The sequence below is a fragment of the Gavia stellata genome, chromosome 1, assembly GCF_030936135.1.
Source record: "Gavia stellata isolate bGavSte3 chromosome 1, bGavSte3.hap2, whole genome shotgun sequence".
In the NCBI taxonomy this organism is placed as follows: domain Eukaryota; kingdom Metazoa; phylum Chordata; class Aves; order Gaviiformes; family Gaviidae; genus Gavia; species Gavia stellata.
Genome location: NC_082594.1, coordinates 97,708,330 through 97,769,277, shown reverse-complemented (window position 1 = coordinate 97,769,277; position 60,948 = coordinate 97,708,330). Strand labels below are relative to the sequence as shown.

The following is a 60,948-nucleotide window of genomic DNA, read 5'->3' as shown; positions in this document are numbered from 1 at the left end:
AGGGATGAGGGGTTTACTCGCTTGCCTAGCAGATATAAACCATCTTCACCCTAGTTTAACTTGAGCAATTGACCAAGACACTGAGCAGCAGCACAAATCACAGAATCAGAGAATGATAAGGGGTTGGAAGGGGCCTCTGGAGATCACCTAGTCCAAACCCCCCACCAGAGCAGGTTCACCTAGAGCAGATTGCACAGGAATGCGTCCAGGCGAGTTTTGAATATCTCCAGAGAAGGAGACTCCACAGCCTCTCTGGGCAGCTTGTTCTGGTGCTCTGCCACCCTCAAGTCAAGAAGTTCCTCCCCATGTTTAGATGGAACTTCCTATAACCAAGTTTGTGCCCATTACTTCTCGTCCTGTCACTGGGCACCACTGAAAAAAGACTGACCCCATCCTCCTGGCACCCACCCCTTAAGGATTTATAAGCATTAATAACATCCCCCCTCAGTCTTCTCTTCTCCAGACTAAAAAGACCCAAGTCCCTCAGCCCTTCCTCATAAGAAATATGTTGCAGTCCCCTAATCATCTTCATAGCCCTTTGCTGGACCCTCTCCAGCAGCTCCCTGTCCTTCTTGAATTGAGGAGCCCAGAACTGGACACAGTACTCCAGAGGCAGCCTCACGAGGGCAGAGTAGAGGGGGAGGATAACCTCCCTCCACCTGCTAGCCACACTCTTCTTGATACACCCCAGGATGCCATTGGCCTTCTTGGCCACAAGGGCCATTGCTGGCTCATGGTCATCCTGTTGTCCACCAGGACTCCCAGGTCCCTTTCCACAGAGCTGCTCTCCAGCAGCAGCTAACCCATACTGATGCATGGGGTTATTCTGCCCCAGGTGCAGTACCCTACACTTGCCTTTGTTGAATTTCATAAGGTTCCTCTCTGCCCAACTCTCCAGCCTGTCCAGGTCATGCTGAATGGCAGCGCAGCCTTCTGGTGTGTCAGCCACTCCTCCCAGTTTTGTGTCATCACCAAACTTGCTGAGGGCACACTCTATCCCTTCATCCAGGTCATTGATGAATATATTGAACAGGACTGGACCCAGTACTGACCCCTGGGGAACACCACTTGTTACAGAGCTCCAACTAGACTCTGTGCCACTAATCACAACCCTCTGAGCTCTATCTATCAGCCACTTTTCAACCCACCCCACCGAATTGAAAAATCATACATACATAGCTCTGAAATAACACAGCCAGCCCCTTCTGTTTCTCCCAGCTGCTCCTTATCCACAGAACACCACCCAGGCACCTCACTTGAATTCATGCACCTTTTAACGTTATAGCTTCACCACAATTCCCAAAAGACAGTGCCTTCTCACAGAAACACAGGCTGACCCATACCCCTTGCATTTCTTTGGCAATATCTATCCCATTGACTTCACAGGCACCTGTCGCTGTAGGAACTTCACCAGCGGCATCTGAGCCCTAGCTCTACATCCCTCCTTTCCTACCTTGTACAGAAACACCAGGATCATAGTAAAGCCAGCCATGAGAAGCAGACCGTGGGCTGGCTCCCCGACAGTCCTGCCATACCAGCAGCTCTCTGGAGAGAGAAGAGCTGTAGAGCATTGCAGTCCACTCACTGAAAGCAAGAGGTCTTCTGCAGCTGATAGGAATTTCTCAGAGTCTACAGTCTAATACACTTTCAACTCAAACTGCCATTAAAAAACCCAGTGTCATTCTGCAATCAGACAGCTTTTATTGAACTCTTTATATTGTACATTTGTGAACATTTGTGCAATAAATACAGCGCATAGTATTGATTTTTCCCAGCTCCTTAAAGCATAAGAAAAGTCTTCCCTTTGTCATGGTAGCGTGTTGACACTACGCAGTAAGAAAGGCTGTTGGATGACAGTGGCAATGCTAGGCAACTGCTGACAGTAAGCATGTTGTGTGAAATTCATAATGGCAAGCAGACGTTTTCAGAAACCATTTAGCGACAAGCTTGGTGGGCAGATGAGACTAGTCTGGCTGCTTAGAGGAACCTCAGCTAGACAGCGTTCTGGAGTCAGCCACAGCTTGTTGAAGAAGGGGGAAGTAATATTGGATGCAACGACTTCAAAATGATCCTTAAGTCATTGCCTGATAACTGCTTGCAAAATATTATACAGATTTTACTGAATAATCATCTTCAGGTGAGAAAATAGAAGTATTTTTGCAGAGCCAACATCAGACCAAAAGGACTGGTATTCTCTTACAGTGACAAACAAATACAGCATAAATTGTTGCTATAAGTATCCATGTGCAAAACAGTTTTCAGGCAGATGGTCAGTGCTTGCTTAATCAGCACAGGTAAACAGAGGACACAGACAGCCACTTCAGGAAAAAAAAGTTGTTCTGTTCAAGCTCTGGACTTGACCTTCAGGTTAAAGACCAAACAAACAAACTGCAATGTTTTTCTTGGTCCTCACAGTATTTGAAACAGAGAGATGAGTCAAATGTTAATCCAGCCCTACCACTACTAACTAGGACCAGGCTAGTAACAACATTCTCACACATGCAAAAAAGCATCACGCTCATAAGCTTTTGCATCAGAGAAACTTCAGCTTTGCAGGTTTCCCTGTCCCCTTCTCTTTTGCTGCCTTCATCCCTACTAGAGGAAAGAGCTCTGGAAAGTTTTTCAGTCATTCAGCAACTCCATCTATTTCCCCAATTCCTCTAGTCAAACAGGGTTGCTACTGTGAATAAGAGTGGCTGATGGCCACCTTTTCCTCCTTGTGCCAGCATAGAACAGGAAGCAGCTCCTGCTCTTAACAAACTGCACAGGCAGAGCAGCGCAGGTGGATTGCTTAGATACTTTGGCTTACTTAGATTGCTTTAGACTCACATCCCCTCTTCCCTAGCAGCTCTAGCCACTCCTTCTTTCTTAACCAGCAATACTACCCAATTTTGATTTCATGACGCTACAGAGATTAATTTATGATCAGTAAACTAAAAAAGCAAATTAAAATCTTGACATTTTTCTCTGTGTCACAGGTAAAGCTACCCATTAATCTTCTGCTGCCCCAACTCTAACTTCTCTCCTCCACTGCTGTTCTAAAAAGCAACTTTGGGAATCTTCTACCCTTCTCATGTTTCTTGCTGAATTCAGTTAGGCTGGGACATGGGGCTTTTACAGGCACAAAAAGAAAAGGAAAAAACGCCAAACACTTAAGCACCCCCCTCCCTGCCACCATCAGTGAAGGTCAGATGGAAAATGGGGAAAAAAACCAAAAGTCAGATAAAAGCAAGTAGGGTAAATTTTCAAGAGCAACAGTAATGCCAAAATTTAGCAGCAGTGACAGCTACGATTGCAGCAAACACTTCAGTTAGCAGCATCTAGTGAAGTACACAGGTTCTTTTACAAGTGTGGGAATCAAAGGACGCAGTGAAAATACAAGTAACCAAAGAAATAAGTCCCTCTCAGCCTTCCCTGTAAATTAAGAATAGATATAAAAATATATCTGACAACAATATTTGAAATAATTGGGAAATGAGTTTAGAAGCTTGGCTGAAATACTGATGTCTCAAGGGATACAACTGACCATTCACAGACTCTCTCTACACTGAGAAACATAAAGGGTGTTAAAGGTGCTAAGATCAAAGACCGTGCCCTTAACTGTGCTAAGTTATTTATGATCCCCTGGGAAGTAGCTAAAAAAACAGTTTGAAAGATGAGTTGTATTTGAAAACAATGTCTTTAACACACAGGTACACACATCTGATACTCACACTAGTTCAGCTCTCCACTAGTCAAAGCACCCAAGCTGGGGTTGCTATTTCAGTGAGGGGGAACAGTGAGAAAGGAATCACTGCACAGCATACGGATAAAAAAAGAAGAAAATTTTTTTTAAAAAATCAACCATCCTGTAGAACCAATTATCATTAAAGTTGCACATTTTTAGACTTTATAGTAGTTTATTCCAGAGCCTTGGGAAAAGTTGTCTTAAATCTTAAAGTAGTATATTAATTCAATGGTTAAACCACAGTTCAAGGTAAGTATGGGTCATGTTACTTCAGTAATAGCCCTAATCTGAAGGGATGGCCAATGTCTAAGGAAATAAACCAAATAAGGGCAGAATAAACTTAGCATCCCCCAGTATGGCATTAAAGTTATCAGAAATCAGTCTGAGGCTTTTTATTGTGACAACAAAGTTCTTAATATTCACAAATTTAAGGTGAAAGAGAAGCAGCTAGAAAACAAACCAGGCTGTCACACTGCTGGCAGGCAGACGCTATCACTGGTGTCACTTCTTTGGCTTTGAGCTCTTGCATCCCTCCTCCAGGCCAGCATCACCCAAGGCACAACTGCAAAGGCTCTGCGTGATGTTCTTTGCTCGGCACTGACATGGGACAGGGTGGCTTCCACCATCTCTCTCCTCTGAGCACACACTTCCAAAATGTACAGCAAATTCCACTGCCACAGGGAGGCCAGCAAGGTAGAAAGAAATCTATATACAGGAGGTAGTAATTGCAATTTTTAAATAACCCCTTTGTTTTCTCTTAGCTGACTCACAACTGCCTTCAGCTTTTTTTAAAAAAAAAAACAACCATCCAAAAACCCCCTTTGCTATCCTACCAGCAACAGCCCCAGCTGAAATAGTATTTTTCTACTTCAGTAGAAAGAGAGACAAGCTAAGAAAAGTGTCACTCTTGCTGATCAAAAACTTAATTCTTGGCAAAAGGCCAGTCAGAAGATGATTAGAGCAGTCTTAATGAAGATGAACAGCTACTTTTCTCCTGTAACCACAGGGTGATTCCACTCATCGTTACCACTAACAGCAGTAGTAGCCTGAGCACAGCAGTGTACAGATGGGGCTGCTAGCGCCAAACTGTGCCACAGCTACACAAGTCAAACACTACTGAAGAATCCAGAGTTACAGAAGTGGCGAAAAGCTGTAGCTGCACACACCAACTGCACATTACTCTTGTGTACTCTTGACAGTACCACTCCACACTATGTTTGCCTGTTACTTCCAAGCTTGGCTACAGTGAATTCAATTAGTAGTAGGGTTTTTCTCCTAGAATAAGATGCTACAGTGTAGGAGTACTTGAACAGAACTTGAGTTTACAGCTCTTGACAGATTACCTTTAGCTCTTCTAAAACAGGCGTAAAAAGAAGCACTTCAAGATAAATATGAAGGTGAGGAGGTAAGGGGAAGGTACTAGACAAAACAGTGTGGTTTTCAAAAACCTTCAGGCAAGAAGCTTGATCTTACCTTTTAATCTTCTCACTTGTGCTTACTTATCAGGGTACAATTGGAAAAAAAAAGGTCTGTCTTCGCAGTGAAAGCTGGTGCACTGTGTAGAACAAAGTCACTAGTTTATGTTTGTCACTTCACTGTCAGGCTTCCACTCAAGTCAGTTTTTCCTCAGAGCAGCTGGTTGAAACAAGCCTCAACTCCAGCCCTCAGGATTTCCTCCTGCTTTAGACTGATGTCACCAAAAGGGAAACCCCTCCTTTCTTCTCTCCACACTCCAGTCCCATTTTTGTCTCCACACAGGTATTATCTAGCTTAACACCCTTGCATGGAAAAAATAATAATCCAAAACTTTCCAGAGCTCTCTTGGGCCTCTGCTTCAGTAACTCTTTATTTCAACACATTTTATGAATCTGAAACAATGTTTTGGAAAGCCAGACTTTCGACATAACAAGTAAGGAACATACCAGTTAATTTAGGCAATATTTTTACATATATATAGGTAAAAAAATAAATTGTCTTGATAAGAAATATTATGTAACCTGATTAAGAAACAAGTCCCCAGAAGCTGTGCAATACAGCAAATGCACTGGCTGCATAGCTGACACCAGGATAGCTAACTGCTTATTTTCAGAATTTAAAAAAAAACAACGCACCCTAAGAACAGACCATTCTACCTAAGAAATAAACCTGATTCTTTTTTGGAGGTTGCAAAGTGTTGTTGAAGAGGCTCCACATTGCTACTTGACTTTAGTTGGACTTTCTTTCCCGTTCTCGTGCAGTCACGAAGTTAAGCAGGTCGATGGCTGTAACGATGCCAAACACCATTTGCCGCTTACTGGAGGAACCATCAGTGTTATCTACACAGAAACAAAGAGGGGATTCTGGCTTTAGGAGGCGCAAAAACACACCATCTCATTTAGTTTTAATGGCACTGTTTGTAAAGGCAGGTGCCAAGCCATCCCAGATCCACATGTCAGGGCCTGTTGGTGGAGTTTGTTATCACTGATGACCCTTGTACGTTGAGGGGAAACCCAAATGGCATCTTGACCAACAGTCACATAGGAAGTGGCAAGCATTTCCATTTCAGAAAGGCTCCTCAACAAAAGGGATATAGAAACCCAGACATTATGGAAGGAAGGATCAGGGTCCATCAGATTTATTTTTCTGGACATGAAAATTCAAAGCAAATCCTCTATTATAAGGCGTCTTTTCCTCATACATTAGTTTCTGTGGTTCTACCTGAAGCAGCTGCAAACTGACATTATCCCATTTGAACCAGGGGCCACTAGAGGAGGACATGCAATGCTACCATCTTCCTACACCACTGTCAAATACAGAATTAGTATATTAAAAAAAAAAATCACAATACAACATTATCCCATTTATAACCAAAAAACTTACTAATCATCTAATCATTGCTGTATTGAGAGCACAGGTTCAAGCGATTTTTCATTGTGAGCATAAGCCTTTGACCTGGGAACCAAGTAGCCAAGTGACCTCGGGCCCTTTATCTATGGTCTAAGTTCCCTGTTCCGAAAGTCTGGCTGCATTGAGATGTTTAGCCTACTTATATACTCAGTTTGTTCAGCCAGCTGGATGGTCCTGGACTTTTCATTTACTCAATCTTTGTTCCATTGGAAGCTTCCAGTGAGATTCTAGGTTTATAAATAGTCAGCAGTCAAGAGCACATCCTTATGGATATCAGGAACAAGCCCAAATTTGATGACTATTCTTCATTTATAGTTATAATTGAGATAGCTGTCAGATAAATTTATCTGATGAGTCAATATTGGTTTTAGTCTAGTTTCCCAGTGTTTGTAATTTTGCAAGTTGTCTGCTATAAGGAATATAAACCAGGAAAAAATGGTATTCATATGTAACAGTGATATATCCCTGGCTTTGAAGATTTATTTAGTCATTTCCAGTTCATAAAGAAGGCAGTGTAAAGAGTTTTTGAGAAGGATGAAGAAAAGTAGAATTTGGAAGAAAACCATCAAGTGAAGGGTAGTAAGTTAGTTTAAATGAAATAAACAGGAGAAAGAAATATTAAGCTGTCTTGAAACACTGATGTCAGTGTTGACATATAGATCTTATTAAACTTTATGAAGTTGTAATAAAGGCTTTGCTTTAGAAAGGTAAAAAATTGAAGTGTAGTTAACCTGGGACACACACTGTGATGGAACTGCTGGAAATTGTAGGACAGGAGTAGGAAGAAGCAAAGATCAGTTGTACTGCAGGAGCTTATTCATTGGCTTACTGCTACTAAGAAAGCCGCTGTCCTGTGGACTAGAGTCAGGCATTCACTTCTAAGCAGTAACTTGCTCCAAAGGCAGGTACATTACAGTATGTGAGGTTATTAATGGATTTAATATTTACTCCACAAGAACTACAGTGCTAGTGTCTTACTAGGTGTTAGTAGCACATAGTTACGTACACAGAAAGAGGGTTTGGCTTCTTCAGAACTTGTTTAAAGACTCACACTTGTACTTGCTTCTTGTTACTACTCAAAGATTACCTCTTACAAGGCACAGTACATCATACTCACACTGAATTTGTTCATGAACCACCAGAGCAAAGTGGTCTATTTCCAGGATGTGAGAGAGTTTCCCCAAGTTGTCTTTCAGGTTAATCTGAGGAGAGAGTTACAAAACTTAAATAAAACAGACCTTTACATATTTAGTGGTCGATAATCCCCATATACTTCGTGCAGTATCAAAAACAATACATCAGCATTTATATACTGCTCCAATCTGAAGTATTGTAAAACACCAACAAATCAAAGCCAACTTAAAAGATCAGTTTTCTTTCTTTCTTTCTAATTTTCAAGAAAACAGAACAAAGATGAAGCACTACATGAAGTTATTCATTCTGATTCTGTAAACATAATGAATATACTGAACATACTGAATATCTGACAAATGTTAGTGATGGAAGAAGGCCAAGTGTTCCATGCGCCTAACAAAAAAGTTACCATAAAACTCATTATACTTGGTAATTTTACTGTAGCAAGACTGGGAAAAAGTGTATGAATCAGGCTGCAAATCATTGTGGAAGTGAATACGATCTGCAAAGGCAGCAGGGGAAGAGAAAAGCCCAAACAAGCCAAAAACAAAACCAAGGATGAAGATTGCTCAGCTAACACTGTATTCAAGTGCAAATCAAGGAACTGAGAATTAAGAATTCATTTTTAGTGAAGTTCAACTTTGCTAAGACTAAACCAGAAAGCACCCTGTGTTGACTCTGCAGGAATAATACAGATCCTTCTGAAACGCTTAGCTAATCAGCTGATGGAACCATTTGAAAGAATGCATAAAACTTCTTCCTACATGCTTTAACACATTAAGCAGCAGGAACAGGTCTATTACCCAGGTGACTCTCCCCAGGTAAGAGCAGCACCCACCATCTGACATCTTTCATTAAAGGGGATTAAAGGAGTTTACCACAAAGAAAAGTCTTGCACTGCAGATTAAAAAAAGCCTTTATCCTGCAGTGAGCTCAGGTTGTGACTGAGAAATAAATGCCACAGCATGAACAGTTGGGCTGCACTGGAACACAGAGCTCTCATCTCCCTACTGTGAGTTAGAAGAGATCAAAAGGATTCCCAGCAGCCTGGGAAGGGGGAAAAAAGGGACCAGCAGCCTATAGTGCATACTGAAGCATCAATCCTTAAGTCTGTGGGCCAAGCAAGGGGTGGGGGGAAATCTGGACCTACTGTCACATCAAGTCAACTATCAGTCACCACCACTGACAAGCAGTTTTGTGCAAATGTATGTGCAAAGCCTAACTTTTGAACCTATGTTCAAAGCTCACTGAATGGGTAGAGCCCCATGCAATCTGATTGTGTATAATCAATAGACCTGTTTTCAGGACTAGATAGGCTAAATACGACCAGGACAAGCAGCCCATAGGCAGCACTGGGACAACTATGAAGACATAAACATGTTCTGAAACGCTTAATGGAAATCTAACAGAACTCCCACGGAGTTCTCACTACTGCTCATTCAAGCTCCCTAAAAGTTTTGCCCACCAGTTTTCCCACATTTTGGCTTTTTTTTTTTAAAAGCTACTAAGTCTTTAAGGCAATTGCCTATGCACATGCTACTACACTACACATGACTGAGACCGCTTGTTTGGCTCTAAGGGCAAGTGACATGGCACTGCTCATGGCCCTATAACTAAATTCTCTCCTTCCCTAGAAGTAGGCTGTGGTCCATCAGGGATGCTGGGGACACCAGGCCTCGTGTTGCTTAGCAGAGTGGTAAATGGTCTAGGACACTAACCAAAATCATACAAGGGAACAAACTAAACACTAATTTAAACACTAGATATAGTAACAAGAAAGTCTCAGAGACCATGCCACAGCCCTGTTTTCTGGTAAAGGCAGACAAGAAGTCTGCTAAGGCTATGTCTGCACCACACCTACCAGATGTCAGTAGTTGATGCAAAGATCCTTTGGGAAAGAAGGGGTAAAAAGACCCCAAACCACTAACATCTGACTCCACAAGAATGGCCCTCCTCTCCACTAACACACAGCACTTGTTTGGATTGGCAAATTATCCTGACTAGTGTTTCAAAGCCCTGGAGTACTATCCTACTGGAAACTTGGAAAAAAAAAGCTATAACCTTTACTCTTCCATTCTAAGAGATATCAAAGAAAGCTTCCTGTGTTGCCAAAAGATAGCTTTGCCTTGGTAGTCACAGGCTAAGCTGACCTCTTATTGATGCATATTGTGGTAGGATATCCTACAGTTAGGATCTGTAAGTCATTTCAGTGACACAGATGATCCATTTTCCCAATTTCACTAGGAAACAAGCCAAATAAGGTCAACTAAAGTGGTAAGAAAAGCAAAATCCACAATACTTCTGAAGTTATGTGCATTTAACCATGTTTCTCCATTAAATCATCAATTCAAATGGAAAATAACCAATAAATGATGCTTTAGTTAGCATGTTAGCAATACCACCACTTCTGTGTCACTCCCCTTCCATCCTCCACCAATAAAAAAAGTCAGAACTAAAGAGAAAAGAAACAGTTAAGCTGTTCTTTACTGAAGAAGCATGAGAAACTTCAAGCTGCCCATGGAAAAAAGCCACAACCTCAGAAGCACAGAGGATAGATTACTACAGCTAACACCAGTGTAGCTACAGAAATGATTGCACACCACCAGCCCCAGAAACTCTTAAGGTATCCAAGTGAGGGAGAACATGAACTAAGCAGTTTTGTTACGCACCACATTTCCACCTGACGCTTGATTATCTGTCTGGGAAGGAAAAAATGTATTTACATTTGTCCATAAAGAACTAGCATCCTTTCTCAACCTCAGGGACTTGATAGTTTGTGGACTGAATGGAAACATTACATATACTTCTGGAATACAGCAGCTCATTTACTATGAGACAGCGTTGAAACTAAAAGCCTGGTGAAAACTAGGTCAAGCATTCCATGTTAAAAACAAAATCCGCTTCCTGCAAGAGAAGCAAAGCAACAGCAACTTATGTATTTTAGAAGGCACCCATACAGCTGGGAAACTGTGGTATCTTGACACATCACATTGGATGGACAGGTGAAAGTGGGTAACACCAAAATTCACACATCTTGACAACATCAGCTTTCAGCAGCCATCCCCCTGTTTCAGCAAGGCATCTAATACAAAAGGCAAAGTTGCTTGTTTTTAGCCAGTATAGAAATTATTTAGAAGAGCTGTGTCAACATCTCCCTGTTTCTTCCCCTGGATAGTAACGTTGCCCAGATTTGTGCTGAGGTTTTTTGGGGAAGGAGGAAAGGATGGGCATGCTAGAAGAACGCCTGCTTAAGTTATGGAACAGCACAATACAGAGCCACAACACGAACCTGAAAGCTGTTGAGTGACTTAGAACAGAGCATAGAGCACATCTGTCCTCAGTAACAGCTGCTCTGAATGGTCCCAGGTAAACCTTCCCCAACTTGATGCCATTTTAGTGTTAGGACACCTACAATAGTACTTTAAACCAGAGAACTAGGAGTTGTAGAATATACCTGCTTACCTGTTTAAATTGCTTGTAGATTACTTTGCTGACTTCATCAGAAGGCTGAACTTTTCCAGCAAGCAGTGAAGAAAGCATGTTACCCAGGGTAACCATGCCTAGAATCACCCTGGGGAAGGAGAGAGAGAAGACAGGGCTAAACAACACGAAAGCCTCAGATGTTCCTGTAGATAAAAGCATCCGCTCTCAGCCAACCTGGAGAAGTCAGTTCAGCTGTGTCATGGTATAAAGCAACATTGATGGTATACTTGGATTCTGTGTCTCTGCAGGAGACAGAGTCCAGTTGTCATAAGTTCTGGGGACTCACACAGAAGTCAGCAGGTGCTGTGGGTGCCTGGCCCTTCTGAGCAACAGGCTCTTTGTATCTCTAGTCCTTGCAACTGGAGAGCTTCTTGCAATCTGACAGAGCTTTTGAAAAGCACCACTTCATTGTTTTATGCCCTCATCTGTCCTTTTGAAAGGTGTGACAGGCCAGAGACATGCTCAGTTCAATTTTGCTCATTCCCCTTCTCCCTGCAAGGATGTTGCAAGGACCTGCAACGATTAATCCCTTAAGTTAGCACTGTAACTGGAGAGAAACTGAGCAACTCTTCATTATTCAGCCTGTCCTACAGGAGACCTACAGGGTGATAAGGCATACCAGCTTGCTGGGGACACCCTGGTTTATAGGGGTCACTACAACATTGCACTATAATGCAAGTTCTGAAGAAACTGGGTGAAAGCTGTGGTGGAGATGGGTAGGTTTGGGCTTGTTTGTTTTAAATATGAATTTTTGCTTTGTTAACTTAAACACCTATTACAAAAACAGTGAAATTATCCTGCAGAGACACACTGACTAAGTACATCATAATAATCACTAGAAGCTTACGAAAGGCAGGATAGTCTTGGCACGACAACATATTAAGTCCAGCATTGGTGTCTTTAAGGTAACATTTCTGAACTGTGTTACTATAACCGAAGAAAGATGAGTGAGAGGATATTATACTTCTAGTAAGCTTTTAAAGACATCCCTTGGGACCTCATGAGGAAAGTGATACATATGGATGAATAGTGGACATACCCAGATTCATCAACAACTGGTACCTGGTCGAATCCCTTCTCCCGGAGAATTTCAACAGTCTTTGCACAGGTAACTGTTGGAAGCACAGTCAGGGGAGCAGACAGGCTTAATTCCTGAACACTGATGTTCCACCACCTGGGGATGAAATAAAACCCAAACCCATGCAAGTGTTATGGAGAGAACAGAGACAGTTGTTCATGTACAGTGGCTTTCAACACTACAGGAATGACAAAAGGCTGCAAGGAAGAGTCAGGATTCAGCTAGAGTCAGTAAAGCTTCAAGGCTTTCAAGTTTTCTCCCCAATATCAGAAAGTCATTGAAGTGTGAGAAGGCTTTAAGACCAAAACTCTTTTCCTTATTTCATCTACTTTCTAGGATTACAGATAGTTAGCGGAGAGTACTAATCTCCCTAGTTTCATTTTTTGTATCTTACACAGAAAATTTTGTGCTCCTACTCAGAGCTAGCCATGTTTACAGTCATTATAGGTAGCAATTTAGGGAAGAACCTCCTCCACCTATGTAGATTTGCAGTGCTTTGCACTCCAGAACTCTGATCTCTGAAGGGTTCTCTGTATGCTACTTTTCATTTCGGATACAACCCTTTTCATAAAAAAAAATCATTAAGTATCAAGTTTTCTTCTGCTGCCATGCAACTCAAAGAAGGAAAACAACTAATTTAAGCAGATTTGATCAATAGCTGCAATTATACATCAACACAATACCATGAAAGATTAGCTAAATCAAAGGAAGTAGTGTAAATTGAAACGAGCTTTAAATTAGCAACTGCCATAAAGTCAATTGAATAGACTTATGAAAATCCAAATGGATCTGACAAGCTTACCAAGGTTTTTTGACAAGGTATTCTTCTTTCATGAACCCTTTCTGAATCATCCATTTGTCGCTCAAGAACTTGGACCTGGAAAACAGCAGGAAGTGAAAAGCTCATTAGCAGGCTGAGCATCTGACAGCAAACCTAATAGCACAGAAAGGCAACTGTTTACAGCTCACCACCACCAACAACTAATGCGTAATTGAAAATATACTGCCGTTTGCCATCCAAGCTTACCAGCCAGGAACATAGAGAAGAAATACTCACAGGAAGAAAAAAGGAATCCCACAGGAAACAAAGCTTTAACTACATCAGTCCCTTGCAATACAATAGAGACACAGCCTGGAATGGAGAAGTGCCAACCTGTACTCAGGCAAGGTCTGTCTGCTTGGATGCAACAGCAGTCATTAAACACAGCTAAAAACATCATGTTTTGGGATATGTTTCAATGCGGTAGGAGAGAAACAACTTCTCAGCACAGCTCAAAGCCCTCACACTTCCACTTGTAAACTCACCCCAACACCGGCTGCTGCTACAGTAGTGCTGTGTTCTGCTGTGGACACAGGCAGAGAGAGCAGACAGCCTTACCGGGACCCTTCCAGGAATGGGATAATACCAACGGTCCCCAGTAAATAAAACAGTGAAAGCAAGTCTTTTCCTGGGAAAGATGCTAACCAGTGATGTTTATATTCTGAAGTCAGACACAAGGAGGAGCCAGCTTTCAGAGGGCTAACCTCCTTTCTACTTCATGTCAGACCCTTTCTAGGTATCTCAGAAGTTGTGCCCCAAACACATTCCCTGCTTTGGTAACTGGGTGCTATAAGAAATATGTACTCAACTTGCCACTACTGTAAGGAGGTCTGAGGGACTGCCTCACCCTTTTCCCAGAGAGAAAACAAGCAGGTTCTTACATGTAGTTCCTGATAGAGTCAGGGAGGATAACAACACAGCGTTGACCTTCCTTCAGCTCTTTGGCTGCCTTCACAGCTACAGACATGGCACTGCCTGAGCTGCCACCTACCAAAATGCAGATCAGAGGCAAAACTGTCAAACCAAAAATGAAATGAGAAAGAATGAAAGAGAGGAGGAGAAACAGTAGAGGAGCCCAGGGTGAGGAAGACAGCTTCTGAAGTGGAAGGATGTCTCCCTGACCTGCACAAGGCTTCAGTCTCCCACATATTATTCAGAGATACCCCAAGGATTCACATCTGCTCTTACCACACAGCAGTCCTTCCTTTCGGATCAGCATGCGTGCTAAAGCAAACGACTCCTCATCATTGCTCTTGTACCACTGGTCCACTGCCTGGGAAGGGGCAGGAAGACAGAAACAAGGGTCTGTTTAAATAAGAAGGCTAGGGGAGCAACACAAGTAGTGTGAATTCAACCTATGCTCTTGGAGGTAATAGCTGCCCCACTGAGCCATGTGCCTGGGTTTCCATCGTACAAATGCCAAGTGGGGTTTTTTTTGCCAAGGTAAGATGATCACATTAGCACAACAGGCTCCTTATTGAAACCTTGCTGTGAGAACAGGCTGTTGTGAGACAGTCACAGAGAGCATCAGTTTCCTCCCCTCTTGGATGGCTTCCCAGGGACACAGGCTCTGCTCAGGACATAGTTATACCACTTTTGGCTGGGAGAGGTTGGGGTGCTTTGTTGGGGTTTTTTTTTGATTGGTTGGAGTTTTTTTAATTTAAAATAAAAAATAAAAAATGAAGTACTGTCTTCTAGGAAAATGTTATCCGCTCACAGTATTTCCACCTAGCATTGTAAAACAAACATGGCCAGTGCAGTGAGGACTGCTTTTACTGATGGAAAGAATAGGAATAGTTCTGTCTGCTAGCACTCCCCTTTCAGCTCAAAGAAACACTTCCCCAGTTTTTTTCCTCCACCTTTCACCCCGCTTCTGCATCCCAACAGAGGGCAAAGGGCAGTAAACCAAGAAGCATGACTTACAGATCTATCCAACACTGTGGGGACAAAATCATATCCGATTCCTTCCACTTCATACATTGTCTTGTCAGTCTTGTTCAGTTCTTCTGGTGTAGCAAGGATGGAGCCTTCAGGATCAACACCTATAATCTGGAGAAGCAGTTTCCACTTTGGCTACCATGACACACTGCTTTTGAGAACACGGCTATTTACTCATGAGCGCTGGCCTCATTACAGCTGTTGGTGTCACACTGGCTGCGCACACAGCCAAGCTAACAGCAACCTAGTCTCCTATTCATTTCTTCCTGGCAACATTCACCTCCCCTGTGAGCAAAATGCTTCACTGCTTCTGGCCTCTTGGCAACCCATCCTGTCTCCTCAGGCTGTGGACACTAAGTGAAGAGCACCATTTGTTCTGCATGGGTTTTGCTTGGTTTAAAAAGAAGATAGGGTTTCCCTGAGACAAGATTGTTCTCATTCACTTGTCAGGCATCATTACAGCCAATACTTTTTGTGCCAAGTGTAAGCAGGTTAATTTTTATTTTGTTTACTGCTCCCTACCTACGTAGGAAAATATTCACAATTGAAACACAATACCAACTTCTGTGAGGAAATCTAACACAGCACACAGGTAGACACACGGGTTGGTGTGTGCAGAAAAAATTTCACTTGGTAAGAACTCAGCAGCTCCAGACAAGTTAGTGAAGGCACCGTCAGAGAGGAAACAGAAGCCTCAGTACACACCAGAGAAGGAAGTTTCTCAGACACCCTACAAAGGGATCTGAGGGCCATTTTCCATCTGCTGAGCCAAGCCTGAACTCTTGTCACCAGTGAGACTAGAACATGATGATTTCAGACAATTTGAAAACCTTTCTTTGCTGCTTAGAACTACCTTCTAACTGAGAACATCCAAGAGCTTCCCATAGATACCCAGGGCAGGCCTGCAAGGAATGGGACGTGCCAAGTGGAGCAGTTTGAGGTTCACCCCGCTAAAAAGAAATGCTTTTAGGCTTGCCACTTACTTTGCAACCTGGACACTTCTCCTTTAGCTTTCTGGAGATGCCAGTGATAGTACCTCCTGTGCCAGCTGTAGCCACCAGCATGTCTATTTTTCCTGTTTAAAAGTGAGGGATAGAAGATGGTTGTGAAATCTCTCCCAGAACGATGGATTAAAAACCCACTCAAACCTAAGTATGGACTTTCTTTAACCAAAATGGGCAAGATAAGCTCTTTGCTTCCCAAGAGCTGTGTTATGAGACCTATCTTGAGACCACCTTGCTCAATCCCCATTTACTTCAACAATGGTTTTGAAATGTACATCCAGCAGCCTGGCAAGGCACCAGTTTGTGGGACTTTGGACAGAGCTGGAAGTGGCCCATACAGCTGACACCTGTAGTTTTCCCGTTACCGTATTTGCTGATGTAGATAATTCATTCTTTAAATTAGAATGAGCAGCCCATTATATTAGTTAATTTACTGAGTGAGTCCTAAGAGCATGGGATAGGTACCCATTGAGAGAACTGTTAACACAACTACTCTCTCATTTTCTTGTGAAAAATACTATTTTGTTCATGAGCACTCAGAGTGAGTGCAGGTATGATAGTTCATTCTTCTGCCAACCCCTACAGTTTCCATGGTGCATCCACATGATAGCTTTGTTAATAAAAAATACACACACCAATTCACACACCAAAACAAATGCTTACCAGTCAAAAGAATAACACCCTGCCAAGCAGGGATATAACTCAGTAATAACTGAACAGCGACTGGCCTATGAGGGAAAGTAAATACAAACAAGAAGCCTAAAGCTAGAACTCCTCTAGACTCTCAGTTTGTGGGATGGCAGTTTGTTACAGTATACTCATTTTAACTCAAAGAAAGTTTGCCACAGAAAGATAAGCCGAAACCTCTGAACAGCTAGAGTTATTTGGGGGGTGGGGTGGATGAGAACACTTCACATGGTCCTCACCTTAATGAGAAGGAATTTAATAGCTGATTTTCTTATTAGAGGGTCCCATCAGAAACAGTACTGTTTTATAAGGCACGTCAGTTGCCTCCTATAAGACTTCCTTCACACTAAATGCCTCCAACAGCTCTCAAACCAATTCTTCCGCTGGATGAGTTAGCCCAGCTAAAGCTCTCTGCTGCCACAGCTCCATCACTTCTGGTACTCCAGCCTGGCTGCCTAGAGCTAACATGAAAGCAATCCCTGCAGAGTAAACAGGTCTTACTGGTAACAACTGCAACACAGGAGTCCTCAGGAGTACAAACTGCTCTAAGTGAAATAGCTTCCAGTGTAATGGAGTATTTGGTCTGAGAATGTAAAAATACTTAAGTGCCGGGTCCTGCACTTGGGTCACAACAACCCCATGCAACGCTACAGGCTTGGGAGTGAGTGGCTGGAAAGCTGCCCTGCAGAAAAGGACCTGGGGGTGCTGGTTGACAGCCGGCTGAATATGAGCCAGCAGTGTGCCCAGGTGGCCAAGAAGGCCAATGGCATCCTGGCTTGTATCAGAAATAGTGTGGCCAGCAGGACTAGGGAAGTGATTGTCCCCCTGTGCTGAGCACCGGTGAGGCTGCACCTTCAATACTGCATTCAGTTTTGGGCCCCTCACTACAAGACAGACATTGAGGTGCTGGAGTGTGTCCAAAGAAGAGCAGCAAAGCTGGTGAAAGGTCTAGAGCACAAGTCTTGTGAGAAGCAGATGAGGGAACTGGGGTTGTTTAGCCTGGAGAAAAGGAGGTTCAGGGGAGACCTCTCTACAACTACCTGAAAGGAGGTTGTAGCGAGGTAGGTGTCGGTCTCTTCTCCCAAGTAACAAGCATAGGACGAGACGAAACAGCCTCAAGTTGCACCAGGGGAGGTTTAGACTGGATATTAGGAAACACTTCTTCACTGAAAGGGTTGTCAAGCATTGGAACAGGCTGCCCAGGGAAGTGGTTGAGTTACCATCCCTGAAGGTATTTAAAAGATGTGTAGGCGTGGTGCTTAGGGACATGGTTTAATGGACTTGGCAGTGTTATGTTAACGGTTGGACTCGATCTTAAAGGTCTTTTCCAACTTAAACGATTCTACGATTCTGTATTTGTGATCAGAGGAAGCAATGCTGTTCTTTCATGCCACTCTAGCTATTGCTTTTTTGTTTTTTTAAAGATTACTTAAGCATCACTGCTTTCTCCACCTGGTCACAAGCAGAAGAATCTAAAAACCAAAGCACCCCTCTTTAATGGGGAAAAAATAATTCATTAGTATGACTACTGAAATAAATTAATTCTCTAATGACACACAGCACATGTACAGGATTTGCTGTATCAAAATCCATGCATTTCTCAACCACCTCAGGTCCCATTCTCCAAATACCTAACAATAAGAGAATACTAGGGACTCACTGAAGGGGGGGTTAGTAGTAGAGCAAACATACCTTCGCACTGCTGCAGGATCTCTTCAGCTGTGGTGTCATAGTGCGTCAGGGGGTTGCTGGCATTACGGTACTATATTTAAAGATAGAAGAGCCATTAAGTAGACTAGAAAGACAACAAAGTTCACATTGTGAGGCATTTCAAGAACATGAAAAACATCCTCCAAACCCCATAACACCTACATAGACTCTTTCCAGGCCGTTTCCTTGTTACCTGGACTGAGGCAGAATACCCAAGGGGAGGCACAACCTTCCTAAATGACCTAAATTAAGAGTAGTTCTAAGGTGCCAGCACCCTCCAATGCCAAGATCTGTCCTGTCTGCAGGACAGTTTTTTAAGAACATGACCCTTGTACCTATTCTTCCACGCAGGACTGCCAATGCAGTGGAAAGCCACCCAACGTTTTGCAGTTCTGCAAACATAGGCTCGTTGCTGCCCTCTAGTGACGTTAAAAGCTTGCTACCCTACAGCATGGTGATGGCTCAACTACAGCTCCAGACTTGGGACATCTTTTCCTCCACACACCTAGGCTGTTGAACAGTCAACCAAGGACACTAAAGAACAAGGCTGGAATACCTCCTCCCATGCTATGTCTGCACCTCTGACACTTTGGCTCTTACCTGGTCTAGTATATGTGCATTGGGGATTTCGTTTTTCAGTCTCCATGCTACTCCCACGTGAGATTCAGGAGAATCAAATCTGGCAGTAGTTGGGGTCCTCACAATCTCAGCACCCAGAGCTCTCAGGACATCCACCTGTAGTAAATAAAGGTGGCCACAAAACTCAAAACTGCTCTCCTAGCACAGAGACTTCACTGAGATGCAGGGGAAAGAAACATCTTGCCTTTTACCTGGTCTGCAATAGCCTCCTTAGCAGTTCTACACCCCAGCCTCACAGCATCACTGAGCCACGGGTCCAAATCCTTAATGTAATCTGGTCTCAGCTAAGCTTTACTTTGGAGCTTGATGTCAAATTCCCATTTCAGTTCTAGGCCTTCAGGCCTGTAGGGACTATTAGCACATATTGAGAAGCCTCATTCAGGCAAAACACCATCTCCTTTCATGCCAGTCACATATGCTCTGCACTCCAACAGTGCTATAGCCCAGTATGTTATGTTTAAGTGCAAATTACATATATTGACCTTCTCCTTTGGACACAGGCAGCAAAGGAGATCCTCCAGGGCCCTATGCACCACTCAACTGGTATGAGGGCAAGAAGGTTTATGACACTGAGCTAAGCCAAGGCCTGTCTTCAGAGGGGAGGGCTTGTGGTGCTGTGTGGCACATGGCAATGGCCATCCGGTACCTCTCTCCAGAGCAGGTAAGAGCAAGTAATGGGTATAAGCCTTCAGGGGACATCGTTCTCATTTGTGCCGCTGCCTTTCAGTTGGAACGCTGGAAGTGTTTGCACTAAGTGGTTTTGCTGACAGTAATTTGTTGCCTCAACTATGAGACACAGGGGATCTTTTCTCTTCTTTTGGCTGCAGGTGCAGCACCACCCCAGTGGAGCACAGGACAGGCTAGCTCTAGAGCTGGATGTTTTGTGCTTTCCACAGTGAAGGCAAGTGGACATTACCCAGGTGGCTCTTCCTTCCCCTTTGTTGCTGTAGTGACACAACTCAGATGCTTGGCAGTAGCCCCCAGTGTAACCTAAGGGGCTCAGCAGGCTCCCTCATGGCCTTGCTCAGCCCAGTGCAGAAGGGAAGACTATTCAATGCTTCAGCACTGCCTTACTTTGTCCTCCTTTGCCCACAGAGCAACAGCTAACCCGGGGGCAGGTAGTTACCTTAATGGGCCAGGTAAATCTCAAATTCCCTTGACATTTGTATTTAAAACAGTTATGACAGTTTTCCAAGTGACAGTGCTGTGGGGACGGGTCTTAAACACATTCCAGGCTGGCTAGCCATGGACAGAATTTCTCTCGGCGCTGGCAACAAGCCCTCAGCAGAGTTCCGCCTGGCAAATGATTTAGAGGCCAAGAGCCTACGCCTTCATTGCTAAAGCCACAACACTCATCTGCACCAGGAACTCCGCAAGTGCAAACACACTTGTTTTTTAATTCTTGAAAATAAAAGCAGATCTGACCTTCTCCATACTCATTTTCTCTGGCATCACAATGATACAGCGGTAACCCTTCACTGCAGCAGCCAAGGCCAGCCCAATTCCTGGAAGCAAGCAAAGACATGTACAGCATACAGTGAGGAGCAACAAAGAAGAAAACCCACAATGCTAGCTTTGGCATGCCCTGGCTTTAATCAGATTTTCACCAGAGGCTCGAATACAGTGTCTCTAGAGGGGTGGCAAAGGGAACGTTTCTGGCTACTGGGAAGAACTGGATTTACAGGCGCTGTTAGTTCATTGAGGATCACAGCCAACAGAAAGTTTAGCCAACGGTGGGAAAACTTGACATGTGCATGTGGTAAAGCTAGCAGTTTGCACATCACTCTCCTCCTCTCTCACCCACTTCATTTTTACAGAAGTAATTTGGGAAAGGAATGAGCTTTAAACTAAAGACGACGAGAGCAATCATTTTGATAGTCAGAAGAGCATTAGAGCCTCTATTGACTCACTAGTTTGAATTGAAATCCCTAGTTGCAATGTGCCGAAACTAAGTCCTTTCTAAAAAGGCATTATTAAATTCTGTTTGTGATTGATGTTCTAATGCAGTATGTCAACTTGCTACCACAGTTAAGTACCTTGACTGTTAGAGACAGACACCTCATTTCTACTTTAAAAATCTGCACCTCCAGCCTGTCATTGTCTGCCTCCCTGAAGAGCTAAGCTCAGAAGTGCCTTCTCCATAGAAGAGAAGCTTACACCTGCTATCAAATCACCTCTCTGCTGGATAAGCTAAACAGATCAAGTTAGTTGATAGGTGTCTGAGGTCGGGCTGCATGGCACCTCCCCTGCTGTTTTAGCACCAGACACAGTACCAACACATGCCCATGACAATGCCTCATAGGCAGTTTACCCTACACAGAGTCTTGCTTGTTCAAAGTTTCTACATGGTGCTGAAGTGTATAGAAGTGAAAAAAAAACCAAACATCTTTAACCATTCCTGTAAGAGAAGCATAACTCACACTTCAAGTAATTCAAGTAGTGTTTAAATATTTGAGAGTGGGGGAAAAACCAAACTTTTCCCAGTATATTATAGATAAATATACATGCCCCCCCCCCAAAAAAAAAAAAAAGACAGCAAAGGCCTCACTAAGGCCAAAGACTGAAGAGAAGCCATCCAGCACTCTCCCTTATGGGAGATGTGATGAAGAAAGCATTTTGAGACCTGAACTCTAACACTTTGTACTTTCTGCTACTGACCTGGAAATGCAGCAAACATCAAAACAGGACTTTGGCTGAGGGAGAAGTGGGATGTAGAGAGGACAAAAATATAACACATTAGCTCTCACATTTAACACATGCAGTAGCTCTGAGCAGTAGCTTGGAGCAAAAGCCAATTGTCTCAGGTTACTGTCTGCCCTGATCTTTGCCTTTACATGAAAAGAGACAGCTTTCTGAAGTAATTGTCCTGTATCTCCTTCAGTTCTGCCTTCTTTCTATCTTTTGGATTCTGTGGCAAGGAGAACCATTTATCAGGTACTGACCCAGAAAGCAGGATGTCATAGCATGACCTCAGACACTGGAGGAATGCGATATATATGAATATTTTCCACTACATGCCATTGTTCAGGCAAGAGGTATAGCCACAGTCACAAGGGCTTCAGTTGCACTGCACCCCCCACAGAGCAGCTGCCGAGCAAACGGCAACAAATATGATTTCTCAGTTTTCTGCTGAAGGCAGCAGAGCTGGTCACAGATCAACTCTTCATCCCAGCCCCTTCAGTAACAAAGGCTGGACTAGATCAAAAGAACAAAAGAAAGACCTGCCTGGCCTGTGTCTATCAGAAGGCAACAGTGAATGCCCACGAAAGAGTTTAAGAACAGGACAAGACACCTCTCCAGAACATATCAGGCAGGAGAGTAGCTTGTAGCTCAGCTCAGGAACCTCCTCAGAAGAGGCAGTATATTTTATATTTAACTAGCTCAAGGAGGAGCATTCCAGGTATGTTTACTTCCCATCAGTAGAGCAGCTTAACAGAAGCACAACAGCTTTGACACAGGAGCCCAGAGTTAACTCCAGTCTGCTCGGATCACCAGATGCTCTGCGCTGGCCCACAACTAGCGGGACTGTTCCTTCCTCCAGCCCTCCAAGGAGGAGACACCGACCCACGTGGAATCTGTTGAAAATCTAGGTGTGCAAGGGCTATGCCAGCAGACAGTGCTGTGGGGATGCAGCTCATCTGCCATCTCAACTGCACCAACATAGGAAAGGCTGTTTCTCAAACCAGGCCCACCTCACCTGACAGAGGGACCATGGGACTTCCCAAAGAGAATGGGAAGATCCAGATTCACACCAGTCTTTTGGTGCCTTTTTTCCAGTAATTTCAGTCAGACTGATTCCTGAAGAGGACCTAAAGACTCTAGTGAATCTGGCCTAACACTTCTTTTCCTTTAAAGCAAAAGGCCTCTGTAAATTCAGCAGACCTTCTTCCCAGCTGTTCTGGTCAGCATAGGACACTGCAGAATTGTTCCTTGTGCAAGATGGAAGAGGCACTGCTCCCTACACCATGCAGGCAGGAAGGGATCCCCTTTCTTCCTTGCACAGGCAAATCTCCATGCTCCAATCTCAAGTCTGTCTCTTCCAGGAAAACCACCACAGCATTTTCCCCCCACACTTTGGTAGGATCTCTCCATCCCTTACCTGTGTTTCCAGAAGTTGGCTCTATGATAGTGTCCCCAGGCTTCAAGATCCCAGCTTTTTCAGCATCCTCTACCATCCTCAGGCTGATGCGGTCCTTCACACTGCCCCCAGCATTGAAGAACTCACATTTTGCCACTGGAAACAAAGAAACCAAGCAGAGTTCTTAAACAGCAGTCATTTGCTAAACAGGCTGCTGATCCCCAACATATCTGCAAGAGCAACTCTGTTAACATGTGTGCCCAACTGACCTTCCTACTTTACAACACCAGAGATGGGGATTCAGTTCACAGTATCTCCACTGATATGGGTCACAACAACAAAGCAAGTTTGGTGCCGGCCACAGATGCCAGGAAACCATACTCTGTCAGTCTCTTCAAAATACGACCTCTCCTTTCATCTTTCCTCTTTACTACAGCGCAGTCATTAGGCTAAAAAGCCCCAGGGCTCTTCCAGTGCAATAGCACGGGGGAAGAGAACTCTACTGGCATTCCTTGCCTCTTCCCTGCTACATTCTCCAGCCAAAGAGTTTCTGATCAAACTGAAAGTTTCTCTCCTTGTTCAGCCTACACTTTCACTACAGTTCTCCCAGCATTAATCCCTACAATGGTGTTAAACACCAGCTTTCAGGACTCTGATCAGATCCTCCAGATATTTCCAATATGGTTGGGTTTAGGAAAAACAAACAAACAAAACATTCACTGAGAGTTTCATCTCTTTCATCCTTTTCAATGACCTTTAGTGGTAACTGCAGATCTGCATTTTACACACACTGATGAATACTCTGAATATAAGCAGCAGTCAAAAACTTCATACAATTTTTAAAATTAAAAAATTATTTTTGTGAAAAAAGTTTTACTTTTTCCACAAAAATGGAAAAGCTGCAGGAAATGTCCTCATGAAGTACAAACTGAAAGATGTCTTAGATGACCAAATCCTAAAACCCTGAAAATCTGCCAAAGAAAAATAGGATTTTTTCTCACCATTTTCTGCAAGGCACCTGCACTCCTCCTATGCCCAGGTTACATGACGCTACTAACCAGGGCTACCCAAATTTCTGAAACAGTGTTTCTTATTTTGATTTTCTGCCTGCAGCAGTACTCACAGAGTTCACACTTGAGCCCATACTGCTTCCCAATCTTGTTGATTCGCACCAAGGGTGTATTGCCAACTTTATTCAGGATGCTTGGCAGGATTTTCAGAGGCTCTGGCCTGGTACACATACAAACAAAGTCAGTGTATTCACAGAAGAGGCCACAGGCAGGTCACACAAAAGCAACACAGCATTTCCAATGCTTTTTATTTCAACCAGTTTTCTCCCTCCCCTTTACCAGGCTAGTTATTTTAGATATTTTAGTTTAGAAGAATATCCATTAGATACAAATTCACAAAACATCAAGTCCTTGATCCAAAACAAGGATTAATCAGACATCAAGCCAAGTGCTGAGGCAAGAATGAAGTGCTCTGCATTTCCTCCTGGCATGAAGTAGCTTAGCACTGCTCAGAGTCAGCGATTTTACAAAAGGCATTAACAGTGCAATCTTTCATCTAGTCAGGGAACTGCTTGCCAGGTTACTTAAAATAAGTTAGTTCCAGTCCATGTAGTTTCACATCTTTGGTGGAAGGCACCTTGTATGCTTAATCTGGGTTCTTAGCTTTGCTTACACATGGAAATTAAGAAGCATCAGCATATCTACATGCTAAACAGCATCAATTTAAATCGGTCATCTTTTGCTAAATCCACATGGCTCTGAGGAGACCTGGATTAGTGCAGTACTGAAAATCAGCAAATAGAAGTAATACTTACAGAGTAGTATGACGATGGGGGGAGGCAGAGAGGGGTTTCCCAAGCTTCCATGTGCATTTGCTAGGTGTATCAGGGCGAATCCACTGCCTTTCCTTCTCACTAGCCTTGCAGTTCTCATTGTCCATCCCACCAGGGAGAAAATATTTGCCAGGTGCATGAGCGCATGAGTTCGTATCTGGCTTCTCCTGGGAAGGAAGTGTAGGCATTTCATCCTTGGGGGAGGGGGAAGGGAAAAAAAAGGAAAAAACCACCCCACAAATGAGAGTGATTCGTATGCCCTGCTGTAACAAGGTCAGAGCATCTTTTGAGACTATCAAAGTTATTCAAGTTCCACACAGTCAGAAACCACCCATTCACATCATTGTCCTCTCTACAATAGCTAAAAATCATGTTACTAGTAAGTCTTTATTCTTGTCTCTGTCCCTTCACCAACATATCTATTTCCAGTTTAGTGTTTCAGCATGCAGTTTTTCTGAGGGAAGCCTGAACAGAAACTACCCTGGTTGCAATTTTCAATAGAGCAGTATTGCCTATAAGCTAGAAGGGGCAATGGCAACAACTAGCTTTTAACACCCAAGAACAGGTTCTACCATTAACTACAAGACATCCTGTCACTGTACCTAAGACCCAGGTATTAGGGGAGAGAGCACAGTATGTCTCAGTTAGACCAAATCCCATCCTCAAGTGTCCCAGGTTTTTTTTTCCCTTATATGAAAAAGGTCGCAACAAATGGGTATTTTAATGGTCAGTTGATGTTTCCATAGTACTGTGAAGTTGGGAAAGCATAATTTTGATTTGCCAAATCTTTCTCACCAAAACAAGAATCTTGCACTGCAACGCTGAGTGTATGCACTGGGTTTGTGTGGCGAGGTTTTGGTAGTGGGGGGACTACAGGGGTGGCTTCTGTGAGAAGCTGCTAGAAGCTTCCCCTGTGTCCAATAGAGCCAATGCCAGCCAGCTCAAAGACGGACCTGCTGCTGGCCAAGGCCGAGCCAATCAGCAACAGTGGTGGTGCCTCTGTGATAACATATTTAAGAAGGGAAGAAAACCAACTGCGCAGCAGCAATTGCAGCGGGAGAGAGGAGTGAAAATATGTGAGAGAAACAACCCTGCAGACACCAAAGTCAGTGAAGACCATGGTGAGGCAGGCTGTCCCCCTGCAGCCCATGGAGATGAACAGTGGGGCAGATATCCACCCTAGCCCATGGAGGACCCCACGCCAGAGAATGTGGATGCACCTGAAGGAGGCTGTGAGCCCATGAGAAGCCCACACTGGAGCAGGCTCCTGGCAGAACCTGTGGCCCCATGAAGAGAAGAGCCCACGCTGAAACAAGTTTGCTGGCAGGACTTGTGACCCCATGGGGGACGTACGCTGGAGCACTATTTTCCTGAAGGACTGCACCCCGTGGAAGGGACACATGCTGGAGCAGTTCATGAAGAACTGTAGCCCGTGGGCAGGACTCACGCTGGAGAAGTTCGTGGAGGACTGTCTCCTGTGGGAGGGACCCCACACTGGAGCAGGGGAAGAGTGAGAGGGGTCCTCCCCCTGAGGAGGAAGGAGCAGCAGAGACAACGTGTGATCAACTGACCGCAACCCCCATTCCTTGTCCCCCTGCACTGCTTGGGGGAGGAGGTGGAGAATTCAGGAGTGAAGTTAAGCCTGGGAAGAAGGTAGGGGTGGAGGGAAGGTGTTTTTAAGGTTTGGTTTTATTTCTCATTATCCTACTCTGATTTGACTGGCAATAAATTAAACTAATTTCCCCAAGTCAAGCCTGTTTTGCCTGTGATGGTGATTGGTGAGTGATCTCTCCCTGTCCTTATCTGGACCCACAAGCCTTTCATTATATTTTCCTCTCCCTTGTCCAGTTGAGGAGGGGGAGTGATACAGCAGCTTTGGTGGGCACCTGGCATCCAGCCAGGGTCAGCCCACCACAGTGCAGAAGCTCAATACAGTGCCCTACATGAAGATAACTTGAACACACTGAAGTATGTGCTTACTGTAACTAGCCTCCATAAATATCAAGAAAACAGGACTAATCTCATGGGAGACACCCCTCCAACACCAAAAACCAGCTCTCTGAAATAAAACCTCCCCATTCCAAGCAGAGAGGAACAAAGTAATACTATCTGGTGACTAATTAGAAAATGGTGCCAAAAGACTCTTCATTGCTACTTGTGGTCATGAAGAACTCTTCCAGAAAGGCCACTGGTTTCAATAGCACCTACCTCCACAGCATTCCAGCAAAAAACCTAGAAATCCCCCTGAAAACAGATAGGGCTTTCCCAAATTCTGGTGACAGAAAGACAGACAAACAGTATTCCCCAAAGACCAATGAGTACCTTAGACACAGAAACAGGCCTTTCCGATATCAACTTCTCCATGTTCTTTGGTAAGGTGACAGCACAATAGACTGGACTTTCTTCAGGAGACCAAGTACTGTGGGTCACGAGACTGGAATCCTCTTCTAAGCTGCAGATCATGTAAGTTAGAAAAAAAAAAACCACTATCAGGAAAGAGTCTCTCATAGGGGCAAGACACACGTCCCGCTTTCATAGGAAAAAAAGAAGCTGCAAAAGTATAAACAGGATAAAAAAAATTTATGCAGCAGAGGTATTGCGCAAGACCAATGGAGGGTCTCCTGACCCTGTTCTTCCCACATTATGAATCTTCCCTCTGCCCTGGCCTCCACGGCTAAGATCCAGTAAAGTAAGCGAAAAACATCTCTATTGGACTGTCTGCAATTCCACAAGCTTGACAGCCACACAAAGTAATAGAAAATACTCCAGTCCACAGGATATATACTTCTAGAGACACCAAGGGTGAAAGGGCTTCATGGGGCCATCAGCAAAAGACCCTGTACACAACTTATGAAAAGGCTCTATACAGGAACACTTGCAGAGGCCTCTCTAGCCTTGAGAAGACCTAAATCTCACTATTTCCTCCCAAGACTGAATCAGTGCTGAATGCACAATTACAGTGATGCTGGATGTAACACACAGCAAACACTTCAACCACAAGGAAGCCTTCCAGCAGGCTTTTTGTTTCAGAAATTAGAAAATATAAAATGGAAGCAGTAAGTTAATTTCTCCTACTCCAGCCAGTTGTTCACAGAGCCTGCTCCTACAGCTGGCTTCCTTTCCTTCTATTGAAGGCAAAAATCTGGCTGAAGTCTTGGAAAGCATAGAGGTTTTTTTCCCTAATATTTGTTTTTCTCATCATCATTTTGCAGCAGGATTCATGGCTTTTTCCATTACTGAATTGTACTAGACCTGGAAAGAATCCCTGGCCTCATCCTCCTTCGTCTGACAAATGCACGCAAAACAGATACAGCTTTGATCAGGCAGAGTTGATGATCTGGTGACACATTGGGAAAAAATTCAAATCACAGGATCAGTGAACTTTAGCATTTGATCCTGCAAGTTAACATGCACTACTAACCACTACTGCCCTACGCACATCAATTCCTTTCCTGCATGCTGACTTGAAGAAAATGCCTAAAGCATTTAAACTTCCCTCCTTTAGGAAAAAAAAGCCTCTGAAAGTGCCAACTTTCCAGATTAAGGCCTGAAATAATTCTCATTCTGGATGTAAAGACTTCCATGACACCAAAATGATACCATTCTACTTTATTTAGGTTAATACATGCCCAGGACCCAAGATGGGCTTCATCCTGTCCTAGACTACTCATCAGGACTAGGCTGAGAGGCACCAGTCCAAGAAAGATAATATCCCATAAATACACATAATCTAACATCAACCAGTCTTTGTTACCAGAAAAGAGCTTACTTCTAGTTTCAGTGAAACCCGGCCTTCATTTGTATATCTAGAAGGTGCCTGGTTCACAGTTCAGAATAGCAGCACTTTTTTTAGTAAAGAAAAAATACTGAAGAAGTTTCAAGGCTTCTCTGAGCCACATCCACATGCTCCTTCAGACAGCTGGCATGCAATACTGGACATAGACACCAGCTGCCTCTGCTCACAGGTAACACTGACAATATAATGTTCATCTAATAAGGGTACCTTGCTGCCAAAGGATCAAACCATTTCAACATGCAGGAAGAAAACTGCAAGGGGTTATATCCGCAAACAGCGGATTTTGTTCATCTTCAGGTTCTCACAAAATAGGACTGTAAAGCCAGACTTTAAATCACCAGTGCTCACTGTCCTTTAATAGGGTCCAAAATTGAGGAGAGAGGAGAGAAATTTGTTGCAGTAAAAGTTTCAGAGGTTTCAAGAAATAAGTACTTGTTCTTTGTATTGACAGCAGGAAAGAAATGAATGTGGCTCCCTTCAAAGGTTGCCTTTTGGAGGATTCCCTCCGAACTGGGCGAGACAATACCATTACATACCTGTAAGAAAAAAATCCACAATCCACTAACAGCAACACACATCACCTCTTGAACTAGAAACAGCATGAAACAGAGGAAAAGCTGTATTTATTGCCTTCGACTAAGCTGTGAGCTTCTCTCATGTGTTTAGAGGAATGACAATACTCTGATGTTTGATCAAAGCTTCAATAATGAGGCTAGAACTTTGAACAAAAACAAGGAGAGAGAGAAAAAGCTAACTACAAGCTTTGCCAACAAAAATCCTGTCACCAAATATTAACCTTAAGCAACGTCATTCATTGGAAAGAACACAAACTCCTGTTCAATAAATCCCTTCAAATCATTTTATTAGGCATTATTTTAAATAACCCAACACTCACCCATCCCAAAGTAGATAGGTATGTATATACACATTTATCAAGTCAAATTCTAATCATGCTAGTAGAGAATCAGTCTCAGCTATAGTCAACCTACTATCTGAGGGTTTTGAAGAAGGACAAAATCTTAGGATAGACTTGGTTGCTCTCCAAGGGGAATTCTTACTACAGGACTCAGCGGAGACATAAAAGCACCTGTGATGGCTTACAGTTATACCTAAGAAACAGGTCAAGAGCCCAAGAGTGATTTGTCATGTTCAGAATCAACAGGAAGATCCCAGATCTTTGACTTCCTTCAGTGCTGCTGATGAGCTTCCTGACACACCATCCAGAACATCCAACGGGTGCTTCCAGCCTGAGATGATGCAACTTCAGCAAAACAGGGGGCAGAGGTGGTCAGTCTAGAACATCCAAATTTCCCCCCATGATCCTGCCTACAGACCCAAGTCAGCCTATAGGAGGCTGGTGCACCTTTCTACTGGTGCTATCTTTGGGGGACAAAGGAAAGGGGGTGAGCAGAAATCACCAAAACAGGATGACAGCAACTTCCTTGCTAGCCTGACCCTCTTCTCAGTCTTTCTTCCAGGAACGCAGACTGGGGAGACAGGACAGAAGAATGGCAACTCTGCTGCTCTAACTGCAATTAACATTGCTCAGAAGAGTCTGAGGGAGATAAGTTGCAGGAAGAGCTGCCCATTTTCAGGAGAGAAATTCTGTCAGCCTGAATTTAAGTTTGCTGTAAAAGGGAACACTCCCATAACTAGCTGGGGGTGTGGGCAGAGTCTAACTAGAAAAGCCTGACTAACGTCTGCCATTATATCTGCAGAGTACATGAGAAAAATCAGAAAGACAATTTACAAAATCACTTAAACCTAAATCATGAAGGGTATTGGGTCAAAGGCAGAGGTATGAGATCCAGAAAGCCTTATGGACAAGGCTCACATCTCTGGATCCATCTCCACAGAGAACCCAAGACCTAAACTATTTCTCAACTCCTACAGAACAGGATTGAAGACCAGTGAGTGAAATTCATCCCCAAATAGCCTGTGCTGAACTCACGCCACATGTGTTAGGGGCTACAGTTTCTAACGCTGTTTACAGCATAGGATATCAGCACTAATGTAGATATTTAAAGAGTATTGTGTATGCAAGAACCTAATTAACTTGAGTCTTGTCTGAAGCAGAAGTGAAACTGTCTAAAAGGCAGGTGTAAGAGGCAGATCAGAGAGAGATGCCCCAAGGGCTGACTACTCAGCAAGAGATGAGATACAGAATTCCATTATGCTGTGGCCAGAGAATGGGAAACCTTGACATTCAGTAGGTACTTTACTCTGTGAACAAGTAAACCACTACAAACCAGTTGTTCCACTCACTCTGCCTATCTCAGGGTCTTAGAGAACTTTAGGATCTTTACAGGTTACCAGATGTAGCAGTACCCATCCAGCTTTTGCAAGCTGTTTGGAAACACAACAGCTATAAGTAATTCCAGAGACAGTCAGCCATTTGGGTTATTGTGTTGTTGGGGGGTGGGTGGGGTTGTGTGGGTGTCTGTGTGGTTCTACAGAGCAGATGAGCACATGCATATCCTCTCAGTAATCACTCCTTCAAGGCCTTCCTGACAGGATATGGGTAGTTTTTTAATGCCCCCACCTCTGTAACATTGCAAAGATATTAAAACTTCAACAGCAAAGCAACTTCCACTGCTATGGCAATTGTTATGCTAGAGATCAGCAAGTGAAAACACAAAAGCGTTCAGTCTGCCTTCCCCCCACAGAAGGGAAGCTGTCCATGCAGCCCTAACGCCAGGTGTCTTCTGACACCTCCATCTCCTGAGTTCACTCCAACCCTGTCTGGACTCACCTGGTAAGTCTTCTGAGTGAAGACTGATGTCTTCAAGGAGCACAACAGCATTAGAGAAAAGACTGGAGAATGTCTCAACTGCATTTTTACCTGCTGCACTCAGAAGCTTTCATTATTTCCTTCCCTGCTTCTAGTTCCCTCTCCTTAGTCAGTGCACAAACATGGACCAACACTACAGCCTGAACAGTGTTCTTGATATGCCAAGCTCACCAAGTAGAGGGAGAGAAGCATTACAGGTAGGGTAACAGAGGCTCAGAGATTAACCAAGTTGCCCAGCATGACAAAAAGAAGGAGTTGAATCTCTACTCTCAATTTCTGACCACGTCTATAAACCAGGCGGAAGCACAGCTCCCCTTCCCCAGCATTATGGTGCCCACCCCCCCCCCCCCCCCCCCCGGAAGGCATCACATCTTTTATTAGCCCAGGAAGCTCTGATAAAGGCTGGCAGAGAAATACTCGTCACAACCACCTGGGCAGGAAACCAGCTTTTTGGCTGATGCACATTTTGTGGGAAAGACCGGCTGCCACCCACTTTGGCTACATCTGTAGAGCTTTTGGCGGCATCCGCAGTGCAACCATGGTCATGGTACACCCTGCTGCCTGCCTAGTTCCTAGGGATCTCGGATGCAGACAACAGGTACCTGCCAATAGCTAAAGGCCAGCCCATGCCAGCCTGCTATGCTGCCAGCACCAGATTAGTGACATACCTGAGCCACCACGCACGCTCCAGGACACAGGCCCCCCATGACACTGGCTACCAACCACAATTTTTAGACATACTGCTCTGGCTTCAGGAAAGCAGACTGGTTAACTCACACACAGAGGGTCACGATAGGATACTAAAGAGCCACTAACTAGTAACAAAAAGGATGACCTGTCCAAATGCTACAAGTACTGGACCTAACCTAGCACCTAAACTTTACTTCTTCAGTGGTGATCTCACTACAGCCATTCTCCTGCTGAGAAATACCAGGTTCTGAGCAGGTCTCAGTTTCCCAGGAAATACCTTTCCTCTTCTGACATAAAATCATAAAATCCCTAGATTTCACCTATCTTCGTACTCACAGTTTTCCCTTCTTTCTACAGCACAAGTTTTGCAGAACACAGAGCTCTCATGCCTCAACTCAGCAAACAGACTCATTTAAAGGGTAAACAGTCTGAGCAACTTTGCTGGAACTGGGCCCAGCACTCTAAAACCTCCATGGTCAAAGGCTTTAGGATTAAAAAAAAAAAAAAAACACAGAAGACTAGATACTCAAACGGGAACAGGAGAGGAATTGCTTGTCTTTCAAATAATAGCTGGTTCAGTAATATGCTAGCAGCATTACTAACATTGCTATTGAAGTAGGCCTCACAGGTCTCAGCCAAGTTCAGACCCTTCCTAATAGGGGAAGGGCAATGTATACAATAAAGTGTAATAGAAGAAGCTTCTTAGTCCACTGCGTTAGCCAGACTTGCCAAAAAGCATTGGCAAGAGACTGCCACAGTACCGGTGAGAACAACGGTTAACAGGCTAAGAACAGCTGGAGAGCGTGTGCCAGCCCCAGAGAGAAAACCCAAAGGAACGATGTCATCTTGCAAGCCTGTACCAGAAGCAGACAGCCCGTCCTTCCTCCTCCCGCTCCCCGCCCGGAGGGAGCACTCCGCAGGGCCCTCCGGCCGCCCAGAGCATCCCCGGCAGCCGTCCCCCTCCCGCGGCCTGCGCTCCCCTCCTCCCCGCGGGCACGCCAGCGCCAGGGCGAGCTCCAGGGCTCCGCTTGCCCAGAACGGCTCCGAAGCTGCCCCTTTCTCTCTTCTCCTAATTAAAAGAGGAAAGCAAAAGCCCACCCGTGCAGTACAACCACATTCACCCACCAGCCCGCAGCCCTCCATTCTTCCCCACCGCCCGCGGCCGCAGCGGGGCGAGCCCGAGGCAGCCCCCCGTCCCGCCGCACCGACGGTGACCGTCCGACGGCCGCCCCCGCTGAGGCGAAGCGCGGCGCAGCCCACGCCACGCGTCCCCGTCGGCCTGGGAGCGGGGCGGGGGAAGGGCACGGCCACCCCCGCTCTCCTCCCCCACCCCACGCCGGCGGGTGATGCAACGGGCGGCGAGGGGGATGCAGCCGCCCGCAGCGCCACCGCCCCCCGCTACGGCCGCCACCTCACCCACGCGAGCCGGGCGCTCGCCAGGACACCGCCGCCGCTGCCCACCCGCGCTGCGGCGCGGCACACCAGCGAGGAGGAGGAGGTGGTGGAAGGGAAGGGAAGGGAGAGGCGCAGCGGCGGCCGCCCGGGCGCGGGGGTTAAGAAGAGCCCGCGAGCCCCGTGGCCCCGCCCCGCCTGGCGCCGGCCCCGCCCCCCGCCCTGCCGAGGGGAGGGAGCGGGGGCGCGCGCGGCCATTGGCCGCCACGGGGGCGTTGGCGAGTCAGAGACAGACAATAGGGAGGCGGCGCGCGGCCAGCGGGCCCTGCCGCCTGCAGCCCTGCGGCCGCCGGGCCGGGCCGCGGGGTGAGGGCTGCCCGGCCCCGCGCCGGAGGTCTGAGGGGGAACCGGGGGGCAAAACGCTCGGGTTTCTCCAAACGGCCTCCGCGGAGCCCGGGATGAGGTCTCTGCCAGCGCCGGGGGCGCGGGCCGGAGGGGGCGTGCCCAGGCCCCGGCCTTCGACGGCGACGTTTAATCGTGCGCCTGTAGGCACCGGCCGTAGGGAGGAACAGGCGCATGGACTGCTTGTCACTCCCGAGCGCTGCAAGCGTTACTGGCTGGCTGCCTGTCCGATTCGGGTAAAAAATATACCCACCGCATCAGAGGGGCTTGCTGTGAGGGGAGTTTCAGGGTTGGGTCTGCCGCCAGACGCTCCCCCTGGCACCCGAACCCCTGGGAAGGCCTCAGGGTTGTGCCGCGTCAGGGCACCCGGCCGCCTGCCACCCGCCTTGTGGGCCCCGTCTCAGCTTGCCCAGATCGGCATCAGGGGAGAGAGAGGAAAAGGCATCCCTGGGTCTCATGTCAAAGCCTGGAAATACCCAGCCCGTGGGCAGCGAAGAGCTGGTGAATCGCCTGGCCAGGAGATGCAAGCTAGAAACGGTGCTACAGAAAGTAAGCGCAAGTGTCTTGCCGAAACAAACCCACACCGCTCATTCGCTAGCGGTAGTTATGCCGCAAACCAGGAAACGGGTTTATCCCAAAAGGTGCCAGGCCCTAAGCACGTCTCTGGAAAACACCTAAACGCTTTCTCTGTTTGAAGCTCCCGTGTTGCCTACAATTTGGCACCCGTCTGCTGGTGTGCTTGCTGGCACAGAAGCAGGCTACACGCTGCTCGTGAAGAAGCAGCGGCCATCTCAAGCCTCGTGGGGTACTGTATCCTAGCCAAATTGGCTTCATCTCTGTGAGTCCTTGTGGCACCAATGCAGTGGATAGTTATTAAGCTCTGATGTAATTATTACACTTCTGATGGTGTCTGAGAATGTGATAATGAGGTACTCACCTGGGAAGTTGCTCAGTGTCTCAATGGCTGCATCTCCATTGTTGTGAATGCAGCTTTACGACGTATAGCAGGGGGTGCAGATGAATTCAAGACACTCAGTGCAAATGGTCTCAGAGTAATTCTTGACTACCACAAGGTGCTCCAGATTATGCAGAAAGTTAAAAAACAATACAGAAATCCTTGCATGAAAGCATGAGTATCCGAAAAGGCTTACCAGAGTGGAACATCTTGAGAGCATAGCTTGTTGCTGTAGAAAGTCCAAGCAGCAATTTCTCCTGTATCTATAAAAAATACCAAAAAAGAGAAAAGCAATTCAAGGTAGCTTTATTTTAGAACATGATACACCCTGAAGTGTTCCACATGTTTTAAGTAAATGAAGGAGCGAAGACAACTGTATGTCTCCATCTGGACATATAGATACTACATAGTGTAGCTATTTGGGGAGTATTGTATGCTGTATAAAAATAAAAAGTAAGGAACAGGATGTTTTAATCAAGTGGTAAAATGACAGAGGAGACTTTACATCTGGATGTGGCTGGTCTGAAGCTGAATGGCCAGTTTTAGGGTCACAGAGAGTCGAGGATCTCTCTGGTAAGAAAACGGACCATGACTAGAATGTGGGGTGAATTTTATGAAAAAACACAGGAAAAACACTGAGCAATTAAAAACAAATCAAGAGAAGAGCCAGGTATTTTGTATCCGCCTTAAATAAAGAGCAACACTGAGGTAGCTGTTTCATTATATATGCTAAAAATCCACACTTAAATTACACAAAAAAATCCATGTTGATGACAAATTACATTGCTTTTTCCCTGCCCCTTTCTGGATCAAAGTAGATGTAAACCTGCTTTGAATTCCACATTGTTATTCTCATTTTCCTAAAGAAAGACTTACTAGTAAATACTGCTGTTAAACAGGACAATTATTTACTTTAAATCGCAATTTGCCCAACTAGTTATGTCTGAAATATGCGTGTGAAGTGAGGTTTGCACAAGTAACCATTAGCCCTGCTGGAAAAACATCAATTGGAAAAGCATGTGGAATCAGATTCTAGCTTGCATTTGGTGCAGCTAAGTTACAGAATGGCCCAAGTGGAATGCAGAGTGTGAAAACGGTGATGTTAAGAAAGCCTGGCCCTTGAAATGGGTATCAGAAAAACCATGAGACACCAGGGAACACGTGAGGCCCAGCTGCAAAGCACAGCGAAGCAAAAATCCATGAATATTTGGAACAGAATGGGTGCAAGTGTTTGAAAACTGCAGTTGTACTCACAGAGGGTACCCAAGGAAAGACAACCGCACCTTTTATGCCTTTCAGGGACTGAAGGAAGAGGCGCTGAGTCAGCTGTTCTGTCTGAAAAAGTGCCAGCCCCTCAGCAACCCCTGCAACTTCAGGCAGATGGGTGTTGAGATACGAAATCAGCAGCACAGATGGCTTTGCCAGATCCTGTAAAATGTAAAACGGATACCTCAGAGGAGACTTGTATGACCAAGTGACAGCATTAGGCGTACTGGAAACTATCTGAACATAACGTGCGAGCCTAATGAGAGGTATTTGTAATTGCACCACAGCTCTGCACTCAAAATTTGATCTCCTTCACTGTGGCAGCAGCCAGGTGAAGGTAAACTGGCAACACTTACTAGAAAATGTGAGTTTTTACTTTAAAAAAAAAAAACAACTTAAAAGATATCCACAGCAACACCTGCCCGCATTGTGCCATTGATATTAGTGGCATTAAAATCAGTCATGGTGGCTAGGAATGTATACACAAAGCTTTTCTCCACCCCACTGCCCACTAATTAGACCATCCTGGCTAAGCCAAATCAGTGGGACACTTAGAGTAATCTTCAACCCAGCCTTGTGAATAACTCCCATAAATCAGCAGGTCACTACCAATTTCGTAAGTGGAGCCACTTAAGCCATTTCCTGAGATCTGACAACGCTTAGGATTATTTTTCTCCCAAGGAACAAGAGGACTTGCAGTGAGAGTTGGTATATAATCAAAACTTGATCAGCGTAGTGGTGATGTGACACTGACTGGAATATTAACATAGAAATAAACAGCTTGTTTAGGAACAGCAAGCAGAGAGTGTTGTTTCTTGTTATCAGTGATGAGTAGACATGCTGAAGACTGAAAGGTCGAGGAGAGAAATCCCTTGGACTCTCTCTGTCTACCATCAGTGATCAAAGGGAGGGGGGGAAAAAAGGTATATATTCTTGTGGTAGGATCACCAAAGGAGAAAGATCGGGTGGAAGAGGCTTCTTGTAAGTGACTAATGAAGTCACCCAGAGAACCAGTGGTGCTTTGGTGGTACCCAGAGCCCTTTTGGGAAGGGAGAGCACAAGGCTATTGCACAAGCTCATGGAAATGGTTTTGTACAAAGGGAGGAAAAAGCAACCCGAGAAGAGCCACTCCGTATTTTAACTTCGTGGGACAGGCTGCAAACAATTTGGAGGACAGAATCATAGTTCAAAATGATCTTTGACAGACTGGAGAAATGAGATCAGAAAGTAAAATAAGAAGTTGGCCCATAAGGACAGATGCAAAATTTTACAGCCAGGCAGGAGCAATCAACTGCTCGAGTTGCCACTATCTGGGCAGCAAATGTGTAGAGTGGAAGGTACGACTATAGTGCCATGCGAACTCAATGTGAGTCAACAAGGCCCCGCTGTTGTGAAAAAAGCAAACATCGTACAGGGTTATGCAAACAGGAATATAGTCTGCAGGACACATGGCACTCTTAGTACTGGTGTGCTTCGTTGAGGTACCATGTCCCATCTGGAATGCTGCATTTTGAAAAAGATATGGCCCATGTGGGACATGGCCTGAGGAGCACAACAAGAAGGTGTAGTGAGAAACATGGCCCAGGAGTAAAGATGGAAAGAAACAGAGTTGTTAAGAGAAGAGAAAACTGAAAAAAGGCAGAACTGCCTTTGTTTAGCTAAAGGACGATGAGGAAGGGGATAAACCATTTTTCATGTTCCTTCAGAGCAGGAGAAAGTGGAAAAGGTCAAAGTTACAGTAACAAAGATTTAGGTTGAACATCAGAACGACAGCATTGCTCAGGCTGGAAGGGACCTTGAGACATTTCCAGTCCAGCCGCCTCCTGCTCAAAGCAGGGTCCATCTGGAGATCAAACCAGGTTGCTCAGGCCTTGTCCAGTCAGGTCTTGAAGGCCTCCCAGGATAGAGACTGCACAGCCAGTCCAGTGCCTGACTATCCTTGTAAGGAAAAAGCTTTCCTCCCCTCTTTCAATTTATGACTTCAGCAAAGATCCTAACTTTTCCTCTTGCTGACCCCCCTGTAGGCACAGGGAGGTGGCTGTTAGGTTCCCCCACGATCTTCCCTCCCCCAGGCTAAGCAAGTCCTGCTCACTTGCCCTGTCCCTACAGAGCCACCACTCCAGTCCCTGACTGTCCTCTCCCCTGTTCCAAACTCACTTCAACTTACTGATGTCTTTTCCATACTGGGGGACTAAAATGATGGTCCCGAGTAGAGGGGGATAATCACTTCCCTCAGTCTGTTGACTGTCCCTGTTCATCCCACCAAGGATGCAGTTGGCCCTCTTTGCTCCCAGGACACACTGTGGCCTGATGTCCAGCTTGCTGCCCACCGTGACCCCAAAGGCCTTACCTGCAGAGCCGCTCCCCTGCCAAGCAGTCCCCAGCCTATGCCCTGCCAGGGCTTGGTCCACCCAAGGGGTAGGACTTTGTCTTTGTCCTTGCTGAATTGCATGAGGTTTCTGCTGGCCCATCCCTCCAGCCTGACCAGGTCCTTGTGGATGACTGCCTTGCCCTCTTGTGTGGCAGGTGCACCACCCCAGGTTGGTGTCATCCACAAACCTGATGAGGATGCACTCATTTTCTCCTTTAAGTCACTGATAAAAATATTAAAACAGGACAAATACCAGCACAGACCCATACCGAACTTGTAACTGGTCTCCAGGGAGGGTATGAACTGTTAATCACCGCCCTGTAAGCCCAATGACCCAGCCAGTTTTTCTCTCACCTGGCAAGCCACCTATACAGACTGTAATAACCCAGCTTGGATACCAGGGTGGAGTGAGAGACTCTGTCAGAAACTTTGCTCAAATCATCTGCTACTACTACAAGGAGGACATAATCTGCTGCTATCTCTTCACCTACAGATCTATTCCCTTTGCTGAAGATGGTCTTTCTGTAAAGTGTTACAGCTGCCACCACGTGTGTTTGAGAATCACAGAGTTGTCCAAAAGACCAAAGGCATGCCTCCTTGGAGGCTGAGCAAGAAGGGCAGTTAAATGACTCTTTGTTGTGGTTAATGTAGTCACATAAAAGGGTCAAAAATCATGAGTCAAACCCCTCCAGAATGAAAAGACCGGCCTGGACACGAATGAGACTATTACTTGGTCAGATTTTGGCCTGTCTGAGACTTTGGAATTTCCCTTGCCCATCCCCAGTCCAGCAATGCAACAACAAATGTTGCATAGAATCCCAGTCAGTAAGGCTGTCTGCTCACTTTCTGCTTGTGCTTTGTCCAGAAATCAGTTCTTCATGCCCTGCCTCAGAGTCCCTTTATCAAGTCTCTTCCTCCTGCAGCTCCAGGACTTTTTTCTCCATCAACACGAGAGGAAGCATCCTCCGTGTTCACGAGAGAGGAAGGAGGAAGGAAGAGGAAATGATGGAAAATGCAAGACTGTTTTGATCCGTGAAGCGCCCTCTCATCTTTCTTTTAGACACGAGCAGTATTAGCTCTCAAGGGAAATGGGTGGGTAGAAAAGAGAGAAGCAGTCATTCCCCCTGTCTCTTCTCACAGCTCTCAGGCCCAGAAGGCAGGTTGGTGCACAGGTTACAGTGGGAGCAGCTCCCACCCTCCCCCTGCCTGGCTGGAATCCCAGACAGCTCCAGGAAGAAAGTGAAAATAATCTGAAACATGTCTAATATTCAGCTGCATAGGTAGCAAGACTTGAAATCAAGCCAGGTGCTGGCAAAAGCACAGCAGGCCTAAGCCTGGTAGACTAAAGGCTTTTCTGTGAAAAATGAAGAGGCAGGGAGGCCGGCTTGATTACTATCTGCTGCCTTTCTCCCCACTTTGTCTTGCGGCTCACTGAAACCAGACCAGAAACTATTTTTTTTTCCTCCAGACTTAACTAAACATGCAGTTTTGAAAACTGAGAGCTGGAAGTGGCCCACAGCATACTGATTTCACAGGGCTCAGGAAAACAGTGCTCTGTATATCTTTGTCAAAAATGCATGGGTTTGTCCCAAAGAAATACCTGAATCATATTAATTTTCTTTTTGTACTGGGAATAGCTTGCAGAGCGCTGAATATTTTTAAGGTACTTGTATCAAAGGGGCAATCATACTCACACAAGCTGCTACAGGGCTCCAGCTCACCTGAAGTTTTCACCCCCAGCCTTACTCGCACCCCAACTCTTCATCAGAAGTTTTAACCTTTCTGCTCTGCTGATGCACGAATACATGTAACTTGCCTTTGGTCCTGTCAAAACAATCTAGTTAGAAAACAAACACCAATAGTGAAATTATGAAAAAGTACTGAACCTGATGATTACCAGAGCACTGCTAAGAAGTAGGCACTTGTGTCTTAACAGTTAAGAGGTGAGATAAGCACACCCTTCCCCCTCCCACTTTGCATATGTTGAAATGAAGCCACTAGCTATCAGAAGCAGTCTGGTGGAAGCAGATCTGGTTTGTTAGCTGCCACCATTTGACCTGATTCCACAAATCCAATTACAAGTTGAAACTTTGTATCAATTGAATTAACACCTTTTTTTGGCAGTAAACTCCAGCAGGAAAACATGGACCTTCTAAAGTGGTTCTGCCACTGCTGCTGAAGTACTAGGGAACTGTGGTATAGTGTCCTTTCACTAGTGGTTGTTCTTGCTGAAAGTTACAATTTTAGAAGAAATAAAACATGACATGCATCAACAGGGGTTAGATGTTTACGACTGATGAGCACACTGCTGACAAGGAAGGATTGTCCACATAGCTCAGGAGGCATGCTCCATTTTCCATACGTGTGGATTTAACAAAATGAATATTGCAAAAAGAAAAATAATTTGGAGATGTTTGTAAAAAGTAGCATTGGCTAATGCAATGAATTCAGAAATACTTGTGCATAGTTTTAGAATGCATCATGTATCAATTCAACATGAGGATGTATTATTCTACAGACACTTGGCTGCAATTTCAATTTTTTTCAAATTGAAATTCATGCACCCCAAGGTAAAATTGTGCTCTACAGTAGTACAGCTCAGCTTCATCCTTGCAATAAATGGCAAATACAGCTACAAGTGTTCTCTCCTATGACAGCCTTACGTATTAGGCATTACTTCCTTACAAGCTGAAGTGAGTGCACGCCAACTCAGCTCCATTTTTGAGCTGACTTTTCCTGAACAGGACTGTTTTTCAGGGAAGTCAGTGCAGCAGCATCAGGAGTTGCAAGTGTTTGGAGAACAGCCCAATTAACATCCCCCCCAACTGCTATAAAACCAGTTTCATTTTAATACCTTAAAGACAGCATATTCAGTTTAAGGTGCTGTTGTAAAACGGTGGCAATGGACACAGTCATTAACACCCCAAGTTTCACAGCTGGAGTGATGCAACACTAGGAATAATTATCTTTAAAAAGCCATGACCCCTCTCCCTCATTTCTTCAATTAAACATGCTCCTTCCATCAAAAATGAGCCTTCTTGTTCTCTACAGATCGCCACAACAGAAACTTGCAGGATCTCTCAACCAGAACCCTTACCAATTTAAAACCAAAATAAAACCCCAGCTCTCAATCCCGAGTTGCACTCTTTTGATACTTCATCAAGTAAATCTGGAGAAGTTGGGATTTTATTTTTTTTTAGTTGAAGACATGCTCCACCAGCTTGAAAAAACAGAAGGCAAAGAATCACTCAAAAAACAGCTCAAGACAAGAGCTAAGAATTTTAAACTTGTAGTCTATGTCCTCATTAGTCATTTAAAGAACAGCATCCCAGCTAAAGGAAAGGGATAATTTTTGTCAGATTCTTATAAAAAAAGGCTTTATTTTGAACAAGTTTTCTCCATTTGGTTTTACAGTCTCAACATACATCATATTCATGGACAAGCAGCATTTTCACAGAATAAGAGCCAAATACAAAGAAGAGGAAGCCACTTGGGATTAACAGTTTCAACCTAATTGACTCAGACTTCAGAAAATACTGTATGCTGTCACTTATTTGAGGTAAAAGAATTCCATAAATTAAGATCCACTGTTTTACAGAAGAGTCAACAATGAAATATTTGTGAGAAGTAGGTACCTTTGGGAAGGAGGGGGAAAAAAAAATTAAGACATTGTGAGCAACAAGAGAAGGGGGTGTAGAATTTCCGCTTGGTTTGTATTGGTAAACCAATACAGTTTGGACTACTATGGATAAGTGTTTAACCAAATTTGTACAGTTGAAATTGAGTTTGATGATTTTACTGGTAGTATAGTCTTAAAAGGTGAACCTAACTGAAAATATGTCATGAGCTTAGTTTATATGCTAAATGCTGTCACTAGATAATCATTACACAATCAGGTAATGATCCATGCACGAGTTTTTTTCCTTTGAGTATCCAGTAAAACCCATTGCTTTCAGTGCCCATTATGACATATTCCAGTTAAATGGTTAGTTTTTGTGTAGCTGTGCAATCAGACCATAAAATGATGCACTGGTGGAATTCAAGGGTGCTTTCTTAAGAAAAATTGTATTGAGGGGAGGAGAAATCAGTCTTCTGCTATTCGTTCACATAAAAAAAACATACCTGCAGTTTAACAGAGTTTAGATAAACAGATGAAAGCTGTTATAGGGACATATTTATACTAGTTTAAAATTAACTTGTTTATAAAGTGAATCAGCTTGTGACATTAATTTGTATAAAAAAAATCTTAAACCTTTTAAAGTAGTATTCACATTATACTAGATACTGTTTTAAAAAACAGAAGGACTATCCTTACCTTTTTGAGCTTGAGATTTAAACTAGCTCACTAATAATCCTAAATCTCCCTGAAGAGGAAATGGAACTGGATTAATATTCTGTAAACTGCAAGAACTAAATTATCAATGTTAAATTCCTAATGCCTAGCAGAAATACCACAGGTTTCAGTTCAGCCATTTATTGCCAGACACTGCTCAATTTCTTCCAGTGAAGAGAAAGCATTATTTATGTACTTGCAACAAAACATAAGCAGTGAAGCCATCTTCACATAGAGATATATTTATTTGAAAAGGTTACTGGCAAAGTAAGTTCCACAATCTGGTTGGCCAAATCATCCAGTGCGAACAAAATAAATTCAAAATTGAATTGGTGCAAGAATTTAGTTGTAAGAGGCAAAGCAGGTTCATTCAGAAAAGGTAATTTCTCTGTATTATTTTGTTTACCAACTCCAAGTTCCAGTGAGCAAAATGGTTTTATACTTATTTTGGAGGCAGAGAGAAGCTGGTTGTTAATCTGGCTATGTAATGCTTCCATATCCTTTCTATTTATTTCCCCTTTTTTTTTTTAATAGTAATCAAGGAGCAGATTTATCATTTAGCAAGTTATCTGACTCAGAACGAAAAAAGCACTACTAGATTCTCTCCCCCATTGGAAAGCTATATTGTATTATGTAGCTTCACGTACATTAAGTTGTATCTTGCAGAAATATGATCACTGACCACCAGAATTTCTTACTATGTTACACATTGAATAAAAGCAGACATGAAGTTAAACTGCAAGTCAGCCATTGTACAAATTGCCTCTCAAGATGTTCCACAAACATTTCAATTAAAGCTTTAACTCCTTATGAGATACACAACCTATGATATATAGCTATTGTGCAATTCAATTAAAACTCAGACAGAGAAGATGAAGAAACTGCCATCTGCCCATTAGCTTTTATCACACTTCAGACTATCAGAAAGCAAATAAAGGTGGAAAAAGAGAAGTTATTTTCCACTAGCATCCAATTAGTTTCCTATGACCTTGAATGCTAACGAAATGCTTTTCATTAAATGACAGCGAAGAGAACATAGAGTGAAAAAAAAAAATCAGTCTGTTAAATTTGGTCCTTGTATTTAGGACCTTCCATTTCCTTCAATAAATCATGTTGCATGGAGCATGAGTTTTTTTTAAAAACCTCACCTGCCTATTATGAATCATTGCAATAAAAATACTACTTTTTTTTTTTTCCACACTGCACTAGGCAACTTTCTTTCCAGCCAAAGACAAGGAATTTAGTCAAGAATCAAAAAGACTGAACTATGAACTCTGGCACAGCCAGGAGTAGCAACTCAACTACTCCACAGTGCTTAGAAAATAGGCTTTAGATTTTACACCAAGAAATTGGATTTATTGTAAATGCCACAGTCACATTGATAGACAGAGCACAGACTTCTGGTAACAAACAAACATACATTTTTGTAACTAAGCATTTCTACTTGGCAAATAAATGCATTTTGCACAGCCTTCCTTTTAAATGTGCCTAAACTAACCTAAATAAGCAGACAGCATAGCAGAAAAGGGAAACTTATGTGAGTAACTGTTTCTTAAGCAGTATATTATTTTCACTATGTATATAATATTTTATATTATATACACACACATTTTCATCAACAGTTCAAATTATACCCGAATAAAAAAAAAAACCCAAAACCAAACTGGCGCTCCTCCAATACATTTATCACCTTTCCCTCAGGCATAGTTAATCCAGGTATTTGTCAAGATAGAGGAATGACAGTTAAAAAGACTCCCCCCACAAGAAACAAGTTACACAAAGAATACTGTATCACTACAAATTTTTTATTCAGAAGCCCATCTTTAAAAAAAATCTCATTATGAACTTGTTTGGTCAAACTACAACACTTTCTAGCAGACATACAGTAAAAATGGCATGGCTCAGAATCGACCAGATCTTTCACGATCTCTTGACCGCCTCCTATCACGTTCACGTCCTCCTCCTCCTCCACCACCACCTCCACGACCACGATCTCTGGATCTAGACCGACGTTCACGGGACCTCGACCTGGATCTATGCCTTCAAAGAAAGTTTGAACATTTTATTGTTTCATCACATTGAGCAATTTACTTGCAGTACCACACAGTAGAACACTTAAGGATGTTAAGTAATGAGGGACAAGACTATGTGGCATTAGAAGGATTGGTAAATTGTCACTCAGGCTGTGAAACCATGTATTTACAAACTGAACAAACCTAATACCGAGGAGTCAACACATACTGTTAAAAGACTCAACTGTTCACTGCCAGTCACCCATTATAATGGGTATGCAAAACTTCAGGAAAGGCATATAGAGGAACCAAATGTACTGTTACACAGCTGTTCCTTAAAGCAAGAGAAGGGGACACCTGCTTTTGCAGTTATGAATAGCTCTTAACAACACACAGCAAAAGCCTACACCTGTTTCTAAGTCCATCCCTATTAAATCAACTGCATTAATTAGCAATTACAACTCAGGTTTTTTTTGTTGGTTTTTTATTGCATAAAGCAATACTTCTCCCAAGTAACGTCCACCTGCAAGAGTTCACAGTTTGGACATCTGAACCACAGATAGGTCCCATGTACTTAGTTACTCAGTGAATATTCTTCCCCTTGAACCCTGCCTTCTCTTAAAGCCACATCAACCTTCAGCACCCACAGCACCGCAGAGCAAGAAGTACCATAACTTTTCTTTTTTTAAACAAAGACCTATTGCGTTGTTCTAAACTGGCAACTTGATCGCTTTACTTGATGCCCTTTCATCAGCATGTGTCAGAACTGCATTAGGAAAAAAGAGAGGACTTAAGTTTAAAGGTTTGCCTTCAGAATTTTCAGCAAGTGATCCTTTATTTACCTGTTTTAATCATGTTTAAAAGCAAACTTACTTTTTACGACGACGTCCATACAACTCGCGTCTTAACTCTCGAGAAATGGGCTTCAAATGCATGAAGTTGCAGAAACCTCCTCGTGTACACTCTCTGAAAGAGAATTCAAGAGACACAGTTGAAACTCCCAGCTCTATGCTGTATCTGTTTGCCCTAAGCCCTAGTGGACATCTAGCCATCTAAAAAGTTAATCACCTCTAACATTAAAAACAGTAAATTGCAAGCATCATTTACTGACACTTAACTCACTCCTAGATCAAAATCCCACAAAGATGACAGAAGTCAAGAGGTTGACTGCAGGTCTTCCATATTAACATTACCTGAAGTGGTTTTCTTCCTACACTAAGCTACACATAAAAGGCACACCCAAGCAATCACCCTGTCCATGCAAGCATTTCAAAGATACTGTCATAGGCAAACAGGAAGTCACTTTTTACCCCATTTCATATTGACGGCAACAAGCCTCTCTGAAGTCAGTCACAGGTGAAAGCTCAGCATGAATGGGCTGTCCATTAAACCAGCGATTGTTCAGGTCAATCACAGCCTTTTCCGCATCTTCTTCACGGCGAAACTAAAAGCAAAATTAACATTTTCTCATGTTATAGAGAAGCAACAGAAGTAGAGCGAAGATTCCTATCAAGCCAGCTGTGCGATAGCTGAGGCTTAGGACTAGTAATCAAACCAGAAGCTACTTCAGAGTTCCTGGGACAGTCCATCAAATCAAGGGTAAAGATGCTAGCTTTTCATTAATCAGGACTCAGAGCTAATCAAAACATCCATATTTTCTCTGAATTATGTTCCCATCTGGACCTTCAAGTTTTGTGGCTTGTATTAATAGATACGACAGAAGATACTGTGTTTTCTTAGTACAACCTTAAACAAAGGGAATGCTTAAGAGTACTTTCTAGAACACTAATGCTCCAAATGTAATGGATTTTTTCAAACATTTAAGAGAAATCTGCATGAGAACTGAAGCACTCATTCATTTAAATTAGAATTTACAAAAATCTGATCCTGTTTCATGATAAAAGTAAAACTTAAATTTGAAATTCCTTTTCACAGCTAACCACTTGCAAATTTTTAAAAACAACTTTTATTTCTGATTATGACCTACACAGCTGAGAATTTTAGGCATAAAAATATTTTCCAGTTAAGGGAATGTACAGTAAAAATATTAAAACTCTCTCACACCTCCCCGCCACTGAGTACACACAATAAAATTTCTGCAGGTGACAACTCTGTACTCATTATTCAAGAGATGCCAATGACTTTAAGACCTAAACCTAAGTGCTCCAGTTTGCGCCTTAAACCACCAGCTACTGCCAAATGTAACTTGGTTACAAGATAGTTTGTTTAACTGGGAAGTTAGAAAATGAACGCACCTGTTGTGAATAAACCTCTGCTCATAACGAACACTTAAAAGGCAGTGTGATGGGAAGACACACACCAAATTAATCCTGGCAAATTAAACAGTCCAGCAGTGGTGACTGTGTTTATAACAATGCAAAAAAAAAAAGTGTTAATCTTTATGAAAATTACACAGATTTTGACTATCAAGAAAGCTTCTCATCATCTCAAAATTTCTTTCAGGTTCCATTCACATTTTCACTCTTTCTACTTCATATTGTGAAGTTGGAGGGGCTTACATCTTGAAGAGCTACTCTTGCAAAATCTACAAGCATACAGCAGCTTTTAAAATTGTAAGTCAAAAAATACCACCCCTACTGATTATATAAACATGTCTCTCTATCCTACCTTTACATATACATTTCCAACTAGATGATCTCCAAGGTTATCACAAACGTTCATCTCCTCAACTTCACCATATTTTTCTTCCATTTCTGTGAAGACCTCCTAAGCACAAAGCAAACAATTGAAAGTTTGCAGCATATTAGTCGTAAGTACAGAAGTATTGCATTTAAAAAGAAGGCCTGCCTTTAAAAAAGCAAAACAAAACCCCTTTTTTTACATTTCTGATTTTAAAATTAGTACTTGCTTGGCCTGTACTGTGTCAGCACTAACAGGATACAATAAAAAGCTATGGAAAACATTATGCATACAGTATTTACAGCATACATAAGATGCACTGAAAACACTACCTATAAGTCTTGATGCTATAGTTTTACTTTATTCATTAATTTGCTGTATATTTTAAATTTACAGGAAAGAAGGGGATTATGGAATCAAAATGCTACATCACTTAAGTTGCTGATTTTTAAATAAAGTCTATTATAAACAGTAAAGTTAAAGCCAAACTAACCAAAGGTTATAGCAGGAAGTATCTAGCACTGAAAATTTTAAGCTTTATACCAACACCTGAGGAAACAAGCACTTTTCTCTGAATCCATCTAATTGTGCTATACACGGAATCCATCTAACTCATTTGTGTCAACAAATCCACGAACTCTTTAATGCATTTTCACATCTCTTACATACCTCAAAGAATTCATCATAATGTTCCTGCATCTCAACATCGCTCACAGCACCTATAAAAATCAAGAGTCATATTGATTAGAGCCTATAAACAAGGAAGAAGAGATTTTGATCATACTACAAAACAATCTAGAGAGGCCGTCTGGAGCATAAAAGACACCATATAGCATGGAGCTAACTAATAGGAATATTAAAAATAAGTATGTGTGAAGAGCTTTGAGTCCCCAAAGTACTATGTCAAAATATTACATTGACATGATCAAATCAAAACAAGTTTTAATCAGAGCCAAACTTGTATGCCACAAATTTAAAGGAAGGGGAAAGGAATTACTTTGAAATATCACTTAAATTTAACGTACAGTCCCAACCTCTATCTACCAACAATTTTACCTAAACAGAAGGCAAGTGCTTTGTTACATTTGCGTATCTTAAAGCATGATTACAATTTAGTGTTCCTCTTCCTAAAGGCAGAATTTCATTTTAACATGTCCACCCCTCCAGCATATACACTAGAATTTGAGAGTTAACAATGTAACATAGCCCATAATTTTTTTTTTAAATTTGCTCACAATAGTTATTGAAATGACACACTTTTCTCAGTGCCCTCAAAGAAGGGTATCATAATGCTTTGCAATAGAGAGCAATTTTCTAGTTTAATTTTGAATATCAATTTTTCTGTAGTCCTGCAGAACACCTTTTAGTGCAAGACAAGCCAGCCATATATTCAGGTTAGATTATTTTCATGCTCCAAGCCGGACTTTACAAATGAGCGCTGCTTGCCTGCTGCTATAAAAAACAACATAAGTTTGGCTGATTTTTCAAAGCATTAAGAATATAAAAATGAATTTATTTATTCCAGTCTACAGCATTTTAAACTACATTAAGCTGTATACATTAAAGCCTAATGTATTAGGTCTTCAGCAGTTAAGTGGTTTATTAAGATCAAGCGGAGCAGTTTTAGAATGAATCCTGCATTTTATGCTAGAAAAATATTCTACCCTTTAAATTACAAACACTACTGTTTTAGTTCACAGAACATGAAAGACAAGAAACTGAGCCAACAAAGCTGAGTTTATTCACTTCAGGCTGCTATAAAAAAAGAGATGCTTTAGGCTCAGTCATTTTTGGCTAATATTACCGTTTGGATGAACTTTACATTTTTGTTCAAAGGCTCTAATATTAACCAGCCACACTCTCTGGAACTGTAATTACTTTTCTTCCACCCAGCTCATCCCCTGAAGAAGGCTAAGGGGCATCTGTTATACAGTTTAGGCTAACAATGTTTCTGCATTTGAAACATGTTTGCTTTTAAGAACTTTCTTCTTCCCCACCATTATATAGCAAATTAAGGAATATCAAACATTAAACCAGTATTTCTAGACAGTTTAATACTTAACTACATTCCCAAGGTTCTGCCAACACCACTGATAACAGCTTACTAATACCTAAGGATTTTTATATTTTTTTTAAGGTATCAGACAGGGGCTCTGTGAGCCACACTGGGAATAACTACTTTTTACCAGATGGACAAGTGCTAAAAAACTTATAAGGAGATTCCATTGTCAAATTAGGAGATCATAAGCAACAGTTAATTAATGACTACTTGAATGTCCTTCTAAAGTGGGAAGTATACATATGCACAGGCTTTACAAACATTCATATTCCAGGGCTACCGGTATCTGAACCTTGAGAAGCCCAATTACTAATGAAAATACTCAGAATAACTATTGCTGTTCAAAACTAAGGTTAATCCTCTACGACGGCAATAGAAAGGAAGACAGTTAAGCAACAACAACAAAAGCATTAAATAGCTACCCAAGTTATCCATTTAAAATACATGCAGTACTTAAGTAGGGACAAATACCAAAAAACCAGGGAGCCAGGAGTTTCAGCAAACCTACTGGTAACAGAGCTCCAGCTCTACCACAGAAGGTACAGTTAGGCTCTGTTAAATAGCTACCCATTTGTCAAGACAAACTAGAGTTGGATACCAGCATTTAGAACACTAGAGAATCTGTTCAAGACTCTTGCAGCTGTACAATCTAAACAGCTCCACAGACCAAACTGCTGCAACTCTGTGCAAATTAGTTACCAGCGCATTGAGAATTTAGGGACAGAGTGGAAATACCCAACTGTGCATTTTTTGGTTTACTGAAACAGCATTAACTACTAAGGATCTGCAACAACAAAGCCTACAAACCAATAGAACTGTTTAAGCATCTAGACAAACTCATTACATATCTAGCTTGATTGTGTGACAAAAACTCAAATTACTTAATTGGGCCATTATCACTTTTAGAAGCAGAAGAGACAGTGTTGACTTTTAAGTTAGTGGCTGATTTCACAAAGCACGTCTGATCAAATGCTGGTAACTAATCTGAACTAGTCTATAATCCAACAGTCAAAAAAAAGGAATAGCCAAACAAAGCTTTATTACCACACAGTCAATATTCACTTCACCAGGAAATATTAGTTAGAAAATAACACCGATCCTTTTTGGTCCTAAAACTTTTTTTTTTTTTAAAAAATCTTATTCTAATATTGATGATTCAATCACAATAATGTATCAGTAATCGCCGATCAACAATCCTGGTCATTTAACTTCTGCCAGTCACACGGTAGGTGTGTTTTCTTATGCCCATTCCTACCTCATCAGGAGTCATCAAATTAGTTCATGACCATACCCAAATGCCTTCCCCTCCTCAAAAGTACTTTTAAAGATTTATTTTCCTAGGTAAATATGCAACTTGGTTCTGAATTTGAATTTTCAAAGCACGGAAGGAATTTTAAGCATGCACCTATCCAAAAAGGACAGCTGCCAGAAGGGAAGCGTTTGTCAGTCAAAATGTATTCTTCCAAAGTAGACTCTAAATGGAAGCTGCATTAACCTAGGACAAATTCCTGCATGCAGTCTGAAAAGTTTCAAATTTAAGTTCTCTTAACATTTACAGAGCAGGAAATTTGTTCTGGATGAAGTCAACATGTCATTGTCCTGCTCTTTTAGACAGTGGAACCTAATGGATAGCACAAAACATACAGAAAAGCATTCCTAGGATACAGGCAACTGGCAGGGAGAAAGGCAGAGGTAAGAAAGCAGTGCAACCAAGACTGCTTTACAGGGGAAGTACAATTTCAACCCTTTTTGAATTAATAGATGGTATTCAGATTCCCCTCATAGTTTTGGGAGTAGGGAGGAAGGTGAGTGTGACAAAAAAGTTTTGTGGTTTTTTTTTTTTGTGTGTGTGTTTGTTTTGGACACATTTAATGAAACGTGGTCAGTTTGATCTGTTAAACTAAAATGGTAGACCAGCTTAAGTCGACACTGAGCTCTGACAATCAAGCCCAGGGAACCAGTGAAGGAACTTGTATGAACTTACAGCGCAAACCGTCAGCAGACTGGGAAGAGTTTTGAGGGTTACGGTAAATGTTCAAGAGGGCAATGGTCTGAAATACAAAACGCAACAACTTTATATTATGGAAAGTAATTTTAACAAGAAACCGGTTTCCTTTAGGGTCGCTTTAGCCGAGTCTGTGCTGAAAGAGAGGTGGTTATTCTCTCCCAAGAAGGAGAACTTTCACTTAGCTGGTGACCTTTCTGAATCAACCTAACACTGTAAAGTAATAGAGATCTCATGATACTCCATTATTGTATTTTTTAAATTTTATTCACCAATATTACTAAAGAGGGGTTTTGCATGATTTCAGGCAGATACATAATAGATGGCACCAAACACAGTATTCAAATTACAAGCATAATAATTTGTTTGAATTTGGTTTTACTGAATGGTTTCTCAGTAGCAAAACCCCAGGAAAGGAAGCAATACAATAATTGCAGCATAACATGAAATCTCCATTTTCCTAAAAAAGTTAAGATGAAAGAAACCCCACAGTTTTGGGAAACTTACCGTACATCACATATATACCTATTTTTTTTTTTTTTTGTTAAATCAAGAATTTGAGAAATGTCCGCAGTTTAACCCTTCAATGCAGTGTTACTAAGCAACCAAGTTTCACTTTGCAGTGCAAAAGAGAATCTGCATCAAGTCCAATTTATGCAGTTAGTTCTGCATTCTGAATTGCACACATTTGACAAGTTCTTGATCTATGCGCAAGAAGAGTTCCGTCACTTGTCCTGTTTGCAACAGCTTTATGTCAGCAGCTCAGAAGCCAACATTATTTTCTCATAATTAGGAGTGGGCTCTTTAACACCATTCTTTAAAAAAATTTCTCCAACTGTGGGACTTACAGTGTGAGCCGTCAGCCGTCTGTGCACTGTTTTGGGGGTTACGATAGATGTTTTGAATCAAGATGGTCTGCGGGGAAAAAAAATAAAAAGGGGAATTCTACTGGCTGCTGTGCATATAATAGACAATTGCAAAGAGACAACTTGTTTGCAAACAGCTAAAAGTAATATTTTATTCTTAAGATTTCCTTTTGTATTTGCAGAATATCTTCCAAAATTGCATCCAGACCATCATATTATGAAAACAGTTTTAATTAACCACCAAGAAAGAGCTGCATTTGTTTCAACAGCTATCCTCAAAATGGGAGGTGTGAGGCACAGTAACCTAAAACGTCAAACTACATGGAGATGCCTAGCTTTCAAGACCAGATTCATTATTGTAAGTCTAGGGGGAAAAAATAGTGTTATGTGCACAGCATATAATACATAATGCCACAGTCTAAAATGTTACACCAGACAGTAAGGTTTTTAGGCAAGAGCTACGTCTCATTTTGTGCATCAGGAATTTCTTGGTGGAATTTCTGTTTAAATAATATAATAGCATCATAGGTTCACATGTTTCCGATCCTTCAAATAAGGACAATATCCTTTTAGCCCTTCTGCTTTTTACTTGAAGAATTAGCCCAGGCAGACTTGAAACCTTACATTTGTACCGTTCTTCTTAAAATCAAGTTGTCTGAAAAAACAAACCATGTTTAAGTTAGTAAACTAATATTACAAAAAAATTCCAAATGTCCATATCACTGTAAGCAGCTCAAAAATTGAAATCTGATTACTTAAAATACAAGCTCAATGTTAGTATGAATTGCAATCCCCAAATAATTTTAGCTTACACATTATTAGTCACAGTAAGAATTCAGAGCTTAAAGAAGTCTCAGGACCAGCAATGTCATACCTACATATGCTGCCCACTTAACATGTAAAAAAGTTTGTAACATCACATTTAAAAATCACACACTCGTTTTATAATGGGTATGGTCACACCAACCAAAGCTTTGTGCTTTCGTGGCCCAGGTTTAAAATAACTATGTTTTAGCCTACAGTTGGAGAGAGCCAGAAACATGCATATAGTTACAGTGTTTCTGCTGATTGGCGGTAATTTGATCACCCTGGATTGCAAGACCTTTCCTAACACAGCTCTTCTATAAAGTAGCTGCACCAGCAATAGCAACACAAGATAAAAATATTTTGTCAGTAACTTCCCATTAGTAAGATATCTGTTCTTCTATTTTCTATCACAGCTGATTACCAATCTGCATACAAATAAAGATTTCTGTAGTGAACCCTACTCATCTGCCAGGTACATGCGATATGTTACAATATAGCACATCTGCCAAGTGTGATGCTGTAGCGGTCCCAGACATCGCTGGATGAATCTGACACGCCCTGCTGCCCCACTTCAGCTGGCATTGATAACCAGAGTTTCTAAAGCAAATTAAAGGCTGCACTGACAGAGTAAAAAAAAAAAGCTGTAATTTGGTTTTGGTGTTGTTTTTTGTTGGGTGTTTTAACTTAAAGACAACTAGTATGGAAGTTGTCTAATTCAGAAATATTTTCTAGTATCCAATGACCTAAATTCAGGTCTCTAAATAACCAATCACATTTCAGCACGTTCTCCACATAGGTCAGCAGCATGGAGTAGTTTTGAAAATGGACAATGTTATTTTTGAGATACAACATTTACATTAAAAATTATTAAATTCCCAGAAGTGGAAAACTGGTTTTGTAGATGAAGTACCAGCAGTGGTCCCTATCAATCAGTAACTTAGCCCCTCCTAGAGCTACCCTGCCCACTCACACATTTGCAAAGTTTAACTTCATGAGCACCATCACTCTGAACTCCAGTCACGTGGATAGTACTTGCCTCCCTAATTCTCCCCAAACCAACCCCAGGCCACCATTCTAATCAATCCTGCTCCAAGTCAGCTAAAATGAACTTGCAGAGGACTCCACTATGTAAACTTTACCTTTGTAGGTAAAACTGCTGATAACGCAACAACTTACATAGGCACTACTTATCATATACAATACTCCCAAAGAAATCTATTTACCTGTATACCTTGACAATCAGCAGTGATAGAAAAAGGCAAAGCATACAGTTCTCCAGGAATGTAATTTCTGAAAACTATAGAGCTCGTAATAATAAAAACCCTATCACCCACTGCACCTTGTTTTTTTTTGGCAGACATGCAGTCACACATCATGTCTCTAATAATATTCACATAGCCAGAGATTAAATAATCTGTCAAATCAACTGACGTATACAGCCTCAGCAACCAGGCAAGTCATTTTCAAGAAACAATTCTTTCACATTCAAAGGAAGTATGTAAGTTACTCTAAAAACTTAAGAGCCTGGGTCAGAGAGCAAATATAACGACAGAAGAGTCACTTTTATCTATTAATTAGTTTTCTTCTATTATATGCATAAAGGACTTAAGTTCACACCTTTGAGATAGGCGGAACATGCTGCCATGGTTTGTGATTAAAAAAATCTGGGATGGTTTAAGTGCCTAAACACCACTGAGAAGGCACACTCACCTGAAAGTTAGCACTGGTTGGTCTCTACTACAGGCAAGCTTACAACAGCATCGCTTCCTGCAGCCATTAAGGGTGACAGGAGATAATTAGAAATGCTGGGAGAAGTAAGTGGAATACCCCCAAAAAAGCAAACACCCATATAAACTGGGGCCAAAAGTGAACTAGTTAATCTGGAGCTCGGTAATTATTCACTTGTATCTGAAAATCTATGTTTTAAAGAAGCAAGAATATACTTCCACAAGAAAGAGAAAACAAAAGGAAGACAAACCTGGCTAAATGTTGGTTTGTTGTGCAACCGAGAACATCTGTCTCCATGACGACAAGCTCCGATTTTGAAATAAAATGAACAGTTGACTCTGCAAGTAAAAAAAACCCCAAAGTAGTTACATATTGGAATAGAAAGACATTAATATGCAATTCCTATAAAACATATGCCCTAAATGCCTCTATCTTGATGTGGAGAAGTAACATAGGAAAAAACCCATCAAAACAGTACAGGAAAGCATTACAGAAAACCTATTCATATTCATTCCTCTTTACCCCTAATTTACAGGGAGTCATCTAATCAATTTCACCTGCTACTCAAACCCAAAGTGCATTCATGACACCACCACAGACAGAAGCAATCACTACTGTTTTACCCTTCTGGTTCTCCATTCTTGTCTTTATATCGGTTTCATGGGGTGATAGGAAGGGAAATAATGTGAAGAACAGTCTGAAAAGTTATATGAGCTATATGGTTGTGTCTTAGTTCATGCAACCCCCTAGTTTAGGCAATATAACCTGCTTTAAAGCTGATACAGTTGCACCTACTTAATGTTTTATAAACTGCCCGTTTAAAGTTACACTCTACGGGTAACTCAGACTGCTGCCAACACAGTATTTGAAATAATTCAGATAAGAGAAAAATCATGTTATGGAGAGAATACACATAAGCAAAATAAATTATTACATTTCCATGAATGTAGTTAGTAATTTTAAAAGGAAGCATTTAATTTTATGGTTTTTTAAACAACAAGCTTTTCTCAAATTAACTATCATCTAATGACACCTTCAAAACTATGCTGGTTTAGGAATGCCAGTAAAAGTCTCACATGTAAGCATAATTCACATGGAATGATGAAAGAAAACCATAAGGAATTTAGTTACCTTGACTGGGAAAACTGAATGCAAAATTCTGAAGTGCAAGAAAACTATTATGGGCTTTATATGTGTAAGTGAAATATAAGAATTCTCCTGGAAGAAAGATTATTATTCCCACGCTCATAGTTAACACCAATTCTTTCCACAATCCTATGTAACCAACATCAACTCATAGAAGAGAGAAATATTAAAGTTCTAAAGCATATCTTATCTCTAGCAAAACATTCTACTGTAAAATTGTAACATGCTTACTCTTCATTACGTTTTTGAAAATATATAGTTAGCATTACAATATACTTACTGTCTTTTCTGAACTCTATCCTGAAACAAAAAAAAATCTAACTATAAAATTTCCAACAGTGCCTCCAACTTCAACACTTTCTGGAGACTTCTGCTTGACTTTTGAACAGAAAAGACGACCAATACAGGAATTTCGTGCCTGCTGTATTGCCATACGCTAATACTGTTAAACTGTAATGCATTATATCAGAAAGGATGCTACAGTAACAGAGCTCAAGAGAGGCTGCCGATACTGCTTTTCTGACAGACGAGCGAATTGCAACTGGCACGTAGCACTACAAAGCAGAAGGAAAACAGAAGCCTCACGGCCAGAGGCTGACAAGAGTAATTTAGTCCAGCAGCACATCGATGCCCCCTTTCATTTTTACGAGTGGAAAAACACGTTGGTTTGGTCAGGCCGACGGTGACCAAATTTTCGTTAGGAGGGTTTTGTAAGTGTGCTTCCAACAACCAGAGAAGCTAGAGGCGTTCCCGACGCGTGGAAGGCTGCAGGCAGAAGCCTGAGGATCAGGATGCAGCAGTCGGGGAAATCCTCCGCACCCTGGGGAGGGGGGAGAAATAACCAGTCGCTGTCCTTGCAGCAGAGCGGAAGCTCTCGGGCTGCTGCGAGGCGCAGAGACACGAACAAAAGGGGAAGAGGAGGCCCTTTCTGGCAGGAGGCGGCGGGAAGCTCGGCACCCAGCGGCCCCCGCCGCTCCCGCCCGCCGCCAGAGAAGCGCAGCCGCCGGGTGGAGGGCGGGGAGGAGGGAGGTCGGGGGACGGCAACGCGCCACGAGGCGCGGGCACACCCGCATGGCGGCCGGGGGGGAGGGACGGGGGAGGAGGAAGTCCCCGAGGAGAACAGACCCAGCCCGGCCCGCGAGGGGAGAGGGAAGCGCATGGGCGGGGCCGGCGGCGCGGGCACGCGCAGGCCCCACGCGGCGGGAGGCACGCGCGCCCCCTCCCTCCCTCTCCGTTCCTGGCGGCGCGCGCACGCGCGCTCCAGCGAGGGGGGAGGGGAGGAGGGCCGCCGCCGCGCCGCGGGCCTAGGGGAGGCGGGGGGGGAGGGGGGAGGGAGCGCGCCCGCCTCGCTTCCTCTTCCCTCCGCGGCCGCGCGCCGCCACGTTCCAGCGGGCGGCGGTGGCGGGGGGAGGGAACTCCCGGGCGCGCGCCCCGGTCCCGGGGGTGCCGCAGGCCCCTGAGGCGCGAGTGGAAGAAACGGGCCGGGTGCCCCCGAGGGGGAGGGAGGGCTGACCGCCACGATCGGTACAGGTCGCCCAGGCGGGCGCTGCACGTCCCCGCGCCCCGCGGAACCCGCCACCAGCCTCCGGCCTCCCTCGAGCTCCCCCCCGGGGCGCCGAAACCGCGGGAGCGGCGCGGGAAGGGTGGATGGGCCACTCACTTGTCCTTCTCTGTTCCGAAGATGGAGGCCAGATACTCCGCCATCTCCCACCGCCCGCCCGCCGGACAGCCCGGCGCCGACCGCGCACGTCACAGCCACCGCGCCGGAAACACTTCTACCGAGCCCTGCAGGCGGGGGGATGGGGGCACGGCTCTGCGCATGCGTGCGGTGCCGCCAGCCCCTCATTGGGAGAGCGGCGTGGGCCTCTCCTCCCTACCCCCTCCGGCAGTCCCCCTCGCGCCACGCGGTGCTGCTACGGCGCATGCGCAGGGGGCGCGGCGGGGCCAGCGCGCTGAAGCGGAGCAGCCCCGGTGGCTGTGGGGGGCTGCCTGTCCGCCCCCCGAGCCCCTGCTCGGCGGCCGCCAGGGCTCGAGCCCTGCCTTCGCCAGAGCAGAGGGAAAAGCGGTGCTCTCCACCGCAGGAGTCTGGACGGTGGTGCTTTGGGGAGGGGCGCCAGCTGCCCACCGGCGCCTGAGCGGCCTGTGGTGGAATGGAGACCGCCCTGTGGGAATTGGGGCCCTCTCTTGTGCCCGCAGAGACTGGCATGTATCTCGTCGGGAGCGTTGCATCAGTTGTAATGCACGTTACGCTCTCCCAGTGGTTCAGCTGGGGGAATTACTGAGGCGCACTGTGCCTCCATGTCGAGATCTGTGCCCAAATTTCCGAATTACATCTTCCTCCCGTTCTCCAGTGTGGTGTGGCCATCAGGGTGTTGTACCAAAACTTCTGAAGCAGTCTGGATGTTGCCAGAGTAAGCTCAGAGCAGAAGAAAACTTAGCCAGTGGCTCAAGGAAATTGAGAAGCCTCTGGTGGGTATTGAAGCACATGGCTAAAGGGTGTGACAACTCAAAAGATGGCAGTCTGAAAAAAAATTATTGAAGGCAGACATGAAAGAAAGGCTTGCTGGGGCACTGCATTAACAGAAGTTTATATGATTGTAGAGAAGATAAGGATGCTGCTTAGATGCTAAAGGGTCTTAAAAAAGCAATTAGTCATTGGTACAAAGGACACTGACAGGAAATCTGAATTACACCTTTGTTACCATGACTGCAAGTGCTGGAATAAAGTAATTGCTCAAAGGCGGGAAGGTGCAGGTTCTGAAGGAGTTTAAGTAAAAGTTCGGTGAACTGCGAAGAAAAATATGCATTTTAATTAAAAGCAGAGTGGAGGGTAGGACCAAATTCTTTCTGGTCATTCTGGGAAGTTTCATGGAATTATGGGCTAAAAGCTGCAAATTGAACCAAGTGAGTTGAAATTTTTGAAATGGAATAGTAATGCATGCGGAAGACGCTGAGACTGTACAGCCTGATCAGCATTTGCAACAAAAGTGGTGTTCCAGTCTGAAAATAATTGCAGGAAAGCAAACTTATTTTGTTGATGCAGAAAACAAAGACTGAGCACTTAGTGTATTACAAGTAAAATTTGCCTCTTAGATATTTTGGAATTCCCTGTAACATTTAAAAATATGCTTTATTTTACATCGTGTTCACAGCCCCAGTTGTAGTCAGTGGGACTATTCGCAAGCACAAGTGCTCACTGCTTTGTGCCCTAGCACAGTAGAATTGAAACTTAACAGCAAGCCCAGTTCTGAGGAAGTAAGCTGAATGTTTTTCTGTCTGACTCCAAAAGATCTTTAAAATGCATGTAGTTTAAAAATGGAATGGCAATTTTAGTAACGTTTCACTACTTTGACAATAGTTACACCCAATGAGGGGAGTCTAGTTGCTTTCTATGTCACCCCCTGGAATTCCTCAGTTGGTTTGAGCTGATTGAAAGACCATGTGACCCATCACAGGACAAGGACAGTCCGTCCTCTTGACACCGCCGTTATGTCCTGCCATGTTCTTTCTGTATGTACTCTTTCGGGATGTAAAGCTCACCTGCTCTCCACTGCTCCCTGCTGAGATGACAAAAGCTTTCTGCTAGAACTTCTGCCATGAGCAGACAGATTAACTTCCCTTTGTTCCTTCCTCCTGCACTCCCTGACTTCCCTTTAAATTCACAATTGTGATCCAGGTGCTAGAAGCAGAAATCCCTGTCAAAGTCTGAGAAGATCTTGTTACCAGGGAACAGGTACTGCTGCTTAGCTTTGCCTTGCAGTGTATGTGCCCAATAAAGTTTGCGTGTTAGAGGATGTACTTTCTTTGCCTCAGTTGCTCACTGTTGGTCTGCCTCCCCCCTAGGCTTACCACTGCAGTTCAAACTCAGTAGACCAGCAGAAGCCAAACCCTGCAAATAAAAGAGTGATTTCCTGCTCATATAGTGAACTGAAGTGGCTCACTGAGCAGGTCAATGAGTGCCAGAGCTAGCATGAGGGAAGATCTGGATTGCTGCAGCTGGAGTGAGGGTGATGAAGGAGTGGGACAGCCCCTTTCAGTAACAGCGTGCTGCTAGATCAGCTCAGTCACCTGGTGGGAACCTGCTGTGAGTCTTGACCTAGCCCAAATCACGAAGGGCACTACAACTGCAGTGGCCTGCAATAAGCTCTGACAAAGTATAAGTTCCTGGGGATTTTCATTCATCACTGAAAGCAACCTGTAATGTGTGTTCACAGAGTATATGCTTTACATAATAAGCAGAACAAAATCACACTGATTTTTGCTTTAATGTTTTTATTAAAGTCTTCAGCTAAAACATGTTGAAATACGTTTTTTCCTGAGGAATTAAAATCTGTTTTCACTATTTGAAATGCACTGGGTTCTCACTCCTTACCTTGTAAAGACCCCATTCACTCTAGATTTCCCTTTGCTCCAGCTTGCAGCACGTGCTGTTCTGCTGAGAGCACGAAACATTTTCCAGAGCATGGCTTTAACTTAGACACTCTTTAAGTTGGTTGTTATGCTGAAGTCTGCTGACCCTGGAATCCACGTTTCACAGACAAGTAACTTGACCTGGAGATGCTATTAGAAAATAAAACAGCTGCTCCCATGTTGGAAATACGCCTTTGTACATGACAAGCAGAAACCTTACGATGCCTCCAGCAAAAGTAGATGCCTAAAATA

The 60,948-nt window shown here is 43.4% G+C and overlaps 2 protein-coding genes across 5 annotated transcripts; both read right to left on the bottom strand.

The window, feature by feature from the left end:
* Positions 1–1,684: 1,684 nt before the first annotated feature.
* Positions 1,685–33,752, bottom strand: LOC104263995 (cystathionine beta-synthase-like protein). Its single transcript, XM_059827931.1, has 17 exons — positions 33,721–33,752; positions 27,350–27,479; positions 25,010–25,221; positions 24,308–24,414; positions 23,206–23,340; positions 20,532–20,611; positions 19,068–19,202; positions 18,450–18,519; positions 16,050–16,141; positions 15,052–15,177; positions 14,317–14,401; positions 14,010–14,115; positions 13,111–13,185; positions 12,270–12,404; positions 11,210–11,318; positions 7,731–7,815; positions 1,685–6,042 (listed from the first exon to the last, which is right to left on the bottom strand). Exons 2-17 carry the CDS (start codon positions 27,389–27,391, stop codon positions 5,933–5,935), a joined length of 1,704 nt encoding a protein of 567 aa, XP_059683914.1. The 5' UTR covers positions 27,392–27,479; positions 33,721–33,752; the 3' UTR covers positions 1,685–5,932.
* An 11,055-nt stretch (positions 33,753–44,807) lies between these two features.
* On the bottom strand, positions 44,808–57,990 carry U2AF1 (U2 small nuclear RNA auxiliary factor 1). Of its 4 annotated transcripts, XM_009818004.2 has the most exons (9): positions 55,391–55,472; positions 55,123–55,179; positions 53,230–53,260; positions 52,588–52,654; positions 48,345–48,394; positions 47,664–47,762; positions 46,346–46,479; positions 45,909–46,001; positions 44,808–45,063 (listed from the first exon to the last, which is right to left on the bottom strand). In XM_009818004.2, exons 1-9 carry the CDS (start codon positions 55,435–55,437, stop codon positions 44,925–44,927), a joined length of 717 nt encoding a protein of 238 aa, XP_009816306.1. In that variant the 5' UTR covers positions 55,438–55,472; the 3' UTR covers positions 44,808–44,924. The 4 variants fall into 4 exon arrangements, with proteins under 4 accessions (XP_009816306.1, XP_059671835.1, XP_059671823.1 ...); XM_059815852.1 differs by lacking the exons at positions 53,230–53,260; positions 55,123–55,179 and adding an exon at positions 57,947–57,990 and having other exon boundaries at positions 55,391–55,478; XM_059815840.1 differs by lacking the exons at positions 52,588–52,654; positions 53,230–53,260; positions 55,123–55,179 and adding exons at positions 51,719–51,785; positions 57,947–57,990 and having other exon boundaries at positions 55,391–55,478.
* Between the last annotated feature and the right edge of the window lie 2,958 nt (positions 57,991–60,948).

Coding starts and splice junctions, on each gene's coding strand:
- U2AF1 (XM_009818004.2), bottom strand. CDS start 55,437: ATGGAGACAGATGTTCTCGGTTGCACAACAAACCAACATTTAGCCAG. Junction 55,180..55,390: donor ACAAACCAACATTTAGCCAG/GTTTGTCTTCCT, acceptor TAATGGCTGCAG/GAAGCGATGCTGTTGTAAGC. Junction 52,655..53,229: donor TTAAGAAGAACGGTACAAAT/GTAAGGTTTCAA, acceptor TTTTCCCCGCAG/ACCATCTTGATTCAAAACAT.
- LOC104263995 (XM_059827931.1), bottom strand. CDS start 27,391: ATGGAGAAGTTGATATCGGAAAGGCCTGTTTCTGTGTCTAAG. Junction 11,319..12,269: donor CCAGTTGTTGATGAATCTGG/GTATGTCCACTA, acceptor CTCCTTCCCCAG/GGTGATTCTAGGCATGGTTA. Junction 7,816..11,209: donor TCTACAAGCAATTTAAACAG/GTAAGCAGGTAT, acceptor CTCTCTCCTCAG/ATTAACCTGAAAGACAACTT.